This window comes from Lactuca saligna, chromosome 2 (genome assembly GCF_052625555.1).
Source record: "Lactuca saligna cultivar CGN05327 chromosome 2, ASM5262555v1, whole genome shotgun sequence".
NCBI classification, from domain to species: Eukaryota; Viridiplantae; Streptophyta; class Magnoliopsida; order Asterales; family Asteraceae; genus Lactuca; species Lactuca saligna.
Genome location: NC_136418.1, coordinates 146,865,421 through 146,937,509, shown reverse-complemented (window position 1 = coordinate 146,937,509; position 72,089 = coordinate 146,865,421). Strand labels below are relative to the sequence as shown.

The 72,089-nt window shown below is 36.8% G+C and overlaps 4 protein-coding genes across 4 annotated transcripts in view; 3 read left to right on the top strand and 1 right to left on the bottom strand.

Moving 5' to 3' along the window:
* Nucleotides 1-37,421: 37,421 nt before the first annotated feature.
* On the top strand, nt 37,422-39,381 carry CYCD5;1 (cyclin d5;1). The gene is made up of 5 exons (XM_078980644.1): nt 37,422-37,864; nt 37,949-38,035; nt 38,205-38,499; nt 38,575-38,708; nt 38,798-39,381. The coding sequence occupies exons 1-5, from the start codon at nt 37,619-37,621 to the stop codon at nt 38,972-38,974; spliced, it is 939 nt and encodes a 312-aa protein (XP_078836770.1). The 5' UTR covers nt 37,422-37,618; the 3' UTR covers nt 38,975-39,381.
* A 19-nt stretch (nt 39,382-39,400) lies between these two features.
* On the bottom strand, nt 39,401-43,744 carry LOC145031983 (calcium-transporting ATPase 2, plasma membrane-type-like). The gene is made up of 7 exons (XM_078980643.1): nt 43,274-43,744; nt 42,891-42,945; nt 40,864-42,794; nt 40,628-40,786; nt 40,337-40,508; nt 39,925-40,223; nt 39,401-39,834 (listed from the first exon to the last, which is right to left on the bottom strand). The coding sequence occupies exons 1-7, from the start codon at nt 43,448-43,450 to the stop codon at nt 39,580-39,582; spliced, it is 3,048 nt and encodes a 1,015-aa protein (XP_078836769.1). The 5' UTR covers nt 43,451-43,744; the 3' UTR covers nt 39,401-39,579.
* A 7,564-nt stretch (nt 43,745-51,308) lies between these two features.
* LOC145029193 (mitochondrial outer membrane protein porin 2-like) lies at nt 51,309-53,152 on the top strand. Its single transcript, XM_078977794.1, has 7 exons — nt 51,309-51,624; nt 51,729-51,796; nt 51,903-52,013; nt 52,104-52,190; nt 52,302-52,391; nt 52,477-52,685; nt 52,778-53,152. The coding sequence occupies exons 1-7, from the start codon at nt 51,483-51,485 to the stop codon at nt 53,082-53,084; spliced, it is 1,014 nt and encodes a 337-aa protein (XP_078833920.1). The 5' UTR covers nt 51,309-51,482; the 3' UTR covers nt 53,085-53,152.
* A 17,280-nt stretch (nt 53,153-70,432) lies between these two features.
* The window catches only part of LOC145030224 (ATP-dependent DNA helicase RRM3-like), a 7,913-nt gene continuing 6,256 nt past the window's right edge, over nt 70,433-72,089 (top strand). Inside the window, exons 1-5 of the mRNA XM_078978628.1 lie at nt 70,433-70,581; nt 70,786-70,805; nt 70,924-71,018; nt 71,135-71,174; nt 72,065-72,089. The exon at nt 72,065-72,089 is cut by the window's right edge and continues 167 nt beyond it. Coding sequence (XP_078834754.1) covers nt 70,433-70,581; nt 70,786-70,805; nt 70,924-71,018; nt 71,135-71,174; nt 72,065-72,089 — 329 coding nt within the window. The remainder of the gene's footprint in view (nt 70,582-70,785; nt 70,806-70,923; nt 71,019-71,134; nt 71,175-72,064) is intronic.

The following is a 72,089-nucleotide window of genomic DNA, read 5'->3' as shown; positions in this document are numbered from 1 at the left end:
TATATATATATATATATATATATATATATATATATATTAAGGACTAAATGTGTACAAAAATAATAAAGACTAAATGTGTATAAAATGAGAAATATATTACACTATTAAGTCATTTTTCCCGGTTAACCTGAAGTAACCGGTCATAAGGACTAAATGTGTATAGTTTAACAAGTTGAGGGGTAAAGGTGGTCGAAAAAAACTCAATAACCAAATATATACAAATAAAAAAATATATTATCCTTTTAAGTAAATTACACGAATGGTCCCTATGGTTTAGGGTAATTTGCGCGTTTGTCCTTAACTTATTTTTTTTAACTCGGAATGTCACTACTGTTTGTTTTTGTTACGCGTTTGGTCATTATCTTACCTAAAAAGATTATTTTATCATTGAATTTGTAATTTATCCAAAAAAACACTATCCCAACCCCAACCACACCCCTCACCTTACCTTACCTACCTCACAATTTTTTCATATTTAAATAATAATCTTTTAGCTAAGAGAAAGACCAAACACGTAATAAAAACAAACAGTAATGACCAAACATGTAACAAAAACAAATAGTAAGAACCTTCCGAGTTAAAAAAATTAACGAAGAGCCAAGCACACAAATTACCCTAAACCATAGGGACATTCGTGTAATTTATTCTCTCCTCTTAAGTTATTATCCCGTTTATTAAATTGGACTTGAACATTACACCGATGGGCGGGGGCCCATGATTTATAAGCCAGTCATCTGAGCCCATGAAGTGCAATGTTTTTGAGTTTTGATGTTAAGTATCAGGCCTAATATTTGCTATTTTAGTTATGAAATCATACCTCGTTCTCAAAGTACTGGTAGGCTTGTAATAGTACCAATAATAATGTCCGAATTCTAAAGCCCAAACTCCAACCCTTGAATTGATGGGCTTTCCTTCATATAAATAATTTCGTCCCTACAAATATAAATTGAGTAAATTGCAAGTTTGGATTATTGGTTCACTGTTTTGTTAGATAAGATTTAAAAAGTTTTTAACTTGTATTTGACGTTTTTTTGTGGTGGATTCCTCACTGCCAAATTCAAAAATACTATTATATCCTATGCTTTGTTTTTTATATTTAGTGGATTTTGTAATTAAAAAAAATCGAACGATTTTGGTGAAAATAATGCGATTGAAGAGTCTTTTGGACACAATCGTAGGTTTCAAAGTGGTTGAACATCAACGTTTCTTGAATCACGAACTTTGTCATCATTTTTGAACCAAACTTTGATCACAGTCCAAATGATGTATTGATTCATCGTTGTTGCTCAACTTTGATATAGACCATATTTCACCGCGTTAAATAATTTATATGATATATATATGTATGGATTTTGAATGTGGTATTTATAATACCCTTAAATAAATTAGCATTGAGCTTTCCTCGGGATATCAGACATTCCACATTAGTCAAAGTGTTGCTAAATCACTATGATTTATTTTGTAGGTGTACCTTTAACAACCAACATGTTGGTTGATGAAACTTCATCGTCAATAGAAGATTGTGAATGATCACAATCAGATGTCATTTCTTGTAAAGAGAAGTAGAGAAAACAAGTGAATAAACTTGTCATAGTAGAAGACTATGGAGTGTTTCTAAATGGTATGATGAAATAACACATTCTATACCTGTTTATGCTAATAAATGATTGGTAAAATGGTCAATTTGACATTTGAAACAGTCTCACACAATTATGACAAAAAAATGAATTTCCAATCACTATATATGAAAAACGGTGTGGGAATTGAAATGGTAAATTATATCTCCACAGGTGGTTCAATTTTAAGGGGGTGTTTGGATAAATAGTTTTTAGCTTATTATCTTATTGCTTATTTGTTTATTGTGGTGATAATAAACATTTTTTTAAAATGTGTTTGGATTAGCTTATTGCGGTGACAATAAGCAATAAGCAATAAACATTTAAGTGTTTGACAAAATAAAACAGCTTATATAAGTAAAATGACGAATAAGCAATAATCAATAAACAATAAGCATTCCTCCATTGCTTATTAAAATAAGTTTATTTTGCTTATTCCTAACACAATAAGTTGATTTTTAAAGATCTCTATCCAAACACTTAAATTTGCTTATTGCAGTGAGATTAAACAATAAGCAATAAACAACTTATTTTTTCCATATCCAAAAGCCCCTAAATTAAATAGATTTATTATAAACCAGTTTTTACTAAAACTGATTCAGTTTCAATACTAAAACTTATTCGGTATTATATATATATATATATATATATATATATATATATATATATATATATATATATATATATATATATATATATATATATATAACTGATTCGGTTTCAATACTAAAAATGTTTATTGTTTGTCTATCAAATGAATGATTAGGATTTCGTTTCACGGTCTCATACAATTAAGTTGTCTCGTATGAACCTAACCCTATATATATATATATATATATATATATATATATATATATATATATATATATATATATATATATATATATATATATATATAAAGTCCAAAGTTAGGAATAGTGACCATGCATGCTTTTTATTAATTTACCTCTTATTCTTTAGTTATTTTATCACCTTTGATCTTTTCAATCAAAACTTTTATATTTTTTTAGGAAGCTTTTAATATTCAAAGTTTTACCATAAAACTTTAACGAATTTACAACTTTTGTTACTTTTCTAAAAACTTCTTAATTTCAACCCCTTAAATTATTTAGCTATTTTGACATTTTTTGTCATTACAGTCTAAATTTTTATATTTTTTCATGAAAAACACAAAAAAGCTCGGGGCAAAGTCCGCGTTTGTCCTCATATTTAATTTATTTTGTTTTTTCTTGTCCCTTACACTTTCTGCCGTCTGTCAAATTCTTCTTTTAGTATATTTTTTATATATTAGTCCGCATATAATTTTTTAGTTTTTTTTCTACATCTATCTATTCATCTCCGTCTGTGAAAATTAGGGATCGAATTATCTCACATGTATTTTTTAACAAAAACAATACTCAAATCAGACACATATAGTCTATGCGAAGCCCTCTTTTAACAAAAACAATACTCAAATCAAACACATATACTCTATGCGAAGCATGGGCAACATATTTAGTTTTTTCTAAAAATTTCAACCATTCATAAAAAGTTTACTCATTTAAAATTGAACTAGTCAAAATTATAGGATATTTCTCAATTTGTAGTCGATTAAGAATGGTTTTTCATATATTTTAAAAGTCATATATGAAAAAGTTGATTTGAAAACATAATAAAATTGGGTCAAATACATGAAAACAAATGAGACTTTATAGTAGCCATCAATTGTAAAATTATTTAAATAGACAAAAGAAATATGAAAAGACAAATGAGGAGCGTAAGGTGTGTGGTGTCCCTCTCAATGACACGTGAAGACGCTCCCAACTACTAAACCCCCATCATGTATTTCTCTCTCACGTGCTTCCAATATATATATATATATATATATATATATATATATATATATATATATATATATATATATATATATATATATATATATATATATATATATATATATATATATATATATATAAAAGTAAATGAGTGATTAAGATTGCGTCTCACGGTCTCACAAAATTAGGCCGTTTAATATTAACCTAACCTTATATAATGTGAGATGGTCTAATTTTGTGAGACCGTGAGATGCAATCTTAACCACTCATTTAGTAGATAAAAAAACATTTTTAAAATGCAAAATAATTGAAAATTTTCGGGAAAAAAATTCAAATATTATTTTCGGAATTTATATTTTCCAAAAAAACAAAATAATAAAAAATATATTTTGTTTACATATTCTACTAGAATATTAGAATATTCTACATATCTGACAAATTTAGTAGAATATTCTAACATTCTAAATATCGAATTAGAGTATTTACAGTGTAATATTAAAATATTTCACGTATTTTCAAAAAATAACGATAATTTTTTATATTTTTTTAGGTAATTAAAGTTTCGAAAATAATAATTAGAAAAAGAATTTTTAGATTTTTCCTTTTATTTTGCATTTTAAAATTATTTTTAGATTTGGACTTACGGTCTCACAAAATTAGCGTGACCGCTACCTCAGCACGGAAAGTGTTCAACCTCTCGTCCATCAACTCTATGATACACTCCTTGATCGAACCGAAGATCACATTAGTCTACTCAATTATGGTGCGAGTAATCTTTGAAGAGAGAAACTCCCTAGTCTGCTCATCCAACTGCCCGGCCTCCGGGCATGATCTTGATCCCCCTCCGGCACCTGAACTGCCGATTGTTGGTCTAGGGCGTAATACCACCATTCTGAAACACAACATAATAAACGTCAGGAACACTGATATATCTCGAGGAATCACTACTACCACAAGTTTCCTGGTCTCATCTCAGCCTTCCTTGATTCGAGTACGGATCCTCTGCTTTCAGTAGTACGGGCCCATACTACCTTCCACATATATCCGTACTTTCCTCAAGTATTGTCTTGACTTCACCAAGTCACTACTACTGCTAATAATCTCTGTTGCCCCCATCCTAGGCTTGCCCTAGGGAAATCTCTGACTCTACCCGATCCAGTCCTCAACTGCTGAAGGTCTCCTTGTAATGCCAATTAGCCATCACCTGAATACCATCACATGTGGTAAGGCTCAGATAATCCTTCGAGTAAAAGACTCGTCCCTACAACGGTTAGACTCAAACAAGAGCTGTGCAATAGGGCCAAATCTAGCACTCTGAGATTATTCAACCTTGTTCACATGTGACGTGTCGTATTCACCTAATGGCTAAATCCCATCACTCAGAGTCCCACAAAGCACACAAAGCAAGCAACATTCAGACACAGGAGACTACTCAAGCAATTCTATCCTCTTAACAAGAAACTGTACTAGCATACAATGCTAAGCTCATACTATCAGGCATAACCTAAACGGGCTATCATTCTGCTGTATACTCAAAACTAGCATGCAATTCTCATAAAGCTGAAACACATATAGCAGGCACATAAGGCATCCTCCTAGATCCTTAGTCTTATTCTAGCATGTTGTTCTACTGAAACTGAAATAGATAATCATAATATAACTTGTATGGTAATTTGGGAGTACTTACTTGAGCTCGGCTGATCGCATGCACCACACCCTTTTCCTTTTATAAAAACTCTTCTTCTTTCTAAGTTCTTTTTCAAAAATCCTTTTCAAAAACATTTTTCTTTTGAAACTCTTTACCGTTTTCCTTAATTTGAGTTCAGACACACCCGAAAGTGTATCCGAATCCCTCAAACCAAGGCTCTAATACCAACTTGTAACATCCCAAAATACGACCCAAAAATTTTTGTTTAATAATTACTAAAAACATCATGTCAATATCATAAAAATAAAACCCATATGTCAATATCTCAAAACCATAACAAAGTATCACGAGAAAACTGTATCAAGATTGTATCGAATCACATCTATGAAAAGCTAAATCAACTCCCAGGACAAACTGAAGCTGTGGTGTGTGCGATGCCATCAACCCGAGCTCTTCCCTATACTTGCGGAAGTACCTGAAACCAAAACTGAAACTGTAAGCACAAAGCTTAGTGAGCTCCCCCAAACTACCACATACCATACAATAACATATAACACATACTGGGCCTTGCCCACTGCATCGGGCCGAAGTCTGGAAACTGCATCAGACCGAAGCTCGGAACTAACCAGGGCCTCGCCCTCTGCATCGGACCGAAGTCCGGGACTAACTGCATCGGACTAAAGTCCGGAACTGATTGGGACCTTGTCCCCTACATCGGATCGAAGTCCGGAACTAACTGCATCAGACCGAAGTCCGGAAACTGACTGAGCATAACATAGCATAGCATAAACATATCAACTAGCATGAACACATAAAGTGCATATTGCATCGGGTCGTAGCCCGGAACACATAACATATAAACACTGTCTAAGCCACGAAGGCATCAAACATTCTAACTACTGCATCAGACCGAAGTCCGGAAACTACTACTAATTAAACAGGTCGACATTGTGGCCTTAGACCCATTCCTACTAAAACTCACCTCGCGATGCCGACTGCTGAACTCCTGAATGAGAAATCCCTAACTGTTGCTCCGGCTGCTTCCCAACTATCATGGGAAAATAAAATACTAAATCAGAATAGGGATTCTCCTTTGGGTAAAATGACCATTTCACCCCTGCTATGGCATGGGTCACAACATGGACCAAAACCCTTAATTCCTTATAAGTCCATCCATGGGCCCACTATAGGCCCACTAAAGGCCCAATTTGCTATATTGGGCCTAGAACCCTTTTATTGGGCCTTACTCAAGCCCAATACTAAATCCTTGGTTCTTAGAAACTGAATTATGATGGGCTATAAAGGCCCAAGGACCCTAAGCCTGAAACCCATCCTACACCGAGGCCCAACACTCGAAGCCCAACTGGAAGCGTACGCGGGGCATACTGTAATGCCTGTGTTTCTGGGCCTGTCATTAATGATGATATAATAGTCTAGGTTAACCTTTGTAACCTGTTTTGAAATAATAGAAGTGCATTATTTGAGTATTATGTGTTTTGTGCTTAATTGCTTAATTATGTGGTTTGATTAATTAAGAATAAAAATAAGTGTCAAAATTTAAGTGTAAAATAAACTTGATATCTTTGGATAATGTTGTAGTAGTTGAAACAAGGTTTCCGAAGATATAAAGAATGCCGAAATTCGAGTTATAACGAAGAAGTTATGACCTGTCGACGTTTCGTGACAGAACCGGCAACGCTGAATGACGTAAAAAGTGAAATTTACGTTAGAGCGATATTTAGCCTTAGTGATCTAAACGAAAGTCGTAGAGTTCGTTAAATCGAGAGCGTGCATAAAAAGAATGCCAAATCTGACTTCGTATGAGGAAGTTATGATTTATTGAAGTTTCGACTTAGCGGTATGCAGCCCGAAATACTCGATTTGAGATCGAGCGGTTTTTAGCCGAAGCAATGTAAATGAGAATTGAAGATCTCGTTGTTAGTATCAAATCGATGAAAAGTTAGGGGAGAACAGACGTCGGATGAAGAAGTTATGAATTTATAACGGAAATTTTCTGTCCCGGCCTATTAAAAATAATTAATAAAAATAAAGTCAAAATTAGCCGACGGAGTCTAAAAGAAAGTTGTAGAGCGTAGTCTCACCTACACATGGATATAAAGAACGTCGAAAACGGAGTTCGTTTGAAGAAGATATAAATTTTCAAAGTTTATTAAATAATTAATATTAAAATTTAATTATAAAATTCGGCCTTATCTGAAGGGGAGTTACCGAGCTTATCCGAGGTACGCCCAGCGTACAGCGAAGCGTGACGACCTTCGCACTCGAGTTCTTCGGATGACGAACGCCATGACGTTTGCGGACGCGTACGCCCAGCGTACAACGAGGCTCCAGCCTCCTATAAATAGGATGCAAGGCTGCCGAGTTCTTTTGCTCTTTTTTTCTCTTCTATCTCCCGTTTTGCATCGTTTTGAGTGCCAAAAGTACCCCGAATCCCCGGTAATATTCTCGATCCCGAAGCAAGTTTCGAAGCCCCGAAGATCCCGAGAAGTGCGATTCCCGAGCCGAAGCTCTATCCGCGAGAAGTTCGATTTTTGTGGAGATCTTCCAGATCTGCTGAGGATTACTACTTCTACAAGCCGTAGTGTTGTCCGATCATCTTCTGATCAAGTGAGTGTGTAGTTACTTTCTTCTAACGCATAATTATGAAGTATTTTATATGAAATACGTGTTATGTGTATAATTTTGTTGTTATGTGCGTGAATGTATATTCACTCTCTTCTATCTCATAGATCTGATTTATTTTCTATGAAATACGTGTTATGTGGGTGTGCCTCATCTGTTATGTGGAATATGTATTGAATGAAAATGCTATATAGTTTTTTTAAACTATGTATGAAAATATATATATTTTTATCTACTAATATGTTGGGTAGAGAATGGGTAGATAGTTGGTGTGTAATAAACAGATGAGAGGCCTCGATGTTGTTGTTGTTGTTGACCTAGTTATTCAGCGGAGTATGGATAACGACCACAGACTCCTTCTAGACAGTCTCGTGGAACGCTAGCAGGTTCATAACCTGTAGGTGTTGTGAATGATGTGTTCACCGGTGTACTCTATCCCCCTCATGGTTGCCTTTAGGATATCTATTGTTGAGGAAACCCCTTAGCAGTAATGTCCGTCCCAATGAAAATCCTCGATTAGGTCCCTTGAGATAGATGTTGTTTTAGGGACGTAAAGTGAGGATAACGGGAATGGGTAATCGGGATAGTGATTGGTTGGTGAAATTAAATATAATTTATTTATTGTGGGTTGAAAACCCTATATGCTCACCAGGCTCCCAAGGCTGACCCACTCAGTTTTATTTGTATTGCAGGAAGTGGCGCAAGGGCGTAAAATGCATGAATCATCGAGTTATTTTGTTACAAGTCTGTATATATATATATATATATATATATATATATATATATATATATATATATATTTGTTGAATGACTTGTAATGTTATCGTTTATGCTTTATGGTCTGTATCGGAACATGACACCCCGAGTTTTGATTATATAATGAAAATGCATCTCTTGATGAAATGCTTTGATAAATATTATTTTATCATGTTTTGTTTTGGGAACAAATTCCGCAACACTTTTAAATCAAAAGGATTTACTCTGAAATTATTTTAAAAAGCATAAATGAAATCGGTCTTTTCTGGTCGTGATTTTGGGGATGTCACACATACACCAAGGTACGCTGAGCGTACTGACTGCTGGCTTGTACACGGCGCGTACCTCATTGTACGCCTAGCGTACAACTTTGTTAAACCAACATCTCATTAAATGCTTAATAATCCGATCCAGAAGCTACAAATCCAGATCCTAAGCTTATTCCATGACTTAAGCCATAAATTGCTTACTTGATGGCTTACAAGTCTCATAAAGGCTCAAACTTCCACAAATAACATTCTACTTCCATGAAGCTAACTAGATCTCATGCATGGTTCCATATAAGCCACAAAGATCGAAACTTTACTGCTATAAGGACACTTGAGCTTCAAGGATAGCAATCCCAAGCTCCAAAAACGAAGTTGCAAGATAAAGGTCCTTCCTTTGGACCTAAAAGGTCCAAACTTCCAAAAACTCCTAGATCTAAACTTACAAGAGGAACGTCGGAAGCTTTATACCTCTTTTGAATGCCCAATGAAGGAATGATCCCATATCTATGAGCTCAAGGTACTTAAGTTCTTCTTCTTCCACTTCTCTCATTCTCCTTTTTCACAAAAATAAGCATAAAGATCAAACACACACAAACAAGGAGCAAAGGGGACGAACTAGAGTTTTATGGGGTGAAGGATAAGTGAGGAGGCCAAATGGGAGGCTATAATGGGGTTTAAATACGCCTCAAACCCTAAAATTAGGGTTTTTCCTCTGGCCGCGTACGTCGGGCATACACTATGGTACGCTGCGCGTACGCCTCTCCTCCCCGCGTTTCATTTAGCCATTACGACCAACGTACAACGGGTTACGACCCACATACGACTCATGGGCATGCTATAACTTGGCCCAAAAAAAAGGCCCCCTCTCATATACAATTCTATTATAGCCCAAAATAAAACTTGAGAATTTAAATAAATTTATACCTCGGAAACGATCGTTACAAATCTCCACCACTAGAATCAGACTTCATCCTCGAAGTCTGCTGCTACTGAATTTGAAAATAACTCCGGGTAATGCTCCTGCATCTCTTCCTCTGATTCCCACGTCCACTCTGAACCCTTCCGGTGCTGCCACTACACCTTCACTAGCTGAATTACCTTGTTCCTCAAGGTCTTTGCCTTCCAGTCCAAAATCGCAACCGGTCTCTCAATATAATTCATGCTGCTATCAACATCAATGTCCTCTAAGGGAACAACTGTTGATTCATCCACCAAACACTTCCTCAACTGGGAAACATGGAAAGTGTTGTGGATCTGGCTAAGCTCTGCCGGAAGATCAACCAATAAGCAACCCGACCCACCCGGGCCAAAACCCTAAAAGGACCAATGAACCTGGGGCCTAGCTTTCCCCTCTTCCAAATCCTGATGACACCCTTCCACGGTGATACCTTCACGAGGACCATGTTGCCTACCTGAAACTCCAAGTCTGATCGCCTCCTGTTGGTGTAACTCTTATGCCGACTCTGCGCATTCTGCAGCCTACTGCGTACATGCTGGATCAACTTTGTCGTCTTGAGCACCACTTCGGTGCTCCCAATGACACGCTGACTGACCTCGCCCCAACAAATCGGGGTCCTACACTTCCTCCCATAGAGCATCTCGATGGGAGGGCGGTAAATACTCGCATGGTAATTGTTGTTATACGAAAATTTCGCTAACGGAAGATACTTATCCCAACTACCACCGAAATCTAGGACACATGCCCGAAGCATGTCCTTAAGGGTCTGAATCGTCCTCTCACTCTACCCGTCCGTCTAAGGGTGGAAAGCGATGCTGAAATGGAGACGAGTACATGAAACCGTTTCCAAAATCTGGAAGTAAAATGGACATCTTGGTCTGACACAGCTGAAACAGGAACCCCATGTCGTGCCACCACCTCTCGTACATAAATATCGGCTAGCTTCTCAGCCGATATGCTCTCCTGGATCGGTAGAAAATGAGCACTCTTCATCAACCGATCCATTATAACCCAAATCGCGTCCACTCCTCATGCGGTCCTGGGAAGCTTAGTGATGAAATCCATGGTGATATCCTCCCATTTCCACACAGGAATGTCTAACGGCTGCATCTTGCCGTGACGTCTCTGGTGCTTCGCCTTAACCTTCCTGCAAGTCAGGCACCTTTCCACGTACTAGGCCACATCCCGCTTCATGCAGGGCCACCAATAATCGGGTCTAAGATCTCTATACATCTTTGTTGCCCATGGATGGATGGAGAATCAAGACTTCTGAGCCTCATCCATTAACATTTGTCGTACTCCGCCCCAGTACAGCACCCAAACCCTCCCATGAAGGGTCAACAATCCTTGACTATCATAGTTAAAGGAAGCTACTCGGCCCATAATCCTCTCACACTTCTGCCTCTCCTCCTTGAGTCCCTCGGCATGCGCCTCTTTAATTTGCTCCAATAATGGAGTAATCACTGTCATCCTCAAACAAATATCTCTGATCGGGGTTGTTGCTTCCTTGCGGCTCAGGGTGTCGGCTACTACGTTGGCCTTCCCTGGGTGATAAAGAATCTCACAGTCGTAATCCTTCAACACATCTAACCATCGCCTCTACCTCATGTTCAAATTCGACTGGTCCATGAGGTACCTCAAGCTCTTGTGATCTGTGTAAATGGTACAATGGACCCCATAGAGGTAATATCTCCAAATATTGAGGGCAAACACCACTACCCCTAGCTCTAAATCATGCGTAGGATATTTAGCCTCGTGAGGCTACAACTGTCTCGAGGTGTAAGCTATCTGTGACAACCCAAGTTGCCCTGTTACATTTCTCCGTTACCGTTAACGGAATAATTCCACTATTCAAAAGTTCCGTTAATGAGAAGTCATCAAATTTAATAAACATTTCAATTGTGTATGTTTATATGCTGTTAAGTCGTGATAAAAAAAAATAAAACCACAGGACACACATTTCCATTTATTTGGAAAACGTCAAGTTTTATTATTACGACCACTAAATAGGGTGTGACCAAAAGCCCCGTTTAACGGCAGTATCGGGTAGAATTCCACTGAGCCCCGACTCAAAACCCTATGTAAGGGTGAGTGGAGTCCACTGGATACTTTTTACACACTCTCTATATACTCTCTCTCTAGACCCGTTTTCGCCCCGAAACCGCAAGCAAACGCTTCCAAATTGTAAGTTCGCTTACCCTAGCTTATTCTAAACATATTGAATTGAGTTTATAGCCCAAAAATTAGACTTAGAAGCAATGAAAAAGGAGTTTACGGCCTAAGAACCTCCTTAGGCCGTAAACACCCAAAATGAGGCCAAAAGGACCCAATCTCGTCCCTAATGGCTTGGTAATAAATAGAGGTATTAGCCTAGGAGTGTTTAAACATTTAAAATTCATGGATTTGGGGGTTAAAAGAGAGTTTACGACCCAAGCACAAGCTTAGGCCGTAAACACCTCAAAATCATGTTAAAAGGCCCCAAAAACACTCCCAAACCACACTAGGGCTTAACATATAAATTAAGGGCTTATTCCTTTGAGTCTAGATCATTTAAACACATCAAAATGAAGGACAAAAATGATTTTACGGCCCAAGCACATGCTTAGGCCGTAAACTCCCCAAAGTAAGCCAAAATGTTAGTTTTTGTCCCCCAAATGACCTTATACATTTACCATAAAATGCTAGGAAGGTTTTAAAGGCTTAAACACAATGAAATGAGGCTTGACTTGGAGTTTACGGCCCAAGCATATATCTAGGCCGTAAACTCCCCAAAACCCACTCAAATGATGGTTTTAATCCTCCAAAATAGCATCATACTTCATTAGAAATCACTAGAAAGGCATTAGGGGCTTTAAACTTCCCAAAACTCCAAGGATTATAGTTTACGGTCGTAAACTCCTTTAGGAGTGGTTTCTTGGCCGTAAACTCATAGATCAAGCCCTTAGAGGCCTCAAACCCACTCATGCCTTTTGGGAAAAGTGCTTAGAATAAATCAATGAGCAAGCTAGAAGCATAAAACACCCAAGAATATGACCTTGGGAGTTTACGGCCGTAAACTCCCTTGAGTTAGGCCGTAAACTCCAAAATGGTCCATGTTAATGCTTTAAACCCATTCACGCACTTGATATTTGAGTTTAGCAAAGTTCCACAACTGATAGGAGACCCGTAGCACCCTTAAACGCTACCCGGGACCCCAAACACTTAACCAAAAGTGTTTTCTGCTCCTTTGAGTGCGTATATTTGTGTAATTAGCATTAAATGTACTAATTGTATGTAAACATATGTTAACATATGTTAAATAGGTCATTGAGTGTGTTCGAGTCCTTACGTGGCACCGAACGCCCAAACAGCACTCTCTTTGGACCTACTTACACCAAGTGAGTTCATACCCCTGAATGAACCTTTAAATGTTTTAAATGTTTTATAGGGGGGAATACAAGTTAAACATGCCAGTTATCATGTAAATCGCATGTGATTGATAACCTACATGCACAAGATTTTACCACTTTACACTGTTTTACCGAGTGGGACACTATAATGACCTTTACTTGTTTCATAACTTTTACTTATAATGATTTATCCAAATTCATTCTAAATTGGTTTATGAAAGATCCTCTAAGATTTTTAAACATATTTTACAAAAGAGTACAATTTGTGATTTTCTCTGTACATAAAGGCTTTTCATTTAAGATTTCCCTTTTAGACGTATACTTTTACTTGTAAAATACTACCGCTTCGCTTATACTTATTTTATACTTTGACTCGGTAACGCTTTCACTTATACCTGTAGTCGCTTATACTTGATGACGCTTATACTTATTCACGCTCTTACTTAGTATATGATTTCTTCTTCACTTATACTTGATAACGACTCTACTTCACTTATACTTGATACACTTTTGCTTCACTTATTATTGCCTCTACTTCGTGATATGCTTGTACTTGTTCGACACTTCTACTTCACTTGCGACCGCTCCTACATCACTCGTTAGACACTCATACTTCACAAGAATCACTTATACTTGTTACACTTATACTTTACGATTCTGTTATTCCACACTGTATGAATTCACACCACGATGATATGTTTTTAATTATAACACACTCAGTCGTAGTTAGATGTACGTCTGTGCTTATATAGATACATATAAGTAACGATTGAAAGACTTAGGAAGACTCATCCGCCCTATTTCCTTTTCTTCGTTGAGATGTGGTCTGGTGGGATTGGGTGGCCGTCTGAAAGTCGTTTGGTTCATTAGTTATATACTATGTATATGAGTATGGACATACAGGAAATTCTCTAGTCAAGTCAGTTGAGAATCTCTACCTCTATTCTACACTTACTTTAGAAACACACTACCCACTGTTTGGAAGTCTCTATCTCTAATACGTCACTTGCATCAGAAATCCACTCCCCTCTAGAAACACACTATCCTCTATTTGGGATGCATCTTCGGGACGCGGCCTTCTCCGTCGTCTAGTTGGTAACCAGAGTCTCCTGTAGGGAGAGCGGACATTGTGTGTATAGGCCTATACGGGATTGACAACCCCGCACCCTGACTGCTAGCTACAGTCCACGGCCTACCAAGCCAAGGGGTGACAAATGTCACATTATATAGATGCTTGTAGGGCGTCTAGAACTCTTGTCAGTATGGTTACGAGTATCCTGGGTTGCCTTATAATTCATGGCATTAAGGTAACGGTATTTCGTCAGCAATTTACGTTGTATGCTGATGTCACCTTTTTCAGAGTCACACTGTTTGACCTTGCTAGATGTGTCTTTCATGTGATACTGTCTGCGGTTTGCAGTCTCTATTTTGACCTTACGAGATGTACCCTTCCTTTGGTATCGTCTGCGGTCTGTCTTCACTGTTATGACCTTGCAAGATGTACCTTTCATTTGGGATCGTCTTCGGTCTGCGTTCACTGTTTTAGATCTTACCAGTTGTACCTTTCATTTGGTACCTTCTGGGGTCTGTGTCTCCACATGTTAGACTGAACCAGGCGTATCGCATGTTTGGTACTTTCTTGGAGTCTATGGTTCTTTGCCTTAGTCAGCAGTCCTCACTGCTGAGGCATATGATATTCCCTGATGTCGTGCTTTCCTCAATAATCAAATTCAGTATTTTGATAATGATAGCAATTTAGGGAAAACTACTTTTTACCGTACATCACTGACCAATCTTGGTAGAAGGCTGCTTTTATTAAAGAAAATATTGGATTTTCTGGAAAGGACTCTAATACACTGAAATCTCTTAAACTATTACTTTCATAAGTTATTTGAATGAAATGTCACTAAATGCTTATGAACTCACCAGCATTTGTAAAAATGCTGATACTCGCTTTTCAAAAATACTTGTATTCTCAGGTCAGAAATTAGACAGGTACACCCTCGGAGCTGTTGATGAAGATGGCTTAGTACCTTGTTGTATTTATTATATTTACTTGCATACTTTGAATACTTGTAATGTAACCATGTAAAACTATTACTATTAATGCAATGTTTTGTTGTACTTTGATTACTATAATGCATGTGTTGTGATACTTGACATGACGTCATCCACCCCAGAACGTTTCCGCGGTTCCGGTTTTGGGGTGTGACAGATTGGTATCAGAGCATTGTTTATAGTGAGCTAAGTATATCAATTCATAAAAGATATACAACCTATAAATACAAAAGGGATAAAACACTCTGACCAAGAGTTATACTTTAAAATATAACCATATTTTACCAAAGTATCATAACATCCGGAAACTAAGCACTCGAACACAAGTATCACAAGAAGAACAAGAATAAAAGTCTTCGGATGTTGAGCACTACGGACAAATCTGGGCAGTTATTTAATCGTACGCTGGAATAAATGTAACCTGATCATCTACCTTTATTTGAGATGCGATGAACGTGTGCTCGGGAGTGATTGTGGTGTGCAACAGGTCTGAAACTTACCAACTAGGATTTGCTAGAGCCAAACATAAAGTTAAAATACTATAGGAGTATTTTAGAGCGCTAAAAGATTCACACTAATCCCAGAATGACATTCAGAAGATAAGAAAACAAACAAGAATTAAAATACCATAGGGGTATTTTAGGAAGCATAAACAACCTAGCGTGAATAACTAAAAAGATCCTTATTGACATACCTACAACTACAGAGGGTATACTTCCAAGGTTATATATAATAAGGATCCCATAGGCTAAGAATGTGTGGTTTCGCTCTGTTTCCTTTTTTATCGTTGGGATGTGGTCCTAGAGTAGTATCACGTATTCGAAGGCCTATCGGATCTAAGCTATAGATGGTTTGTATACCCTGTGTAATTGTAGCAGGACTCGATATGGATCATCCAGCGAAATGTTAATAATCTGATAGGATTCTTTAGACATTTCCATTCTCGCACGAACCCTGTATAAAACCCTACCCACTTCAGTGCATAACAGAAGAGTTGATTCCGACCCCGAAGAAGTTCATTTAGAAGATTTCCTGTTCGGAAATAAATGAACTGGGTCGAGACTATTGAATGCACCAAGTGCCCATATTCTTTTAGGGACATCGGTGGGGAATTCGCCTAAACTTCTGAGATTCCCAGTCATCCATCATGAAGTGATGACACCCATAGTTGGAATTAGAAGAAAGACGGATTAGAAATTCAATATGTCCACACGAGAAGAGAACCCTAGGAAACTACCCGAAGGAAACCAACGCCGATTCCGGTCAAAGATACGAGGCAGACCGAGGGAGCCAGTACGTGGAACCCGAAAAGTGTCTTTTCCTTGCGTTCGTCACGCTAATACACCCATAAAATAATACAATTTAGTGAGTTAGTGATTACACTGCTCACGCTATGTGTTAGGTAAAATCGCCTTGTTCCCGTTGCCAGTAATACGCATAGAGCGGATCCCCGCACCTCTGTGAGGTTGTTTAGCCATAAGCCCTCATGAGCCTCTCTTTCCGCAGCTTCGTTTCGAACTGTTCTCAAATCTCTCCAGGCCGGAGAGTGAAACCTTTCTCAGGATAAAGGTAACTTAGTAGGAACGACTCGCATCTTATGGCCTTTTTCTGATACTCATACACCCACTTCGATTACCAGGACTACATCATAGGGATGTAGGTCGACACTCAGACAACCAATACCCGAGGCACGGGAAAAATATTATGCCTAATACGTTCAGGACAGAAACGTCCAGGGTTAACCATCGTCTCTCATTACCTTGTATTCCTTTCCGTGTAGGAAAACCATGCCCCCGAAGAAACGTAACCAATCCACAAGCAAGAAACCTACTCTCTTATTTGATGAAGCTACGTTCCAAGCTGCAGTTTCGGCAGCCATAGCAGCTGTCATGGCTCACCTGAATGCTAACACCGCCAGTGTTATCAAGGGCCCTGTCGGGATTTCCAATCCTGACAACGGACAGCATCAACCCACACTTCCATACTCAGCCACCCAAGAACCTCAACCGAACCCACTAAAGAGAAAACTCAAGATAGAGGAGGGAAGTACCTCGGCTCAAGGACCTTCAGAAGCACAACGAGTTGAGACAGCCTATACTCCTGTCAACCCTTCCCTCCCGATCTCAAGGAGACCGTACCTAGGAGACCTCCCCCACTGCAGCAAGTGCAACTACCATCATCATGATGCCTGCCGGGAACTCTATTGTGCTAGGTGCAACATGAAGGGGCATACTGCTCGTGTATGCAGAACTCCGGTGGAACGTATTGCATCAATCACCAATGCGGCGGCCACATTGGTTTGCCGCCTATGTGGCGAGTTTAAACACTTCAAGAAGGACTGCCCAACTGAAGGGAAAGACAAAGACACAGAAGGAGCCTGACACTACTGCTTAGGGAGAAGCGGCAAGGAACTCATTAGATTTTGGTACGTCTCTCGATCTCGGATAACTAAACTAAATACAATAAAAGACTAATTCAAATGTAAATTCTTTCTAGTAAGGCGAAAGTCGCAGCACTGTTATAAAATTTAAAATTCATTAGGTAAAACTATAATGGCCAAACGTATACGTTACGGCCATGTATATTTAAGATGGACAGACCTAGAGTGAGCGAATGCCGCCTCATTTCCTGTTCCTCATTTGGTTGTGGATTTAGGGCGGGGTCGCTCAGTCAACAGCCATCCCCACCTTAAATATACATGACTAGTATATGTGAGGCGATTATAGAAATGCCTCGTGAGAATCTGTTCATGAAAAGATACTCTATTTGGAAACACTTAGAACTATCTATAGTTCCGCGTCGACTCTACCGGTCCAAGTATCCGCGGTAGTGATACGTAGGACGAAACCCGAGACGCCTCGAACTTGTGTGCCTGTTCGGCACATGACTCTATCGATCTTCACTTTATATCATGTCGGAGTGTGCCAACTTTGACGACTCTATTGATCATGGTTTGATTTCGTGCAACCGTGTGTAAATCCTTAAGTGCTGTGTAAAAAGAACTTTCTCCATAGCCATATCAGCAAATAAAGGTTCTTCCGAACCTAAACCTAACACAAATAAACCAACCTAATACGATCCGTCAATCGTCCCTCTTATCTCAAACCTTTCGAAGTACCCAAGGGAGGGTACCATACACTGTTGATCGACCCCTCGTAGTCAGATGAACACCGAAGCGAAACACACTACAAGATACTTCAGAAGACAACAACCAACCGAAGCATACTCCGTAGATTCCCTCGGAAAACCCTTCGCACCTCGCACGTCAGGTTCGTGAACCCAGAAGATAGAACTCATGAGACTGACCGCTATAGTCAGGTATATGCATAAGGGCGGCGTATAATTGAGATCAAAAAGATTAAAGGTGTGTGTTTCCTCCCTATTCCCTGTTCCTCATTGGGTTGTGGGTTTGGGGTGGAGTCGCACAGCTGAGCGTCCCGCCGACCTCAATTGTACACTGCTCGCATACACCCGGTATTGGTGGTTGGGCTAGGCATGAGCCCTACCACGAACCTCTTAGCAAAACACTTTCACCATATTCCATAACATAGGAGCCGAAGTCAAGAGAATCACTACGGGTTGAACTCTTAAGAGTTCCGAGTGAGAAGATTCTATACTCACTAGATTCGACCTAGACCATGAAAACCTAGAACTTTTGGATGACTAGTTGCAGTATATACCCGCACTACTCAGGCACTTCGTCCACCTCGTTATAGACAAGTAGTGCCTATCATCCTCCACCCTATTGCATGGAGGAAATCGTTGTCGCCCTGTAGACGACGAAATACATTCTCCGAAGTGAACACTAGGATACCGAGAACCACAGGATAACCGTCACAACCAAGAATATTTGGTCAAGTGTGAAAGTAGCTGCGTTAAATCTCATGACCCGGATCCCAAAGAGATCATAGGCTTGACACCAGCCTTGGTGTTAGTCGAAAGGTTATGCAGGAACATACACCTTCCATGCTAGGATAAACCACAGTTTTAGAGATCCATTGGACTATTAAGTGTTACACGAATACTATCTTACGCAAAGATAGTATAACCACCTTCGGAGATAGTCCAACTCTCGTCTGGTGAAACCCTATCTCCTCGACCCTCAGGGTTTCCGTATCTCAAGCTTCGTTAGTGCAGGTTCATTTTGCACAAGCGCGAGATAGACACTCTATAGCAAACGAATAACCATAGTCACGCAACCCACTCGGCAATCTAGAAAGTCTCTATCAGCCAGTTGAAAGAAAACACGAAACCAAAGACCACCTGAGCTTCCTAAGGACTAACCTGAAGGACTACACATCCAGTACAAGTGACAACGTTAGGAACTTCGTAATGGCGATCACGCCAGTGTTGATCTTGCCATGGAAGTACACTATGTTCTTAGTGCTGAAAAGATCTACCCCTTTCTAAGAGTTTAGTACCATCCGAGAATCCTCATGGAGATATGGTCCAACCCCTCTCCAGACCACTACTACTCTCGGATATACCACAAGGTTCACATTCGATTGATTCACTTCTTAGACTTGATACGTGAATTCCCGACAACACTCTTCGTACCTCACTCATCTTGATAGAATCCATCGAGAACCCTAACCTTGTAGATACACCAGTTGGAACCCACTAGCTACACGAGACGGAATCCACATCCCGTACGCGAGGGTCTGTTGAAATGACAAACACAGACCAGAGATCACTTGGGGATGCAAGGACAACCACATAGGAAGTACTCTCTTACCTCTACTTGGCCATTCATACCTACTTCCTTGCCTAGATCTGAATTTCGGGACGAAATTCCCTCTAACGGGGGGATGATGTGACAACCCAAGTTGCCCCGTTACATTTCTCCGTTACCGTTAACGGAATAATTCCACTGTTCAAAAGTTCCGTTAATGAGAAGTCGTCAAATTTAATAAACATTTCAATTGTGTATGTTTATATGCCGTTAAGCCGTGATAAAAAAATAAAAACACAGGACACACATTTCCATTTATTTGGAAAACGTCAAGTTTTATTATTACGACCACTAAATAGGGTGTGACCAAAAGCCCCGTTTAACGGCAGTCTCGGGTAGAATTTCACTGAGCCCCGACTCAAAACCCTATGTAAGGGTGAGTAGAGTCCATTGGAGACTTTTTACACACTCTCTCTATAATCTCTCTCTAGACCCGTTTTCGCCCCAAAACCGCAACCAAACGCTTCCAAATTGTAAGTCCGCTTACCCTAGCTTATTCTAAACATATTGAATTGAGTTTATAGCCCAAAAATCGGACTTAGAAGCAATGAAAAAGGAGTTTACGGCCTAAGAACCTCCTTAGGCCGTAAACACCCAAAATGAGGCCAAAAGGACCCAATCTTGTCCCTAATGGCTTCGTAATAAATTGAGGTATTAGCCTAGGAGTGTTTAAACATTTAAAATTCATGGATTTGGGGGTTAAAAGAGAGTTTACGGACCAAGCACAAGCTTAGGCCGTAAACACCTCAAAATCATGTTAAAAGGCCCCAAAAACACTCCCAAACCACACTAGGGCTTAACACATAAATTAAGGGCTTATTCCTTTGAGTCTAGATCATTTAAACACATCAAAATGAAGGACAAAAATGATTTTACGGCCCAAGCACATGCTTAGGCCGTAAACTCCCCAAAGTAAGCCAAAATGTTAGTTTTTGTCCCCCAAATGACCTTAGACATTTACCATAAAATACTAGGAAGGATTTAAAGGCTTAAACACAATGAAATGAGGCTTGACTTGGAGTTTACAGCCCAAGCATATATCTAGGTCGTAAACTCCCCAAAACCCACTCAAATGATGGTTTTAATCCTCCAAAATAGCATCATACTTCATTAGAAATCACTAGAAAGGCATTAGGGGCTTTAAACTTCCCAAAACTCTAAGGATTAGAGTTTATGGCCATAAACTCCTTTAGGAGTGGTTCCTTGGCCGTAAACTCATAGATCAAGCCCTTAGAGGCCTCAAACCCACTCATGCCTTTTGGGAAAAGTGCTTAGAATAAATCAATGAGCAAGCTAAAAGCATAAAACACCCAAGAATATGACCTTGGGAGTTTATGGCCGTAAACTCCCTTGAGTTAGGCCGTAAACTCCAAAATGGTCCATGTTAATGCTTTAAACCCATTCACGCACTTGATATTTGAGTTTAGCGAAGTTCCACAACTGATAGGAGACCCGTAGCACCCTTAAACGCTACCCGGGACCCCAAACACTTAACCAAAAGTGTTTTCCGCTCCTTTGAGCGCGTATATTTGTGTAATTAGCATTAAATGTACTAATTGTATGTAAACATATGTTAAATAGGTCATTGAGTGTGTTCGAGTCCTTACGTGGCACCGAACGCCCAAACAACACTCTCTTTGGACCTACTTACACCAGGTGAGTTCATACCCCTGAATGAACCTTTTAATGTTTTTAAATGTTTTATAGGGGGGAATACAAGTTAAACATGCCAGTTATCATGTCAATCGCATGTGATTGATAACCTGCATGCACAAGATTTTACCACTTTACACTGTTTTACCGAGTGGGACACTATAATGACCTTTACTTGTTTCATAACTTTTACTTATAATGATTTATCCAAATTCATTCTAAATTGGTTTATGAAAGATCCTCTAAGATTTTTAAACATATTTTACAAAAGAGTACAATTTGTGATTTTCTCTGTACATAAAGGCTTTTCATTTAAGATTTCCCTTTTAGACGTATACTTTTACTTGTTAAATACTATCGCTTCACTTATACTTATTTTATACTTTGACTCGGTAACGCTTTCACTTATACCTACAGTCGCTTATACTTGATGACGCTTATACTTATTCACGCTCTTACTTAGTGATACGATTTCTTCTTCACTTATATTTGATAACGACTCTACTTCACTTATACTTGATACACTTTTGCTTCACTTATTATTGCCTCTACTTCGTGATACGCTTGTACTTGTTTGACACTTCTACTTCACTTGCGACCGCTCCTACATCACTCGTTAGACACTCATACTTCACAAGAATCACTTATACTTGTTACACTTATACTTTACGATTCTATTATTCCACATTGTATGAATTCACACCACGATGATATGTTTTTAATTATAACACACTCAGTCGTAGTTAGATGTACGTCTGTGCTTATATAGATACATACAAGTAACGATTGAAAGACTTAGGAAGACTCATCCGCCCTATTTCCTTTTCTTCGTTGAGATGTGGTCTGGTGGGATTGGGTGGCCGTCTGAAAGTCGTTTGGTTCATTAGTTATATACTATGTATATGAGTATGGACATACAGGAAATTCTCTAGTCAAGTCAGTTGAGAGTCTCTACCTCTATTCTACACTTACTTTAGAAACACACTACCCACTGTTTGGAAGTCTCTATCTCTAATACGTCACTTGCATCAGAAATCCACTCCCCTCTAGAAACACACTATCCTCTATTTGGGATGCATCTTCGAGACGCGGCCTTCTCCGTCGTCTAGTTGGTAACCAGAGTCTCCTGTAGGGAGAGCGGACATTGTGTGTATAGGCCTATACGGGATTGATAACCCCGCACCCTGACTGCTAGCTACAGTCCACGGCCTACCAAGCCAAGGGGTGACAAATGTCACATTATATAGATGCTTGTAGGGCGTCTAGAACTCTTGTCAGTATGGTTACGAGTATCCTGGGTTGCCTTATAATTCATGGCATTAAGGTAACGGTATTTCGTCAGCAATTTACGTTGTATGCTGATGTCACCTTTTTCAGAGTCACACTGTTTGACCTTGCTAGATGTGTCTTTCATGTGATACTGTCTGCGGTTTGCAGTCTCTATTTTGACCTTACGAGATGTACCCTTCCTTTGGTATCGTCTGCGGTCTGTCTTCACTGTTATGACCTTGCAAGATGTACCTTTCATTTGGGATCGTCTTCGGTCTGCGTTCACTGTTTTAGATCTTACCAGCTGTACCTTTCATTTGGTACCTTCTGGGGTCTGTGTCTCCACATGTTAGACTGAACCAGGCGTATCGCATGTTTGGTACTTTCTTGGAGTCTATGGTTCTTTGCCTTAGTCAGCAGTCCTCACTGCTGAGGCATATGATATTCCCTGATGTCGTGCTTTCCTCAATAATCAAATTCAGTATTTTGATAATGATAGCAATTTAGGGAAAACTACTTTTTACCGTACATCACTGACCAATCTTGGTAGAAGGCTGCTTTTATTAAAGAAAATATTGGATTTTCTGGAAAGGACTCTAATACACTGAAATCTCTTAAACTATTACTTTCATAAGTTATTTGAATGAAATGTCACTAAATGCTTATGAACTCACCAGCATTTGTAAAAATGCTGATACTCGCTTTTCAAAAATACTTGTATTCTCAGGTCAGAAATTAGACAGGTACACCCTCGGAGCTGTTGATGAAGATGGCTTAGTACCTTGTTGTATTTATTATATTTACTTGCATACTTTGAATACTTGTAATGTAACCATGTAAAACTATTACTATTAATGCAATGTTTTGTTGTACTTTGATTACTATAATGCATGTGTTGTGATACTTGACATGACGTCATCCACCCCAGAATGTTTCCGCCGTTCTGGTTTTGGGGTGTGACAGTATCATACGGCCTCGCTGCATGAACACTGCTCCCATACCTGCGATTGAAGCATCACAGTAGACTACAAAATCCTCTACTCCCTTTGGCAGGGTAAGAATTAGTGCCTCGAACAATTTCTGTCTGAGGGTCTCGAATGTTGCCTGCTGCTTTGGCCCCCAGCGAAACACCACCGACTTCTTAGTCAGTCGGGTGAGCGATACAACTATCTTGGAGAAATCCTGGATGAATCTCCTGTAGTACCATTCTAAACCTAGGAAGCTCCTAATCTTAGATGGAGATCTCGGGACTTCCCACTGCATCACGGCCTCTATCTTGGCCGGATCTACCAAAATACCCTTCTGGTTGACAAGATGACCTAGGAACTGCACCTCGCGCAACCAAAACTCGCACTTGGAGAACTTTACAAAAAGTCTCTCCCTCCTCAAAATCTCTAGCACCTCCCTCAGGTGCTCCTCGTGCTGCTCCTGAGTCTTGGAATACACCACAAAATCATCTATGAATACTATCACATACCGATCCAGCATCAGCTTGCACACATGGTTTATGAGATCCATGAACGCGGTCGGAGCGTTGGTGAGCCCAAACGGCATCACCACGAACTCATAATGACCATATCGGGTCCTGAAAGCAATCTTCTGCACATCCTCACCTCTGACTCGCATCTAATGATACCCGGAGCGTAAATCGATCTTGGAAAACCAAGACGCTCCCTACAGCTGATCAAACAAATCATCTATCCTTAGAAGTGGGTAACGGTTCTTCACCGTTACCTTATTCAGCTCCCGGTAATCTATACACATACGGTGGCACGGTGCGACCCATCCTTTTTCTTCACAAACAAAATCGATGTACCACAAGGCGAACTGCTTAGCCTGATAAAACCCTTGTATAGTAGCTCTTGCAGCTGCGTAGATAACTCTTGCATCTCTGAGGGAGCCAACCAATACGGTGCCTTGGCTATCGGAGCCGCACCAGGATCAGGTCAATCCTAAACTCGACCTGCCTCTCGGGAGGTATTCTAGGCAATTCCTATAAAAATACATTCGGGTAGTCTCGCACTACCGGAACATCATCAACCGTCATCCTGTCCTTCACCCGAGCATCTATAACATAGGCAACATAACCGAAGCAACCCTGCTGGAAATAGCGCCTCGCTCTCGCTGCTGAACACAAAACTAGTCCACGCTGTGGTCTCTCGCCTTGAATCACTAACTCTCCCCCACTGGGAGTGCGAACCCTCACCAACTGCCGCTCACAATCTATCACCGCCCCATTGGAGCTCAGCCAATCCATGCCTACTATGACTTTATTCCCTAGCAGGGGAATAGGAACCAAGTCCACCGGAAACTGCTCATCGAACAACTGTAGAGAACATCCTCTGTGTACTCTTGCTACCTTAACGGTCCTGTCGGCTGCTATCTCAACCTCAAGTGGAAAATCTAGCTCCCCCGGAGCTCTACTAAACCTCTTGCTAAGCGCAAGTGAAACAAATGATCGGGTAGCCCCCGAATCAAACAATATTGTGGCTGAAATCCCGTTCACTGAGAACGACCCTATACAAAACATATAACCATAAGAAACAATCAATAATAAATGCAGAGGTAAGGAGAAAAATACATACCCGTTACCACATCAGGAGTCGCTCGCGCCTCCTCTACTGTCAGCTGAAAAGCCCTACTCATTGCCACTGGCGTCTCAGCTCGACCCTGATGGCCATCAGTAATCCTCAAAGTAGCAGGAGCAGGTTCTAACACCTTCCCTGCAGCAACTAAACTCGAACACTGTGACTTTTTATGTCCCCTCTGATTGCAGTGGAAGCAAATCAGATCTGATGCCGCAACGGCGGTAGTAGTGGTTGTACAATCTCAGGTCATATGCCCAGTCCGATCGTACTTGTAGCAGTCGACACTCCCTGCCTTGCACGCCCCATCGTGCAATCTCCCACACTTGCCACACCGAGCGTGACGCTGTTGACTCCTAGCTCTGTGATATGAACCCTTGGGCTTTTTGCCCGCACTCCCTATACCTGGAGCCGCCTCCGACTTCCTATTTCTCTCCATCTCAAGGTTAATCTCTCTCTCTCTCTCTCTCTCTTGCCCTAGTAATCATGTCATCCAACGTTTTACAACTGGACCGACTCACAAACTGGCGGATATCACTTCGCAGCATCTCATGATAACGAGCCTTCTTCATTTCCTCATCAACCGCGTACTGAGGAACAAGAAGAGCCCTCTCCCTGAACTTGGCGGTAATCTCCACCACTATCTTTGTAGTCTGGGTAAGATCCTGAAACTCTCTGGCTAACTGCTGCACCTCAATGACCGGTGCGAACTCAGCTCTGAACCTGGTAGTAAAATCAGTCCAGATCATAGCATCCAAAGTTGCGTCATCTCTAATGGCATGTCCAACCTCCTCCCACCAATCCCGTGCCCTGTCCTTCAAAAGACAGGACGCCAATCTGACCTTTTCCCCCTCGGTACATCTGCTCATGCGGAAAGCGTTGGCCACATCTGCCAACCATCTGGTACTCGCTATGGGGTCCCGCGCCCCGTGATAATCCGGAGCTCCGCATGCCTGGAACTCCCTAAAAGTAAGCATGCACGACCCCATCATGGCCACCACCTCAGCACGGAAAGTGCTCAACCTCTCGTCCATCAACTCTAAGATACACTCCTTGATCGAACCGAAGATCACATTAGTCTGCTCAAGTATGGTGCGAGTAATCTTTGAAGAGAGAAACTCCCTAGTCTGCTCATCCAACTGCCCGGCCTCCGGGCATGATCCTGATCCCCCTCTGGCACCTGAACTGCCGATTGCTGGTCTAGGGTGTAATACCACCATTCTGAAACACAACAAATTAAACATCTGGAACACTTATATATCTCGAGGAATCACTACTACCACAAGTTTCCTGGTCTCATCTCAGCTTTCCTTGATTCAAGTACAAATCCTCTGCTTTCAGTAGTATGGGCCCATACTACCTTCCACATCTATCCGTACTTTCCTCAAGTATTGCCTTGACTTCACCAAGTCACTACTACTGCTAATAATCTCTGCTACTCCCATCCTAGGCTTGCCCTAGGGAAATCTCTGACTCTACCCGATCCAGTCCTCAGTTGTTGAAGGTCTCCTTATAATGCCAATTAGCCATCACCTGAATACCATCACATGTGGCGAGGCTCAGATAATCCTTCGAGTAAAAGACTCGTCCCTACAACGGTTAGACTCAAACAAGAGCTGTGCAACAGGGCCAAATCTAGCACTCTGAGATTATTCAACCCTGTTCACATGTGACGTGTCATATTCTCCTAATGGCTAAATCCCATCACTCAGAGTCCCACAAAGCACAAAGCAAGCAACATTCAGACACAGGAGACTACTCAAGCAATTCTATCCTCTTAACAAGAAACTATACTAGCATACAATGCTAAGCTCATACTATCAGGCATAACCTAAACAAGCTATCGTTTTGCTGTATACTCAAAACTAGCATGCAATTCTCATAAAGCTGAAACACATATAGCAGGCACATAAGGCATCCTCCTAGATCCTTAGTCTTGTTCTATCATGTTGTTCTACTGAAACTGAAATAGATAATCATAATATAACTTGTATGGTAATTTGGGAGTACTTACTTGAGCTCGGCTGATCGCATGCACCACACCCTTTTCCTTTTATAAAAAACTCTTCTTCTTTCTAAGTTCTTTTTCAAAAATCCTTTTCAAGAACATTTTTCTTTTGAAACTCTTTACCGTTTTCCTCAGTTTGAGTTCAGACACACCCGAAAGTGTATCCGAATCCCTCAAACCAAGGATCTGATACCAACTTGTAACATCCCAAAATACGACCCAAAAATTTTTGTTTAATAATTACTAAAAACATCATGTCAATATCATAAAATAAAACCCATACGTCAATATCTCAAAACCATAACAAAGTATCACAAGAAAACTATATCAAGACTGTATCGAATGACATCTATGAAAAGCTATAACAATTCCCAGGACAAACTGAAGATGTGGTGTATGCGATGCCATCAACCCAAGCTCTTCCCTTTACTTGCGGAAGTACCTGAAACCAAAACTGAAACTGCAAGCACAAAGCTTAGTGAGCTCCCCCAAACTACCACATACCATATAATAACATATAACACATACTGGGCCTTGCCCACTGCATCGGGCCGAAGTCTGGAAACTGCATCGGACCGAAGTCTGGAACTAACCATGGCCTCGCCCTATGCATCAGACCGAAGTCCGGGACTAACTGCATCGGACCGAAGTCCGGAACTGACTGGGACCTTGTCCCCTGCATCGGACCGAAGTCCGGAAATAACTGCACCAGACCAAAGTCCGGAAACTGACTGAGCATAACATAGCATAGCATAAACATATCAACTAGTATGAACACATAAACTGCATACTGCATCGGGTCGTATCCCGGAACACATAACACATCAACACTGTCTGAGCCACGAAGGCATCAAACATTCTAACTACTGCATCAGACCGAGGTTCGGAAACTAGTACTAATTAAACAGGCTGACATTGTGGCCTTATACTCGTTCCTACTGGAAGGAAACTCACCTCGCGATGCCGACTGCTGAACTCCTGAATGAGAAATCCCTGACTGCTGCTCCGGCTGCTTCCCAACTATCATGGGAAAATAAAATACTAAATCAGAATAGGGATTCTCCTTTAGGTAAAATGACCATTTCACCCCTGCTATGGCATGGGTCACAACATGGCCCAAAATCCTTAATTCCTTATAAGTTCATCCATGGCCCCACTATAGGCCCACTAATGGCCCAATTTGCTATATTGGGCCTAGAACCCTTTTATTGGGCCTTACTCAAGCCCAATACTAAATCCTTGGTTCTTAGCAACTGAATTATGATGGGCCATAAAGGCCCAAGGACCCTAATCCTGAATCCCAGCCTACACCGAGGCCCAACACTCGAAGCCCAACTGGCAGCGTACGCGGGGCATACACCAAGGTACGCTGAGCGTACTGGCTGCTGGCTTGTACACGGCGCGTACTTCATTGTACGCCTAGCGTACAACTCTGATAAGCCAACATCTCAGTAAGTGCTTAATAATCCGATCCAAAAGCTACAAATCCAGATCCTAAGCTTATTCCATGACCTAAGCCATAAAGTTGCTTACTTGATGGCTTACAAGTCTCATAAATGCTCAAACTTCCACAAATAACTTTCTACTTCCATAAAGCTAACTAGATCTCATGTATGGTTCCATATAAGCCACAAAGATCAAAACTTTACTGCTATGGGGACACTTGAGCTTCAAGGATAGCAATCCCAAGCTCCAAAAATGAAGTTGCAAGATAAAGGTCCTTCCTTTGGACCTAAAAGGTCCAAACTTCCAAAAACTCCTAGATCTAGACTTACAAGAGGAAAGTTGGAAGCTTTATACCTATTTTGAATGCCAAATGAAGCAATGATCCCAGATCTATGAGCTCAAGGTACTCAAGTTCTTCTTCTTCCACTTCTCTCCTTCTCCTTCTTTACAAAAATAAGCTCAAAGATGAAACACACACAAGCAAGGAGCAAAGGGGACGAACTAGGATTTTCTGGGGGTGAAGGATAAGTGAGGAGGCCAAATGGGAGGCTATAATGGGGTTTAAATACACCTCAAATCCTAACATTAGAGTTTTTCCTCTGGTCGCATACACCGGGCGTACACTATGGTATGCTGCGCGTACGCCTCTCCTCCCCATATTTCATTTAGCCATTACGCCCAGCGTATAACGGGTTACGCCCCGTGTACGGCTTATGGGAAGGCTATAACTTGGCCCAAAACGAAAGGCCCACTCTCATATACAATTCTATTATAGCCCAAAATGAATCTTGAGAATTTAAATTAATTTATACCTCGGAAATGATCGTTACAATTACATTTACATATGACTTAGAATTTCTTCATTTTCTTCATGGGGATGAAATGGATCTTTGTCAATATTTAATGATCTAACAACTATTGTGGTGCTTAAAGCATTGGCATTGGCCATATTGAAACATTTCAAGACTCTTTTTGTATAATTTGATTAATGCACAAGTATTCCTTTAGGCATATGCTCAATATGCAAACCAAGATAATATTTGGTTTTTCCAAGATTTTTCATTTCAAATTCTTTCATTAAAAGTTCAATCACTTAAAGGATTTCTTTATTCACTCCAATGATGTTTAAATCATCAAGTATGACTTGAAACCCTTGAAGAATTCCCATTTTGACATAATTAGTCCTTTAAGTACGTTGGGCGTACTTATGTGTATGCTTAGCGTACTATGCATAGATGATCGTGAAAGAGCTGGACGTACGCTCGGCGTACCAAGAAGTACACTAGGCGTATGTGCCTAGAGTCCAAACCCTAATTTGCGGACTAGTGACCTATTTAAACTCCATTAACTCACTTGAGCCTCACCCTCGTAAGCTCCTTTCACCTTCAAACGTTCCTGGAAGCCCTAATATCCTTTGTGAGTGTATTTTGAGCCTTGAGAGTGCTTTGTAGTCCTTTTTAGTGTTCATCCAATAAGAATAAGTGGTCAAGGAAGCTTGGAATGTCATTTGGCTTCAAGAATCTGCACATAGACAACCTTGAGGAGTTCCTGGAGGTAAAAAGCTTTGATCTTTCCACTTACATCTCTAGATCTAGCTAGGGTTTACTAATTTTGTCCCTTTTGTTGATTTTGGACCTCTATTTGTGAGTTAAGCAACTCCAGAAGATGGAAATGATAGATTTGAGGTCCCTTGGTCTTGTAGCAACATAAAAATGGAGTAATGGTGGGATTTTTGACCTCACACATGGGTTAAGAACCTTGAAAAGGTTTTAATAGTGGTGTTGGGTGCATATGAGGCATGCAAAGGCCTTAGGACGTCTTAACAAGCTTAGATCTGACTTTTGGACGTAAAGGAATCGAGTATTAAGCACTTAATAGAGAAAGTGCTTAATCTGGTAGTACGTTGGGCGTAATCGAGTGTATGTTGCGCGTAATTCTCAACCCCAGTACGCTATGCATACCTGGATGGTATGTTGAGCGTACACAACATAGATGGGCTGGATCTGTTCAGGGCCTTTGAATTATTGGGCCCCATTTGGTTATTAGATCTGGCTGCATTCTAGGAATTATGAGCCATTATATCTGTTATGGGCCATGGATATATTGATTGGGCCTTATTAGGCCAAAAGGCCCATTAATGATTTTGGACATGGACTTTGGGCCCATTAACAAAGCAAGGAGGATTGGGAGCCTTAGGGAAGGATTTGGGGTTTGGGGTTTCCCTTCGATTAAGAAAAGTGCAAACATTGATTAATATTATTATTCAGTGCGGGAGGCTACAGATTGTTTGGAGAGCAACTTTCACGTTCAACAGACAGAGTTGAGTCTCATCACCATCCCAATGGGTCGAAGGAACCAAGGTCGGCCCATTAATTGTTACGTATATGCTAATTGGATTATTTGATATGCAATGTACTAGTTGTTTATGTGTATCGTGTACGGAAGACCTCGAGGGGTTCCCGAGGCACTTGGGTATAAGACCGTGGAGGGTTTCTACGGCATCCTAGGTTAAAGACCTCGGGGGGTTACCAAGGCACTTAGGTATAAGACCTTGGAAGGTTTCCTTAGCATCCTAGGTCAAAGACCTCGGGGGGTTCCCGAGGCATTGGGCTAAGACCATATGGGGGTTCCCATGGCACCCGAGGTAAGACCCTGGAGGGTTTCCAGGCTTCCTTATATATTGGTATGCATGGCTTATGTGTTTTGTATAACTGTTTAGCTAGGATGATATGTTATACGTGTTTGTGTGTGAGTATGCTCTGGGGAACTCACTAAGCTTTCAAGTTTACCGTTTGTAGATTTGTTTTAGGTACATATGAGCCCAAGGGAAAGGGCAAGACATGATGGAGCAACGTGCACTCTATCTCTCTTTCACTGATATGCTTTGGGACACTCTGATGTTTTTAAATAAAATTGTAATGGATGTGGATTGAAAACAATTGTGTTGGGATTACATGGTTATTGCAAATATGTTTGATTAATTAAAAATGAAAATTTTATTTGAAAATTTGGGTTATTACACCGAGAGTTAGGGAAGGGGTTAACCTAACTTTTTAGGGTTGTGGTTATAAAGTGTTAATTAGAGATGATTATGATATGTACGCGGAGTCTAGACCGTTCTTGGAGTACGAGACAGACTTGCTTACTTACGAGGTGAGTCTTCTCACTATACTTACCTGAGTGGTAATATTGTGTGACCGTAGGGTCTTATTTGAGTTATCGACCAGAGGGTCTTATGTGCTTATACTGAGTTATGTAATATTATGCATCTTGTCTTTGTGATTTATGCTACATATTATTCTATGCCTTACTGAGTTAGGACCGTAGGGTCCAAACCGAGTTGTGAAACCGGAGGGTCTTCACTGAGATACATGACCGGAGGGTCCAACTCGAGCTGTGAGACCGGAGGGTCTTCACTGAGACACATGACCGGAGGGTCCATATCAAGCCGTGAGACCGGATGGTCCTCACCGAGACGCATGAACGGAGGGTCCATGCCGAGCTATAGCCATGGGAGGCTTATTATTTTTGTATGTGGTATTTTGGGGAACTCACTAAGCTTCATGTTTACAGTGTTGTGCGATATGTGTTTCAGGTACCTTCTTGGATCATGGGAAGACACCGACTTGATTATATACACCAGTTAAATATGTTTTTGAAAATTTTGGAATATTATCAAACATTTGTTGCCTTTTGTTTTGACAATTTATACATTTTGTGGTTTTTAGTGATATTGGGTTTTATGTGATTCTAAAAATCAAAAAATTATTTGAAAAATTAAAGTGATACAGTGTGTGTGAAAGAATGCAATTATTTATATTCTTAACTTTTTAGCTATTATAGTATAAAATAAATACTTTAATGTGAAATATCAAAAAACTCAAACACTAGGGCCTTGGATATAAGTGTGTTGGATATTCGTAACAAAACATTATTTTGTCATGTCTTTTAATTCCATGAGAAATCGATAATTCCCCACCATTTCTTTTCATGCTTCTTAAACCAACAACTTATTTTTTTTAAGTCATGTGATATCCTTTCAATCACCTTTGCTTTATTTAAAACCCTTTTTCAAATATATGGAAAACCTAAATAGTATTATATATTGCTGTTCAAATCAAACAAAGAAAAAAGAAACCTATTTATTACACATTAACCATACAAATAGATTTGAACATTGAAGATACTAATTGTCTGGGTAATTTATATCACCAATGTTTATTCTAGTCCATGTATTATTACTATTATTATTATTATTATTATTATTATTATTATTTACGATTTACCCATTTTATTTGATAAAGTTCAATTTTACCGTTTTTAAATCATATTTAACCTTCAAACACTTATTATTTTTTTACTATCGATTTATTAATATTTATTTATTTTTATATAATGTAATATATTAATTTTATTTAATGATATTGTTAAAAAAATTATAAATATTACATGGACTTAAATAATAATATATTAGATGTGAGGACTTTATTAAAATTTTATAAAAGAAAATCGAAAATAAATTAGTTATTTTTTTTAAGTAGATAATAGTATGATGTACTTTAATATGTTTGTATACGGATATTGTCAATAAAATTGTTAAGTTTTTCGAACTTTGAGGGTTTTATTTATTTATTTATTTATTTTATTTATTATTATTATTTTTTAATGTTTTATTTTATTTTATTTTAATATAAAATTTACCTTATTTTATCCATAATTTTAATACAACATTATAATTTTGCTTTTTTGGTTGTTCCATTTTTTCTTCAAGTTAACTTGCAATAAAAAAGGATATATACTTAAAATTTCAATATTTTCATCGATTTGACAAGAAAATTCTAAATTTTTATTTTTTTACAGTAAAGTGTTAACTACCGACAGTTTTTGACAAGTTTACCCATTTTTTCCGGTTAGCTGGTAATTACAACTTTACTGTAAAAAAAAAAAAAAAAAAATTTAAGACTTTCTTGTCAAATCATGAATTAAGATTTCACTGTCAAAAAAATAAAGTTTAATACTTTCAAGTTAAATCATTGAAAATATTGGGATTTTAGTGTATTTCTGTAGTCCAAGAACTTTTAATTGTGATTTTCGTCGCAACATTACTGTTTTTATTACCAGTATCATCTTTACCTTGATACAATCATGATCAAGGGAAATAAATGTAAAAGGAAGAGTGAGATAAGGTAAGAAGACTTGTAGAACTTTCTTCTTGGTTCGCTATCAAATCTTGAACAAATAAGTATGGACATCTATATCTATATATACTTATAAAGAAAACATTTTTTCTTTCACCACATTTATTTGAAACTCTCGTTACTTTTCAATTTCTTTCTAATAATGATTATAATTTATTAATAAGGTTAAATAAATATCAAACCTAAAGTGTAATCATATATAAAGTAAATTTCAATATTAAAAGAATATATTTATTTATAATTATAAAGTTACGTTTTTTTAACTTTTAACATATTATACATAATATATTAATTTTAATATATTGTTGAATGTAAACCGTTATCATTTTAAAGCTATAATTTTTGAACAATTTGTATAAAATACTTAAATTATTAATAAACATAGCATTACATGGTCAACTTAAATATAAATTATAGTTTAACTTAAACAACCCAAAAAATATTTTGTAAATAGTTAAAAGTGATAAATTGTAGTGCCTTTCTAATAATCATTACAAGTTGGTTAATAAGGTCAAATAAATATCAAATCTAAAATGTAGTCATAAATAAACTAAATTTCAATATAAAAAACTGTTAGATTTAATATGTTGTTGTATGTAAACCATTATCAGTTTAAAACTGTAATTTTTAAACATGTTAGACAAAATACTTAAATTGTTAATTTAAATATAACATTACAATGTCAACTTAAATATAAATTTTAGTTTCACTTAAAAAACCCAAAGAATATTTTGTGAATAGTTAAAAGTGATAAATTGTAGTGATAGATGCAAAAACTAAATTGTAATATCAATTTAACTAAAATATTTTCTACTATATTTTTATAATCGTTAAAAGTTTTCAATAAGTATCTTAAAATAACTTATAATAATAATATTTAAAAATAGCTCTATATAAATGATTATATTGTCACCTTCAAAATCAAAAAACAATGTTTGATGTTTTAAATAATTATAATGATAGAAATTAAAACGTTAAACAAATAAATTAAAAAAAATAATTAAAAATAACAACAACTATAAATAATATTAAACCATATGTTCTATTTAATTTTATTCATGAGTAACTTGCGGGTAGAAATCATTCAAACGATTGAGACTATGCAGTTATAATAGATGTATATATATATATATATATTATCATATAATTCAAAATAATAATACATTATATCAATTTAGTATACGATATACAAATTATTATATCAAATTTAACAACAACGTTATTGTTATATTTAAAAAAAACATATATTTGTAAATATTTCAACTATATAGGTGTTTCTCCACAATGTACGAGCGTTCGCCTAGTATACTTATAAATGAATTATTTTTCATTTCACCACATTTATTTGAAACTCTCATGACTTTTCAATTACTTTCTAATAATGATTATGAGTTGGTTAATAAAGCTAAATAATATCTAACCTAAAGTGTAATCATATATAAACTAAATTTCGATATTAAAATAATATCTTTACTTTTACTTATAAAGTTATGTGTTTAATTTTTAACATATTATACTTAATTTATTAGTTTTAAAATGTTGTTGTATGTAGACCGTTATCATTTTAAAGCTGTAATTTTTGAACAATTTGAATAAAATACTTAAATTATTAAATTAAATATAATATTATATGGTCAACCTAAATGTAAATTTTAGTTCAACCTAAACAGCCCAAATAATATTTTGTAAATAGTTAAAGGTGATAAATTGTAGTGTGTTTCTATTAATGATTATAAGATAGTTAATAATGTTAAATAAATATCAAACCTAAAATGTAATCGTAAATAAACTAAATTTCAATATTAAAATAATATATTTAATTCTACTTATAAAGTTATGTCTTTAACTTTTAATATACTATACTTAATTCAATAGATTTAATATGTTGTTGTATGTAAACCATTATCAGTTTAAAACTACAACTTTTGAACAGTTTTGATAAAATACTTAAATTGTTAATTTGAATATAACATTACATGGTCAACTTAAATATAAATTTCAGTTACACTTAAAAAACCCCAAAGAATGTTTTATGAATAGTTAAAAATGATAAATTGTAGTGAGAAATGCAAAAACTAAATTGTAATATCGATTTAACTAAAATATTTCTTAAAAATATTTTTATAATTATTAAAAGTTTTCAAATAAATAGATTACAATAATAATAGTTTAAAATAACACTATATAAATGATTACATTGTTACTTAAAAAAAAATAATGTTTGATGTTTTAAGTAATTATAATGATAGAAATTAAAACATTAAGCTAATTTTTTTTTAAAAAATTGATTAACAATAACAACTATAAATAACATTAAACCATATATTATTTTTATTTTCATTCATTAGTAAACCGCATGTAGAGGTCATTCAAACGATTAAGATTATCCAGTTTTAATAGATGTATATATTATCATATAATTCAAAATAATTAATATATTATATCAAATTTAACAATAACGTTATTGTTATATTTAAGAAAATATATATTTGTAAAGATTTCAACTATATAGGTGTTTCTGCGCATCGCGCGGACATTTACCTAGTATTATGTAAACATAAACATCACACCTCTAGTCAAAAGGGTGTGAGTGTGGAGAAAGGATAAAAATGGTAGTTTCGTTTTTTTCGGTTTCTTAGTTCTCAATCTTTAGGACCGTAAAAAGTCGACACAACTATGGTTATTTTTTTACTTTCTTGATTATCTTCATTTTTTTCAATATCGGTTTGTTGACTATTTAACAAGAAACAAACTTTAAGGATTTTGATAGGACGTAGTTGACCAAAGTAGATTTCAATAACTATTATTCTTAAAAACTATCATAACATTAAATTTCTAACCAAAAAAGGGATATATATATATATATATATATATATATATATATATATATATATATATATATATATATATATATATAATAAAATCTTAATATTTTCAACAATTTGACAAAAAAAAAAAAAAAAAAAAAAATCGTAAACTTTATTGAAAAACAATCAGAAATGATAAATAATTGTTAGCCGGACATAGTATCTTTTATTATCATAAATTCACGAGAATATATTATTTTCTCGGGTGCATTTGTGGTTGGTGGAAAATAAATGTGCTCGAATGATCTAGGAGACCATATACTAGTTATTGTTAATGGTTAAAATACTAGCACAACAAAAACCGCAAAGTAATTTATAAAATGTCATGTAATAGAACAACCTGCTAATTCACGATCGATATTCGAGGAAGTATTGGTATTTTTTGATAATCGAAAAAAAAAATAATCAAAGGAAAAAAAATAAACATCCAAACATTTAAGCCTCTCACTCACTCATTTTTTTATATAACTCAAAATATAGAAATGCTTACTGCATTAAAAAAAGAAACATTAAAAACCGCTAATGAAACTTCCCACGATTCCACTGCTCTTCTATATATCTCATGTCCAAAATTTGGCGGCACCAAAATCGCAGCTACTCACCAGCTCCCCAATTTCGCGCCTCTTCTCCCTCTAGATTTCCTCCATCCAACAAATTAATCAATAACTCTTCCTTGATTTTGCTTCTCCTTCACTAGATTTCCTTAGAAATGGATCCCGACACTACATTTTCTCTACCAAGTCTCTTGTGTGAAGAAGATGAGTCGTCTTTAAACGAAATCAAGCTCGATGCTTCCCTACCTAAATCGGAAGACGATCGGTATATACGATCTCTGATCGAAACAGAATCCCAATCAAATGATTATGGTTGCGTTTGCGTTTCCGTTTCCGATGATGATAACAGTAGAAACTGGTTCAAATGTGCTCGATTAGACGCTATCAATTGGATTTTCAGTGTACGAAGCTCTCTGTTCCTTAATGATTCTCCTTGTTTCACTCTTTTCGTTCTGGTGTTTATCGAGTTTTCTAATTTGTTGCAGACTAGAGAAATTTTAGGTTTTCAATTTCGTACAGCTTATCTCTCTTTGACATACTTCGATCGATTCATTTCAAGGCGATTTATCGATGTAAGTGTATACTTGCTTTATTAAAACACCATTTTCCCCCAAAACGATAATCATCACCATTTCTGTTTACTGTTTACAGCAACGTTATATTGTTCCAAAAAGGTTAAAAGTTGAAATTATTTCTGTAATTGTTGGGATTAATGCTGAGTAAGTGATTATGAATTGATAGATTGGGAAAGAATGGGCTATTCAATTGCTGTGTATTGCGTGCTTATCTTTAGCTGCTAAAATGGAGGAACAAGTTGCGCCATCATTGTCCCACTACAAAGCACAAGGGTACAACTTCGAAAGCAGTGTGATTCAAAGAATGGAATTAATGGTTTTGACAACATTAGAATGGAAAATGTCCTGCATTACCCCATTTGCTTATCTTCACCATTTTTTCTCCAAAATTCAAGATGAATGCGACTGTGATGAGTTTCTAGTGTCCAAATCCATTGAACTCATTCTTGATTTCTCCAAAGGTATTAATGCCTCGATAGTTTGATTCATTTTGGGATCCTTTGTGTACTAAAAACTAAAATTTTTTGTTTTTACAGAGATTAATTCGATGGATTATAGGCCATCTGTAGTTGCCATAGCCTCAGTGTTATTAGCTTGCGATGATCAATTAACTAGAAACACAATGGCGTTGAAGATCGGTGTAGTGTCATCCCTTTACTCTTTAGAAAAAGTAAGACCAGATTAAGTAGTTCTTTCTGTATTAAGTAAAAAGAAAAACATTCATTATCGTATTAATCTAACCATTTTATTCAATTTTAGGAACATATATACTTGTGTTACAATCTTTTGAAGGATATCAAGACCAAAAAGAATAGCACTCCATGCTTGATGAATTCATTTAGTTCATTAAGAACTCATTGGAGCCCTTCTTCCACCATTAAGAGGAAGCTTAGATTTGAACAAAATTGTCCATTGCAGAAGATTATAAGGAGATAGTAGTAACTGCAACACTTTGTTTTTGACAAGAAATGGATTCAATTGATTGGATTTGGATATTTGATGGGTGATCATTTTGGAACACAATAATCTACCAACATATGGTTTGATCTTTGAGTTATTTTGAGAGAGATTTTGAAATATGAAAGTTGCAACTGGTGAAAGTGAGTGGTATGTAAAGCTTAACATACAGTGAGAAGGGCCCAAAGATGGGTTTTGAATGGGAAGTTTTTTCCTTACTTTATTTAATTTTTCTTCTTGAATTCAATTGTCTTTTCATTTCATTACCCTTTTTAAGCTTTAAGTCTGGATAAAGACTAAAGATTGTACTGTTTCTGTGTATATGTCAAAAGACTGAAGAGGTTTTGGGAATGTGGAAATTGGAATGGAGTCATTATTTGATTTGATATGATTTGTTGAGTGGACAAAATTTATCAAATAATACAACAGTGAAAGCTGAAACTGGTGTTTTTGAGTTAGTGTGGGTCCTAAGTATTGAATGTCAGAAACGAAAAAAATGAGAACAACACTAAACACGATATAAATAATTGTACAACTATAAAGTCTACAAACCTAATTCCTAGAACTAATAAAAAGTCTAAAATCTAATTAGTTTTTAACAAATATGGAATTCTTTTCAAGTAGACAGCAATCGGCATGCTTAAAAACCCAATAAAAATGCTAAAAAACCATTGGATAATTGTTAATGGTGAAGTATTTGCAAAAGTTCCCAAATACTCGACTATTATCACCTGAAAAATAAAAGTTGCTGAGATCACGCTTACGAACACATTGTTGTCCCATATGCCATCTGTGACGTCTTCTTTCTCCATTTCTCTAGAGTTTATTTCATTAAAAAGCTGCACAATTAACAATATATAAGTATTTTAACATCAACCAAATATAAAAAGAAGAGTTGTGATATGCAATATAATTAATTAATTATATACCTGACAAAAGACGAAGGCGTTGAAAATTAGGGTGTTAAGTATTAAATCGGAATCATCTCCATGAAGACCAAAAAATGATTTTCCTTTTGATTGAAGTAGCCATATGACTGTGAATTGATAAATAGATTGGCCTAAAATATTCCGCCACATAACAATGCTTATAAAGCTTCCTGTTCTACCAACTGGTTGTCTTTTCATTAATTCGTCATTCGGGGGTTCGGTTGCTAGGGCTAGGGCTCCTAGTGTGTCCATTATCATGTTCACCCATAATAGCTGGACAGCTGTAAGAGGAGCACTTCCTGTAGTAAAAATAAAAATAAAAAAAATAAAACAACCAGTAAGGACATGACACGTGGTGGTGAGTTATGAAATTAGTACATAAGTTGTATTGTGTATTTGTATTCGTAAGTACCAGTCAAACAAGCGGAAGTGAAGTTGACTACCAATGCCACTACGTTGACCGTAAGCTGAAACTGTACAAATTTTTGAATGTTAATGTAGACCGACCTCCCCCATTTCGCAACCGTCACGATTGTCGAGAAATTATCGTCTAGAATAATAACATCCGCACTCTCTTTTGCTACCTGAAATCAAGAAAAATATTTGTCTAAACAAAATTGGATTTTAACTGATGTCAATAAGACAAACTGGAACTTTGTGTCACACTGTGACAATACTATGTAATAAATACAATCTTACTTACCTCGGTACCAGCAATGCCCATTGCAAGCCCAATATCGGCTTCATGAAGGGCAGGAGCGTCATTTGTACCGTCACCAGTAACTGCCACAACCTCACCGAATGTCGTTCTCAAGTGCCTCACGAGTGTATGCTTATCCAATGGAGAAGATCGGGCCATTACCTGGATGAAGAGAAATAGTAAGTTCAATTTCGAATAATTTTTATTAATTATTAAAAAACATGAAAAAGAAAATGTACCTGAATTTTGGGAATTAAATAGTACAATTCATCCAGACTTTTTTCACGAAAATCCGGACCTTCGATTGCAATCCCATCATCAGTAAGGATTCCACATTCTTTAGCGATCGCCTTCGCGGTAGTAATATTATCCCCTGTAACCATACGCACAGTTATCCCTGCAGCCCGACAAAGAGCCACTGACTCTTTGACACCTGGGCGGACAGGATCTTTTATCCCCACAATTCCAATACACGTGTACCCAGAAGCCGGAATAGCCGTTTCCGGAGAAACATCGGAATTAAGGTCTACATAAGCCAGACACAACGTTCTAAGAGCTTCACCCGCAAATTTGTCAATTATACCCTTGAGATTGTTAACCGATTCCTCATCAAGAGGGACAACTTCGCCATTTCCATTAATCATATTCTCACACGCAGCCAATATTATCTCCGAAGCACCTTTACAATGAGCACGCACGATTCCTTCCGGAAGCTTCAACACCACCCCCATTCGTTTTTTTGTAGAATTAAACGGCTCAACTCTAACAACTTTAGAACCTTCTCTCTCAGATTTAAAATCCCCACCTAACAACAACCCGAATTCCAGTATCGCAGTCTCCGTTGGTGTTCCTAAAATCTCACGATTCCCACGTTGGTTAATTACGACTTCGCCCCCGGTGTTGGTGAATATCGATTGTAGGAGAAGCTTCAACGCGTTATCCGGAATGTCGTTGACTTTTTTGGTCAAATCCAAGACTTTTGTACAAATGCAAGCTTTCACTACTGTCATATGGTTTGTAGTTAACGTCCCGGTTTTATCGCTGCATATACTTGTTGCGGACCCCATGGTTTCGCATGCTGCCAGGTGGCGAACGAGTGCTTTGTCATTCATCATTTTTTTCATGGCAAATGCGAGACTTAAAGTCACTGCTAAAGGTAACCCTTCGGGAACTGCAACAACAACAATGGTGACAGCAATTGCGAAATACTCAAGTAGTTCTAAAGCGTCATCACCAGACCATTTCCAGTGAGTTTTTTGGTTGATTTTGTGAGTTATTAGCTTTTGAACAAGAACTGTGAAAGTGATTATAGCGAAAAAAAGACCGATTTTTCCAATGATTGTTGCAACTCCATTGAGTTTGACTTGTAATGGGGTTTCATCATCTCCACCTTCACTTAAAGTTGCCATTAGTTTACCCCATTGTGTTCTCATTCCTACTGTTGTAACTAACATTTTGCATGATCCATCTTGGACTTTTGTTCCAGATAATAAATAAGGGTTTTCGGTGGTTACCATTATTGGCTCACTTTCACCTGTTAAGCTTGATTCATCAATGGAGACTGAAAATCCAGAAAGGAAAAGTCCATCTGCAGGGACTTGATCGCCTATAGCGAGGTGCACGATATCACCCACGAGTAGCTCATAGATTGATAACTTTTGTCTGTATCCGTTTCTTGTAACTTGAATTGATATCTTTTTCTTTTCTTTATCCAAGTCTTTGAACTGTAAAGATTGACGATAATCACTTGTAGCTGTTACAAAAACCACTAATAAAATACTTGCGACAATTCCAAGCCCATCATGAGCTCCTCTTGGCCACCCTTCTGTTGCTATTCCAACTATTAAAGAGACAAATGCGCAAACACCAAGGACCATTAGTGTCATATCTTGAAGAGCTTCCCAAACAAACACCCAAAAGCTTCGATGTGGAGTCTCGGTGAATTTGTTGATCCCAAAATGTTCTTGTCTGGAGATTAGGGTTTGTTTATCAGTTGAAATGCCAGATGTTGTTGATGTGTTGAGCTTCTTTGCAATGCCATCTACACCACCGTGATGTTTGAGCTTTTTGGAATCGTGGCCTTCTACAATGGAAGCTACTTCATCAGCACAGATTTCGAAACCTGCGGATTTAACTTCCTCGGGTAGTGTGTAGTCGCTTGGTTGCACTCCTGTAATTATATGATGATAAGATCACGAAAATGGCGTCAATAAGAAGAAATGACTTCAGTCACTACGGATAATATAAATCAGTACTAAGAACTCACCCTGTAAAAAATGAACTGCAGCCTTAGACACCAAAACTGCTACCTTCAACTTCTCCTGTAAAATTTATCAATGATTGGTAAGTCAAGAGATGATAGGCCTGTCTAAATCCATATCACTAGAGTAATTGTAAATCAAATCAAAATGCATATGCGTTAGCAAATCACTAGTTTAGTGAACAAGTTGTTAATTTCCTTAATCGCAGATACATGAACAATTCTCTTAATAATCTACAGCGGAAGTTATAGCATATGTTCATATGCATATGTAGTTTCGTTTTGTGCAGAATTAAACAACCAATAGTTGCATCAGATGTCTGTTCTTCCATATAAATCACTGCAAGTTTGGGGAAAAGTGTCGAAAATGGAAAATCGAGAGGGCTGACCTGATTGGTACGTCGCATAACAGCAGCTTCATTGCGCTTGGCGAGGTTGGCAGTGAAACGAAACCGTCGTTTAGGGTTCTTGACAACGCCACAGAGCGTCCTCCAGTCCCTTAACGACTCATCCGACGAATGTTTAGGTTTCACTCTCCCGAAATTTTCATTCAGATAACTCTCCATTGCCTTTCCTTTCTTCAAAATCCACACGATCAACCTACCAGTCACTGAAAATCCCTCGATTGTTCAACCGATGTAAACCATCAAATCGGAAAATGAAGAATGGTTCTTTCTTCCTCCGCAAACGTTGGGTATACATAGAGAAAGCTTGAGAAATTGAAAAGGAAATGACGAACGAAGATGATATGCTTCAAATCAAAGCGTTGAAGAAATTCCTGCGACGGTTACCCGGAATTCGAAAAAAGTTGAGATGTCTCTGTTTCAGGTGGGAAAAACAGAGTGTGGATGGGTGGCAAATGATCCGATTGTCTTGGAAACGCAAAGAACGGGTTCTTTCTTCTATATATAATAACAATAAGAGTAAATTACACGGTCCCTATGGTTAACAGTAATTTACACCCTAACTTATTTTTTAACTTAAAAATTTTTATTGTTTGTTTTTCTTACACACTTGATCCTTACTTTTTATTTTTGTTATGCGTTAACTAAAAAGACTATTATTTAAATAGAAAAAAATTGTAGGGTAGGTAATGTAAGTTGATGGGGGTAGGATTGAGGGTGTGTTTATTTAAATAAATTAAAAAATCAATGGTAAAATAGTTTTTTAAGTAAGATGGGGACCAAACGCGTAACAAATACAAACACTAGAGACCTTCTAAGTTAAAAAGTAAGTTAGGAACCAAAACGTAAATTACCTTAAAGCATAGGGATCATTCTTGTAATTTACTCTATAAATAAATTAAGAAATTTGTATATCCTTTGTTTTGATGATTTTTTGGGTTCTTGCAAAGCTTTTTAGATTGAACTTTTTGTCTTATGAGATATAATTACTTAGAGAAGTAAAACGCACTTTATCTTTGGTCATATTTTGTCACTAAATTATTTTTCGTTTTTTATTAACATTTGAACTCGTTGAAACATGTACATTATACCGGTATGATCGGTAATAGTGAGTTTTGTCGGTCTCCAGCGTTGTTTCCATCCAAACATGAGTTTTACGGTTATATTCTCCGATTAAACTCGATTTTCCGGTGTTGTAAAACCTTGGATTTGCATTCAAATCAAATCCATGAAAGAACTCTGCTATTTTTTCAACAATAACACCTCATAATGCATAACTTGAAACTTCCATCCCTTTAATCCCAAGCAAACCAAAGATCTCTTCCAGCAAAATTACAACGACTACAATAAATGTTGATCTTGGCTTGAAAAACCCTTTTTGATTGTACATCTTTCCTCCTTCAACTTCACTTTTTTCTTCACACAACTTGTTGACAAGAAGCCTAAGTTCTTCCCTGGTAAATTCCAATCCCTCCTATAACCTTCGAGTAAACCAATCTCATTCACCATATCATTACTATAACCAAGAAATATTGCCTTCTCTATCATACGAATGGAACCAAAGGATCCAACAACGATATCATTTTTTTTTTGTTGGAGAATGTTTTCGATTAGCCCTGATTCTTTAACGACATCCTTAATGTGCTCTCTCATGGTGTCGATTGCATTGTTTCTTACAAACATTTTGGTCAAGTTACGTGCCCTAATTCAGAGCTTGGCGTCTGCAATCGATTTTGAGAGAAGAAGAAGGAAACAATGACCTCGTCGGAGAAATCCAGAACAAGATCGGAAACTGCATAAACCTCACGATGAGCTCCCGTCGGATCTTGGCGACTGTTCAAAGCTCCCGCCAGAACAACTTCGTCGAATCAATCCTTGTAGAAAGCGAAAAAAAGCATACGGATCGAAGAAGGGAGATGGTGTAGTCGGTGATGGAGAGGGGTTGTACGCCAGATATATCGTCGGAAACAACACTGAAAAACCAAATTTGACCAAAGAAGATGATCGGAAAACTCATGTTAGGCCGAAAACAACGTCAGAAACCAGCAAAACCCACTATTACCGGTCATATTGGTATTATGTACACGTTTCAACAAGTTCAAAGGTTAATAAAGCATGAAAAATAATTTAGTGACCAAAAGCTAAAGTAAGTTACCCTCTTAAGTCATTAACCCTTTTGATGATTTTAGTTTGTTTGTCGTGAAATTTGAAAAAATTGTTTTAGCTTATGACTGATTTTTTTTAAGCAATTACAATTTTAGTCCTTGATGTAGCAATCTAGATGTTTAGTTATTGTTTTTATAAACTATTGATACTGATTATTTTAGAAACCATAAATTTGGTCTTTTAGACTATATATGGTATAGGTCCGTTGATGGACGTTAGAGCCGACGTGGCTTACCCTCAACGGTGTGGTAACGGTGCAAACACTGTCCCCACCAGGGGCTAATGCATGATTTAGTAGTAGGTGTTGCCGGTGATATATTCCTTTAACGTAGTTACACAATAGTAGAAAAAATGTACGTATATTATATTGCATCTTAGTTATCATCGTATAACGAGTGAGATGACAAACGTGCAACAAGCTGTGCCGCTAAGCCTTTTTTTTTTATGGTAAAGTTACTTCTTTTAAAAACTACATCCATAATGGAACCCACCCTAGCCCTTACCTGTAATGTTATCCCCGTTGCCATCAAAACGACTTGTAACGTGCTTCTTTTCGATTATGAATGATTTTTAATGGTTAAATTTTAATAAAAAATCATATTAAAAACATGGCATCGAAATGGGTCACGCTTTTTAGTATGAAAAAATATGAGAGATTATGAGAAAAGATCCAAAAATGGATTAAAACGACAACATCATCGGAGGTACAATCAAAGAGATCTCGCAATTCAAGTTCGTTTGACGTTACCAATTCACGAGCTAACATTGACCTCAACGCCGACACCGATGAGATCCCGGACGACATTGTGTGATCTCCTTCCACCCACACCGACCGATCGGGCGTGACAAAGTAAAGCGCGCTCAACGACATGCAGATGAAACTAAAAGAAAAGGCACAGGAGTTGGTGGAAATGAAAGAGTAGTTCAACGCACACCATTTAATAGCAAAAAAAAGAGTCGAAGTACAACGCCATCACTTGGAATTCCTTTGCAGTGAAGGAGATGAAGATCAAATGAAGAAGGATTTGACAATTATTCGGACTAGTGAGGAAGATTTGGAACCCGAGATTTGGAAGTGCTTCATGCGATGAAGGAGAAAACCCACAAACGATATTTGAACTAGACCTATCGTATCGTTTTTATGTTTTTAAATTATGATTATTGTAATTTTTTCTTGTAGTGTTTTTTTTTTGTAATGTTATTTTTTAGTTTTAAAATATTATGTTAAATTTAGGATTTATTTAAATAGCATGTTTTAATTAAATATTAGTTTTTATAAATATTAAAACATAAATCGAAAAAAATAAAAAATAAAAAAATAATGACCTGAGAATTAATGAGTGTTAAAACATATTATTTATTTTTCAATTGGTGTTATAACATTATGAGTGATAAAACATGTGAAGTGAAACCTTTTTGATGTAATAACATGCCTTAACATATTGTCCACCTCTAGTACCCTTAGCCTAATAACATTGTTAGAATTTTTTGTTAAAATTGATATTTTTTTTTTTTGGTCTTTGGACTTAAGTATATTAAAATTTTTAAACTTACAGCAATAGAAGTGTAAATTACTCCAAAAGGTAATGAGTCTTTGCACATTTGTTTGTGTGCCTCACTCTGACATTTACTATGTAGAAAACATAAGAAACATGAAGCACCAATTCTACTAAGAGTAGTAGGTGTGGGCAACGCCCACATCAGCGTTATTAGAAAAAAGACAAAAAAAAAAAAAGTCGGTATAACATGTTATGGTGGTAACGGGGAACAACGCGCAGACTAATAACGTCTGATAACGGAGAAGGGGGCGGTGTTCACGTGTTATAACACCCAATAACTCCCCTTGGGCATTGCTCATACACACCTCTCTAAGAATATATATATATATATATATATATATATATATATATATATATATATATATATATATATATATATATATATATATATATCACCTGAGACGTGTCTAGTTCGAGTCTCTCCAACTCCAACTTTAAAGTGTCTACTTTGAGTCTCTCCAACATCAACATTAGATTTTCATGACAGTAGAAGGTCAAAAAATTATATATACCAATACCACAATTCTCATACAAATCATGATACTTCAGGTCTCTTCCATAATCAAGCTCTACGAAAAGAAAATCATAAGATTAGATACCCATTATCCATTTAAAAAAAAGACCATAAATTAGTATGTATCTATTTCAATAAAATAACTAATAAATAGAGATTGTATATAAGCTTTTTTGGAAAACAAGATTAATATATATACCTTTTACTTCCATAAGTTTTGCTTGATTGGCAAAAGTATCAGCTACTATTCTAGAACCATTTCCATGTTTCCTCAAGTAAGCAGCTTGTCATTCTGAAAAAAAAAATCACAAAACTCACATGACATAACACGTAATCGATATGCTTACAAGAGTACAATTTAAATGACTAACAACACAATCTCCTCTCTAATAAGTTCATTGGTGTCCATTATATCCCATAAATCGTTGGCATCCATTATATCCATGATCAAACTGTACAAAAGAAACAATAACAAGAGTAAATATACACAATTTACTAGGAGGAATCATCTTGATTTACTCAGGATAAACGAGATTTAATCACTATGTTAATGTCGATTGTTGGTCAAACAATCGTAAGGGAATCAACTAAATAATCAAGAAACCTCCTCACAATAATTATGATTGAGTTTAGTTTAGGAATATAAACCCTTACAAATAGTTACCATTGTATTTAGTTTTTTGGATTTAAATCCCTTAATTTGACAACATAAACTTTATAATATAAAATTAATCATAACATCATCATCTTGAAGCAGGTTTAGTCAAATCGTTAGCCGTTACATAGGGTCTAAACATGATGATACCAGTTTTTTTTTTTTTTTTTTTTTTTTTTTTTTTTCAGTCACAACACATCACATGCAAGGGCACACCCCCACACCTTGGCAATGGTGACCTAAAAATGTTTGATTTGATATTTTCCCCCAACGAGGTCGGGGCTTCATTCAATAATTCCGGCAACCCATAAATCTATCCTTTAGGTTGGTGGGAGTGGTATCATACTTGTCAAATTCAACATAGGCGTCACGTCAGATTTACCACTCATTCAAATTTTTACCATTTACATGGTGGGAGTGGTGTCATACTTAAAAAAACACAAGGCATTTGAAATTAAACTAATATACATGTAAACTTAAAAAACATAAAACACTAGAAAAAAATTAAATTAAAAGACAACGAGTTTAAATTTGAGCAAAATTTGGGGAGTGCCTCCCAATTTGGTAAAACTCAACAAGCCGAAATTTTTTGTTAGTTTCAACACGGTAAACCTGAAGAGCATTCTCTAGCAAAACATTTTCATTTTCACCATTTCCAGCTTTTTGCATCACCCTACGAAACACACTGTTAAACTGAGTTGTAAGTGCATTTGCATGCCTCCATTTGTAGTTTTCTTCTTTACCTCGAGGGACTGGGGCTTCGCAATTGTATTTTTTGGTGACTCTCCTCCAAAAAGTTGTCATAGGCAGCTTAATATGGATTGGGTCTTCTGTAAAACCCATGAACAAGCCAACAGCATCACTTCTTCAGGAACCAAACACGAACCACATGAATCATGAGTGATGAGGTTTTGAAAAAGATGAAAATAAAAAAGTTCGGAGAATTGAATTAAGAAAATTTAAATGGGGTGAAGAATAAATAAAGATGATGATATTTATAGTTGAAGATTAAGGGTTTAAAATTTGAAATTTAAAAAAAAATGGTAATGTTTTTGAAATTAGATGGTTTCTTTTTATAAGAAGGTGTTTTTTTGAAAAAAAGAAATTTGAGTTAATGGGTAAAAAGAAAAGAGAATCACTATCTCTCTCATCAGTAAAACATCAGCGCGTTGCCAAGCCGCACTTGGCATGTCGATGCCTCTGCTCGATGTTTGCTGAGGTTGCCGAATAAGATGCTGAAGCTACTCCGGTGAGCCTTAAAAGAAATGAGAATTTAAATGCAAGAAAATTAATCGACGTACTATTACTAGAAATGCACATTGCACGAGATCACGGTGTTCAGCAATACGATGACCAATCGCCTTCCTTCTCGTTTTGCTCTACCAAAGGAGGGTTGTGTGCTGAATTGCTGATTTATAGACGTAGTCTGGATTAAAGGAATTTCACATAGTTCTGTTTTACCCTGTCTATTAGATATAATTTCACAAATAATCATTATGATTAACAAAAAAAAACCCATGTGGTTTTTAATGGAAATTTTGTTACATTAGTGATCTTTGACGGTCCTTTATGCAACCACCTTTATTTATAATTTTTGTATATGACAAATTATGAGTATAATTATTACAAAAATCCATTTAGGGGTAAAAACTGATAAATTGAGGTAAGCATAAGGTTTTTTATGTCAAATTTTATCTATAAATGTAGTGCGTAGATAATTCAAAATTTATTACTTTTTATTACTAAAATGACACGATTATCTTTGGAAACTCAATAACATCATAATACCAAAAAAAATTATTATTGTCAGATAAAATTGCAAATTTGTTGTTGTAGTTTGTTAATTCTTTTTAAGGCTGTAAAGGAACCGAACGAAAACGAACGACGATTTTTTAGTGTTTGTTCGTTTAAGTTAGTCGAACAAATAAATGAACACGAACAGATAAACAAACGAATTTATTGTTCATGTTCGTTCGTTTATGTACGTAAACATGCTAAACGAACAGAAACAAATGAACATAAATGAATAAAGATAAAAAAACATATGAACATAAATGAACATATAATATAGTAATTTAATTAAACACAATTAAACATATATAAACATAAAAAGAACTTATATAAACGAACGTTCACGAACATAATTGAAAAACGAGACAATTGTTCATTTTCGTTCGTTTAACTAAACGAACAATAATTTGTGTTCATGTTTATTCATTTATTTAATAAACGAATACAAACGAACTTTCCGCCAAACGGTTCACGAACAGTTCGTTGAACGTTCACTTCGTTTACAACCTTAGTTCTTTTAGCTACACTCCAATGACTTTTATGATTGTGTATATTGTCTTTTTGGCATCGTTTAATCGTAGATTTGGTCCAACTAATGATAGAAAAGGTACGGATAGATGACTGATTGGGTGTGGTGGTCCTATCTCCCCATCACAAATGACCACAAAAAGTCAAAAATGTCTCATAACTAGCCACCACTAACACTTGATCGGGATGATATTCACATTCATGGTTAGTGGCCAAGTAAATCACGAAATCTCTTGTGATGACAATTCCAGATGGTCTAACAACACATTTAAAGTGTTTGGTGGTAAAATTTGACATTAATCTAAGCTTATTGATCAAATGTATACAAACAAAAAAAAAGTGATTAAATATATACAATTTCAAAACTTCATTATGTTGACACGTTTATTGGTCGTCGGAGAATCATAGGAAACTAGAGATACCTTTAGTTAGCCATCATATTTATACTATTTAAACACTTTAGGAAAATTTATTTATTAAACTTATAATAGATATGACAAAATGAAAACAAAAATATAATTTAGTTATCTTTATAACTCATTTTCGTGTATCGTAATTATCTTTGTACAAAACTTATAAAAGTGTCATTTATTTCGTTCCCGGCTGGCCCTCACGCCCATCAGCACCCCTAAGGGCACGGTGAGGGTCCACAATGCACCTCAATTGACTCAATTTACTTTTTAAAATCATTCCTCCAAATAAACAAAATAACAAATCCTGGTTCAAATATATTTTTTTAATAATTAAAACAAATTTTATTAATGCAATTGTTTCCTTGCGAGTCAAACAGGGCGTCTTTTTGTGAAAATGAGTATCCCAAAATAAACCGGCTTCGCCTAGAGAAGACCTTGCTCTCATCTACCCGACTGCCGTCCTTGTATCTATGGCAACAAGACAGCCAGTTTCTCCATGTATTGAACGAAACCGATCAAGTATATTCACTAATGGGGGATTCGGTGTAAAATTGAATTCAGCTTCCTCATGATTTTAACCTTTTTCTCCTCCCTCTGTTTCATCGCATCGCAATTCTACGACATCGACACACCTATTTCTCCTTTAATTTCTGCATCAGCAATGAACAGCGGACCAGGACTCTTCTCTAATTTTGGCAAAAAAACAAAAGGTAATTTCAATTTGATTCACAGTTCATCTTGCTCTATTCATGTGAATGAACTTTGGAGTAAGTGTGCATGAGAATTATTTCACGTATTGTTGTTGTCTTTATAGATCTGCTGATGAGAGACTACCCGTCGGATCAGAAAATTTCCGTTTCAACGACCAGTGTCACCGGAGTGGTACGTAACTTTCTAACCTATGCAGTTTCTTCATTGATTTAGGTCATCCGCTGTTAGTTCTATGTGATTTGCGAACGGTGTTACATTTTTGTTAATTTGATCGCAGACACTTACATCAACTGCAACAAATAAAGGCGGTGAGTCAACCGGGGATGTCGGAGCAATGTACAAACACAAGAGCACGTTAATTAATGTCAAATTCGACGCACAATCGAATGTATGCTAGCTTCTTGCTTCCTTGATCTTCCAAATTCTATCACATAAGCACTATTCCTGCATCACCTCCATTATCACACTGATTTTGCAGATTACAATGACCTTAACATTAAAGGATATTGCGCCCTCAACGAATACCACTGCTTCTTTCAAGCTGAATAACTACAAATCCAGCAAGGTAGACCTTCAAATTTCATTTATATACGAACTTAAATTCGAGAAACAATCCAATGCAAGTATTCTTAATACTATTCATGCATCATCGTTCATGAATTCAGTGATTCTGCAGATTGCAACGACATTAACTTCCACAGATATTTTTTTCCCTTCAACAAAGGCAATTGCTTCATTAGAACTGCCTGATTTTAGATCTGGAAAGGTATAGTCTTCAGTTTCCTTAAATCTACTCATTCCTTCATGTAATTTGGGGTTTAAGGTTTTGAGTAACCATTTTTCTCCCACAGCTTGATGTTCACTACTTTCATCACCATGCTACTTTAACATCAACAGTTGCCTTGAATCACTCTCCAACCATTAACATTTCAGCAACAATCGGGACTCCAATTTTCGCCATGGGTGCAAAGGTAGGCTATGAGACACCTTCATGTAAGTTCACAGACTTCACTGTTGGCATCAGAGTTAACATACCAGATTCTACTGCTTCCATAGTTCTGTAAGCAATTACCCTTCAAAACATCATTATGTTAACTAACTCCATTTATCAACAACAAATCTTGCGATAATGGAATATAAATTTACTTTCAGGAGTGACAAAGGGGACACGATTAGAGCATCCTGTATACACCATTTTGATCGATTTAAAAAGTCTGCTGTTGCAGGGGAGTTTAGCAGAAGGTTAAAGACAAAAAAAACCAGATTCACAATTGGAGGGTGTTATGCAGTTGATGGTCAAACAATGGTCAAGGCCAAGTTGACCAATCATGGAAAGCTAAGTGTCCTTTTGAAACATGAGATTATTCCCAAATCATTCGTCACATTATCCAGTGAGCTCGATACCCAAGCCTTGCACAAAATTCCTAGGTTCGGTTTGGCTCTTGTTCTTAAACATTGATTGAAATTATGTAAAAATATTTGTACTATATAAGTTTATCAAATGCCATTTAATTCGTTATTTTTTTATTATTTTTTTTTTTTTTGTCACGGATTGATTTATTAGGGTTGTTTGGGATTGCTTATTTAAAACAATTTATGTTATAGTAAAAGTGTTTTAGCAGTTTATCCAGTGTCAAAAGAAGTTTAAAAAATGTTTAGATTACCTTATCTGCTGCCAAAACGTAATAAGTCGATAATCTTTTTTTCTTTGCATTTAGTTAATTATGCTAATATGTAGCGGTGAGCATTCGGATCTGTGGACTGGACTAGATCGCTACCCGGACTTGGACTAGTACCAGTTTTATGTAATAGGTCAGGTTTTCGATTCTTGGCTTGGCTTTGTTTCGGTTTTGGTTTTTTAGAAGGATCGGTTCTGCAGTTCCTAGGTATTCGACCGGTTTTTTTATGTGTAATATGTGAAACTTTTATAACTCATTCGTTTGAAATCAGATTGACATGAGATATTTTTACATGTAGTTTATAGTTTGTACTTTAATTTATGCTAGAATTTTATAATTTTTGGTTTCATATAATGAGTTACAGTCTCTCGAAGTCGGGGTATCAAACCTAGAAGTTTTCGCTATTGCTTCAACAACTTGTACCATATGTAACGGATATTGTACCAGTCCAATGGTACAAAAATTGGAAAACCAACACCTGCACCCGCACCGGAACCAGCATGTCTCACTAGGTTCGGTCGTGGTCCAAAGAATTCTCTAAACCGATTCGATTCACCAGCTTTGGTCTGATTTAATTCAGATGATCACCCCAACTTATATGTGTTATAAGGAAATAACTTAGAAAAAAACTTTTTAAATAAGTCGATAAAAAGGAGGAAATAACTTATTAAAAACTCAATATTTAAGTTAATAAATGCTTATAAAATGTTATCGAAACACCTCAAACTCCTTGTTACTAGTATCAAACCATAATAAGTTAGTAAATATTTGAAATCAACAATCAAAATTATAAGACTCATGCAATACATTTTATTCATATGCACTAGATAAATTTAAAGTCTTCCACCAAGGTTCGTTGGCCTAGCGGTATTAGGAAATGACAGATATGTGTCCTTCAGCCGAATGTTGAAGGTTCAAATCTTATTATAGATGAAATGTATCAATTTAGGAGTAGAATAATGGGGTGTATAAGTAGTTTAAAAAAATGAGAATAAATAAAGTCTTCCACTTTATTGTCGTATACAAATAAAGTATTCTATGTTATTGTCGTTAAAAAACGTCTTCCTCTTTATTAGAAGTTGATATAGTTACCACATGATATTTGTAAATAAAAAAATGCCAAAGTTAAATGATATAATGTAACATTCCAAAAATACAGATAAAAATTTTTGTTTTTGAATTCATTCCATTCATAAGAAATTGATACCAAAGTAATCAAAAGAGTCACACTGTATCATAATATCAAAATACAACTCCCAAAATCACTAAGTGCAGACAAACATGGAGTGATGCGGTGTGATCAAGCCAAACCCTTCCCCTTCAAGCTAGAAGTACTTGAAACAGAAACTAAAAATTGTAAGCACACAACTTAGTGAGTTCCCCCAACATACTACATACTAATCAAACATATTACACAAACATATTGAACAACATAGTGCCAAACATATCTGGGTGCTGGCCTGCCCTTTCAGTCTATTTCAACCGGATACTGCCAAGCATATCTGAGTGTTGGCCTACCCCTTCAGTCTATCTTAATCGGATATTGCCAAACATATATGGGTGTTGGATTGCCCCTTCGGTCTATTTCAACCGGATACCGGGTCTATTTCATCCCTACTACTACCACATAATATTATAATTGTAATCACTGAGTCATCATACAACTACATACATGATCGACAGTTATCACAAAGACAATCATCATGCTATAACTAGTGGACCGGATTTGGTGCCTTCGACCCACGACTACTGCGAAGGAAGACTCACCTCAAACTGTGGGTGTCAGATCGTGCTCAGCGGATGACTCGCGAACTTCTCTTCCTATCGCAAACATAATTCCTAATTAGCAATTAGGTCACATTCTAACACGAAGGTCCTAAAACCCTAATCCCTGACTTAAGGCAAGAGGTTCCTTTACCTTTGCCTTATTGGGCCTCCTCGCTCCAAGTCCTAAATCCATAACAGCCCAAAAGTATCCAAGCCTAACCAAAAAGGCTTCTAAGTTCCAATGTGGCCAAAAGACAAAATAGTCCTAGGCCCAAAATGCCTTGATACAATAAGTGGGCTTGAGGCCCAACCTAAACAAATCCAAAGCCCAACAAAACTGAGAGCCCAAAATCCTTTTTGCCCACTGTTTGCGTACACGTGACGTACTCAACATGTACGCCCAACGTACACTGGTGTTGACCCGGAATCCAGGTGTTGACCCAGTACGTGCATCGTACATAGGAGTACGCCCAATGTACTGGTTTGCCAACCCGAAACCACCTCCATCGTTTCCGTTAAGACATAACGCCCAAAATTTAGTTCCAAGCCCCTAGAAACATCCTAAACCATAAGGTTGCAAACTTTATGCTTTTGCATGTGTGGTTGGGGCTCCAAAACATGAATCAAGTCCATAAGCACATTTGGTTGGTCCCTAACGCTTGCATGGTTGATGCTTAACCATAAAGATCCAAATTTTATGACTCACAACACCTCTAAGAGCTAAAAGGACAGCTCATATGGGTTAATGTTCCTTAACTCCAAGAATCCAAAATATGGGACCAAAAGATGACATTTTCCACCCTAAAACTAGATCTAAGAATGCAATTGTCAAGGTTCAAACTTTATACCTTCAAAGAGCTAGAAATGGTGTCAAACTTCTGAACATACAAGCTCCTTCCTTGCCCTTGCTTCTTTCCAAACTTCCTTCTTCTTCAGAACCAACAAAGATCACCAAAAATCACCAAGGTAAGCTCAAAATTGCATGCAAGAGGGTTAGGGTTCGAGTTTGACACTAAAAGGACAAGGTAGGCTGAGAGGGTGAAGATCATGAGGGGCTTAAGGTCTTTAAATAGGGTGCAAACCCTTAGCTTCAGGAGAGCCATATCCCCAACCTGAAACTCCAAGTCTGATCGACGCTTGTCGGCATAGCTTTTCTGCCAACTCTGAGTTGTTTATAGCTTGCTACGAACCTACTGAATCAGCTCGGTTTGTCTTGATTACAACCTCAGTGATGGGTTTTGAGCACTCTAACAACCTTAAGGTGCATATACAACCCTAAATGCTTTGGATCTATGTTTTCTCTAATTATACATGCAATTTGATTTTTCCAAAGCATTACCCTAACTAGCATACAAAACTTTCACACATGTATAATAAAACTAGTTAGATAACATACCTTTCTTGTAGCTTGTTACTTGGAGCTTTAAGAGCCTAGCACCAATAATGTGAATGCCTCAAATGGAACCACAAATCACCACTAAAAATTTGAAGACTTGAGAGTGAGTATCTTTGCACACAAAATCGGTTATGCTCTTTGTAGAGTCCCAAATCCAGGAACCAAACCAGTGATCAAACAATAGCAATCAATCAAACAGAAATAGAAATTGATCAAGCAATGCACACGTATTATTGCAGGCCCGCAAACATGCCTGGTACACCTTGACTACACACACTTACACCGTGAACTCTCTGATAATGCTACTGACACAAACTGACACACACCTATATAAAGGGACAGACTTGCTGTGAACAAGATTCACGGCCAAACACATGTTCACAGCCGTGAATGCCTTCACAACCGCAAACAACACCAAAACATACATAGAAAGACCAAGACCCTATTAAGACCTATACAAATAATTTCCTTGCCCAAACCACATATAAGTATGTCCTAATAATCTCCCCCTTGGTTTGGGACTAGCATGAACTCAGTTCTACTTGAACACCACGTCTAATTTTCCCATAGCCCCCATCCAAAGCCTCTTCCCAATGATCTTAGCAACCATGCTTGTGAACTCTTTGGCCATTGGCTCCATGAGCTCTATTTTGCAAGTAATTTGGTGTTGAGCCAAGGTGTGTATATCTCGCTTCTAGAACCACAATAGTTCTTTAGCATCAACAATACGAAGAACAATATCGCTATTAGTGAACTTGATTGTTGCTGTGGCTATGACCTCATCAAAAGCCCAAAATTCTATACGATCCAGATATCCTTCATGGAAATGTTGAGGATTAGGAATTTCTTTCAACTATTTAGTCAGAGGCCACAACACTATCATCATTGGCTCGTTGGTTCTGGGATCAAGCACCTTTTTGTCTCTTCTAATGAGCGAATATGCAGTTTTTATGCCGACAAATTTTTCTTTGACCTGCCTTTCCAGAAAGAATTTGAAATTAAAGGCCTTTGGATCCTTAGAAGGATTGTGGAATCGAGCTTCTGAAAGTTCTTTTAGATCGAATTTTTTCCAGGAGCTAAAGTCGTGAGTATCCTTGTAGTAATCCGTTTTGCCATGGTTCCTCTTCACCACCCACATATTTAAGTCATTGTGAAATCCCCACATTTTAATTCCTGATCGATTTTCGAATTTGTCTTCGAACCTTCGCTTTTCAAGATCAATTACTGTAAGTTGGGGTTGGTTTGCACGACAGTTCTCATTAGAGTTCCGCATGAAAATCTATCCTTCTTTCTTCTCAGCAGTAACCTTTCTCTTAGCTTGCCTGATGGTGATTCGAGGGTTGGCTTGGGCAGGTTCCTTTTCAAAATGATTTACAACGATTATGGTTCTGAGGGGTGGTGAATCCAAGATGTTGTCATGTTGAGTAGTCTGGATAGGGGCACTGGAAAGATCTTCAGTGGCGATAGATTCAGCTATTGTTGATTTGAACTTATCTCCAAACTCAGCTGCCAACTTGTTCTTCAAATCATAATAGCATGCTGTCAATGCTCCAAGGTAAGTTTGGAGATCAGATATTTGCTTTGACATTGATTCAACTTCCTGTTCGAGATCAGAAACACGAACGTCGATCTTTCCTATCAAAATATCTTTCTCAATAATTATCTGTTGTAAAGCTCCGAAATCTTCCATGAGCTTTTGGACAACAGGGTCCACTCCCCCTTGGTTGCCTTCCTCAATTGAAATACCCACACTTTCATATTTGACAATTATTACTCCAAAACATGCTACATGCATATTCATAAAAACAATATTTTACATTGATAAAGTGATTACAAACGACTGGATACAAACTGACTATTACAAAATGTTATATATTACACAACTACCCAAGATACTATACTTTTATACATACATGATTACCAAATACAATAGTTTCAAATTATTCAAAATCTTCTATTAGTATATAACTATACTGGTTGCTTATTGCCTACAATTGTTAAACATTAAGAGGGGTAAGCTATGACGCTTAGTGAGTTCAATAATAGATACAATATAACGTTATGCCATATATATACTTCAATATGGCATAAGAAAAGAGGAACAAGGAACAAGAAAGGAATCTGTGAATCATGTGACAAGCTTTCCATATCAATCAATGATTTGATTCAAACATATACAATCAATGAGACATAACAATTTCCATACTTAATATACATCAATAAAGCTTCATCCCAAATGGCACAGAAGACGTACACTTTTTGATTAACATTTTGGTAGAATTCAGGCTTTCAGCCCTATCTGACGTTCTGCCAATGCCATAGAATAGAAGTCATTCTCTTACGAGACATGCTCTACATGGCCAGAGGCTACATACCAATACCGTTATGAATCTAAGTCCTTTCACTGATCACATGACCAAAGGTATAGCTTTGCTATCATAAATAGCGGAAATAATAACAATGGAAAATTGCATAACACATATGATGAGAATAATATTCTTTAAGATCGATAGATTCAAACAGATATCAATAAAACAATAACAAGTAATAGAAGACAATTAACCCCACAATGAATCAAACGAGTGTCGAATGATTAATATGCTCCACCTCAGAAGAATTCAACAAGAATTGCTACTATAGAGGTGTGCTAGGGTTACAATACTAGATCTGGAAAATAATTATCAAAAGCATACTTAATATAGTGCATGCATGCACTATATATATACTAAACCCTAAAACAAAACACGGCTGGACAGGCCCAGACCGAGAATCAAATGTACCTAAGTGCTAAGCCTAATGATGCAACCTCTAAGACTCAACAATCTCCTCGTTTGCATCAATTAGGGCGAGAGATCAAGTTGGTTGAGCGAGGGTGAATTTCTTCACGGTCTTGAATATCTTCGGTATGATGGCAAGAAGAGTTTGGAGAAAAGTGATGTACCATCGAAGCATATCTGTAAAGTTCTTCTTATCACTTTCATTGTTCTGTTTGCACTTGTGTATTATACCAATAATATGCTCCAAACATTAAGTGGAGAACAGGTGCTTATCGTCGAGAGAGAACACAAACTTTTGACCTTTACCCCGAGAGAACATGACGATATGATATTTTGAATCAATTTTGCCCAATCGCGTTCTGTTCACATCACCAGTCTTCCCAATCGGTTTAACAATGGGCTTCTTCCTCAAGACGTTTTCAATCTCCTGATCCATCTTCGCAACTTCATGAATGTAAGAAGCTAACATTCTTTTGATATGGTCAAGAATGGGGTCATACTGCTGTTGATCAGAGAGCAGTATGTTGTTGAGAAGGATCCAATCATGTGGGTTCAAGTTCGGTAGATCGGACATGGAGATGATACAAACCGAACTATCTGATCCTCAGGTGACTTTCAATTTGACATTGATAAACTAACTGTCTGATCCTCGGTAGATCGGCCAAGGAGATCATACCTTAACTGTTGTAATCTTTTGAGCACTCCACGTCAGGTACTGTGGTTGAGAGAATTCAAGGTAGTAATTGATTAGATCTCGATCAACCCTCGAATCAGGAGAAGGAACGTTGGCAATCACATCAAAACAGTGAAACACAAAGGCTTTTTGGGTGATAGGCATGTCAAATTGAGTATCCTTTGTATTCTCACAGTCAAAAGAAATGACTGGTTCAAGCCAATGAGAACTAGGGGACTTAATCGCTTCCTTGATCAGTTTCTCCAATGACCACAGTGGAAATAGAGCTTGTCTACAAACCAAAGTTTCATGAGCATCTTTCTCTCTTTTCTCCCTTTATTCTTCTTCCTTAGAAATCCTAAAATTTTCATCAATCTCCCTATCCCTTCACTTTCTTTTCAAAGCCTCTTCTTTAGTTTCCTCCTCTTCATCACCCTGATCCATAATACCCTTTGCTTTGTCCTTCACACTATAACCCAAAGCTTCATTACCCTTCGGTTTAGTGGTAACTTTTAGAATAGCAGAAGGTTGTTTGAGAGGATTTTGTTGAACTTCTCCCCTTGTTGTGGAGTGACAATCGGCTCCGTAACACCCTCAAGTCGACTTAATATTTCAATAGAAGGAAGTAGCTTCTCAGTCAAGTGATTTCGGACTGAGAGAGTTAGAACTGAATCATGGGAATTGACCAAATTGGAGAGAAGGGCGAAGACATCAGAAACACAGCTTTTGATGACAGCTCGCTCAATATTTAATGAATCAATCTCCTTATGCGCTTGGTTCAGCTGAACGAACTCAACTTCAAGAAACGTGGTTTTGCGAGCAAGTTCATCCATAATTTTGTTCTCCATGGCAAGATCAGCTTGAAGTTTGTCAAGGCGAGTGGTGATAGAGGATACAAGAGTAGTTTGATCGGCTTGAAGACTTGAGCGCACCGAATCAAAACTTTCTTTCTTAGCTTGAAGAGATTTGGAAAGCGACTCAATAGCGTTGTTCACTTTGTTGGCATTGGTCTCTGCGGCCCCTTTGAAGAGATTCCAGAAAAATCTTGGCCTCAGAAATAAGAGAAGCTACCTCTTCTGTCGCTTTCTGACAAGACTGAGTAGAGGCATCCACTACCTCGGTTGCCTTCTGGATTGAATCATCCTGCTTCTTGAGGGAATATTCAATTAAAGCTTGGATAGAAGCATCAAAATAAGCTGATGTGGAGGAAGTGGAAGATGAAGTGAGCAGCTTGTCAAGTTTTTCTTTTAGATCCTTTAAGTGACGCTTTGTAATGGGAGCATCATCATCATCCTCACTTGGAATTCGATACGGGCTATAGTAACAAGAATCAAATTAGACATCTTCTCCACCAAGAACTGGAAAAGATTTTATGGAAGGAGATGGAGAAATAGGTTTGGAAGTAACAGGGGTTTTGGTTCCTGAGGTAGGTGCCCCCGTATCAGATACGTTGACACGAACTTGAGGTTCGGGTGTGCTGGTTGTTGCTTAAGTGAAGATCGGTGGAGGGAGAGGTGCAGTGGATGTAGGTTGAGAAGAAGTAGGTGGTGGAAGTGGAGCAATGTAAATTGGTACAGTTGTATGAGATGGAGAAGGAGGAGGAGTTGGAATAGAGTCATTAAGTGGTACCTCAAGAGAAGGAGAACGTGGAGGCGTATCTCCCCTCGGTGATTCTTCAAGATGAGCATCTTCACCTTCATCTAATTTCTCTTGATCATGATCAAAAGTAACATGATCTGAATCATTAAGCGAAGCTGCCTTCGGTTTCTTCGCCATCTTTTTCACTTTTCGCTTCTTTGGTGCAGAAGGAGCAGCGTGTTCGGCCTTATGTTTTTTGGGCGTGGCAGCTTGGGAGGATTGACCTTCTTTCTCTTGCTTCTTTGTATCTAGTTTCTTCCCCCTTTTAGCTGGTTTATCAATGGCATCCAATACGGTTTGCATCTCAGTAGCTAATTGCCTTGGTCCTGCAGGTGGGAGGTTTCGGTAGTCATCCATGACGTTGCTTTCGGCAGACACACACCTTACATTGATTCGGGAATGGAACCAATGAACAGGAATTTGGTTGGATCGATGACTATGATCTTCGTTGTGTGAAACATTGCAATAGAAGATTTTAATGCATCTGCCATGACTGGAACCTAAAAATGCTCCATTCCTGTTTGAGTAATCAGGGTTCAGAATCTTCCATAAGAGATTTCAAAATGTTTTGAAGAGGAATTAAGACTCTGCACCACTTGAGTCCAAATAAGGGATCCATAATCCAAATTGATCCCATGGTAAAGACCATAGAAAATGGTCATAAACCCTTTGCTGGCATCATCAGATCCAACAACCCTCTCTGCTAAGCCCTTGAAAAGAAGAGTAAAAATACCATTCCATTGAGGAGGCAGTCTAGATTTCTTGAACTTGGTCATTATGGTAAGAATATTAGTATAACCCATGTCAGAGAACATGGGGAACAACTGTGTGGTAGTGATGGAGTCAGGAGCCACCACAGAATCATCAGAGAGTAGGCCTGATAGTGAACAAAATCGGGCCTTGGAAACGGAAGACTTGTGATTGAAAATCTCAAAGTAGATTCTTTCCTTGCGTTTATTATGGGTGAGCAAAAACCGCACCGCAACTAAAATTAACCGCAAAAACCGCATAAACTCCAACCACAATAAAAACCGACGGTGAGGTTTTCTGTTTTTCAAAAACCGCAAATTTACGGTGCGGTGCGGCTATTAGTTTTCAAAAATCGCAAAAAAACTGTACCGCACCGCATATATTATATACAATTTTTTTATTAATTATTAATATATTAAATATTAAAATTAAGATAAGTTTCATGGATGAAAGATGGATAAAACACTAGAAGACAAAAATGTTGGTTTTTGTTATGTTTAACTTTGAAAAACGGTGAAATTAGACAATGTTAAGATATTTATTGTAAATTACTATTGATTTGATGTTTTTAAGATATTAGTTGTTTGTAATTTAAGTTAATTTTCTTATACCTTATGGTTTTCTTTATTATTAAAAGTACTATGTTTGAACTTTTAAAATTGTTTGAGATCTAAACTATGGTTAAAAACCACACAAATTAACCGCACCAAATCCATGCGGTTAATAACCGCAACACAGAAAAACAAAACCGCACCGCAAAAATAACCGCCAAACCGCACCGGAAAAATAACTGCAGTAAGCGGTTTTGGAAATGGATTAACCGCATTCGCCCCCCTTAAAATCGTTTAATTATTCACCCGGGGGGGGGGGGGGGGGGGGGGGGGAGGGGGAGGAGGAGGAGAATACATGTGCCAATATATTTTGTTTATACAAACCAATTATTTTTTATGCGAAAATACAATAAACAATGCTTTATAAAAAATATTATTATCTAACAATTTACCATATTGTTACAAATAAACTTGTATAAGTTTTCCGTATACATATTATGGTTATTTTATCATGAAATAAACATTTTGTACAACAAATGCCAAACGATACAAAGTTATATGATTTTTATGTGACATTGCATATTATAACAATTACGTTATGAAACTTTATAGTATTTCAACGATTCAAGCTATTATTAAACATGTTTATTTATATGTTTAAGTACACCATGTTTACACCTGTACATATTATCATTAATTTGAAACATTCATTTTTATAAAAGCGAGCACATTACAGTTTTACAGATATTTCAAACATACTCGACTTTTATAAACTTTGTATGACGATATTCATTATACCTAGTGACTTAATCGCAATTAAGTTAGAGCTTATTCACAAACTTTTTAGTAAATGGTTTTTTAGTGAAACATTATTTATTAGGTGACTTTAAATACTTAGCATAACAGCCTTACTATAATCGTTAATCTTTGGAGCAAGATACATATGTATAGATTTGTACAGGGTTGACATTCTCACATGAGGTTGCTAGCTACAACCCTCGACCGATCAATCAAAGCGGGTGATAGGTGTTTATAATTTTTACTACAACATCCAATGAAGCGTTGTAGGGGGTACACTCAATCACATATTTTGGTTGTAGGACTCACTAAAAAAATTAACTAGAATATATATCTCTCACTACAACCATAGGCTTGGTTGCTTTCAAAACTATTTTTAAGTATGAAATTACTTATTTAACATAACAGTTTGGTTTTCAAGGACAATTTTATTACGAACACAGTTTAAAGTATGGAATTACTTATACAAAAGATATATTTTTGCTTTCAATGATTTATTACAAACACAGTTAAAGTACGAATTTACTTATACATAAATATATTTTGGGCTTTTAAAGACTCATTGCAAACACTGTTTTTAACTATTGTTATACATACAAAGATAATACTTTTTGGAGTTTTTAAAAATCTATTGCGGTTAGCAGAAAACCTGTAACGCTCACCAACCTTGTGTTGACCCTAGAAACTACATGTATTTTCAGGAAATCACTAAACACATATTCAAGACAGATTGGATTACAGGTGACCTAGTTTACTTGCTGTTGTATTCAAACATCAAGATGGAATGTAAATTATATATTTTTTTTTATTGTTGTACTTGTGCTGTATATTCAGTTTACATGTGATCCATGAACAACTTAGTCGCACAGCCCGACGTGTTTCGTGAACTCGGTTGGGGGTGTGACAGATTGGTATCAAAGCTAAATAAGCTATAGAGAACTTGTAATCCTCTAACTAGCTTCCAATTAAAGTGTTATTATTATTAATTACACTAGTTCTTGGGTACTTACGGCATGAGGAATCTGGTTTGAGTTGTCGCTTAGGTTGTTGGATTTCAGAACGGCTTAATTGCTAAGATGGTCATACATTACGATGTTTCCTGTCTGGCCCTCATATGTACCCGGTAGTCTTGGAGTAAAAAACAAAATTTAATAATGTTGCAAACCCCACCAACAATAACATATAAGATATATATATATATATATATATATATGTATATATATATATATACATATATATATATATATATATATATATATATATATATACTCTAACCCGCAATGAGAACACTTAATAAGATTCCAACATGCCTCCAACTAAAACTACCAACTCTACCCTTTAGGTCAAAGACCTCAATTAAGGTTAGTACCGCAGATAAGCCATACCATAAATAAACCTGAAACGTACACCTATATTATTTATGGTTGGACCGGTGAACAAGCAACCTTGAGCAAGGAGTTTGACAGACTACAATGTTTGAAACCTTTAGAGATTGAAGGATGTTCTCAATATTCCGTGCAAAAACCTAGTATCAACCCCAAAACAACATATACATTTTAAAAAATACTTCAAAATCTGGGATGACGTTTAGATTTTGCTAGTTTGCCTAAACCGAAAGAAGAACAAAGAACTAATGGTTCCACAACCGTGGTAGCAGAGAAACCCATAGTTCTCCTTCAATCATGCAGTAGACTACAAACTTCTCTTTCTATCATTTGAAATCGGTAGGATTTCAATTCTATTTCCATATTTTGGAAATCTGTAAGATTCATAAATTCGATTACTCTCTATAATTAAGAAATATGTAGGATTTATTGAATCAATCACTCGCTATAATTTGGAACCTTACCATAAAAGGATTGGAGATGACTGTTTACACCTCCTGGTTTAACAACCTGGAAAATCTTTGCCCAAGAATGGTGAACCCATAATACAAAGAGATCGAAATGTACATCTGGGGTTTAACTCCATCCGTTCAAGGTCTGGTTACTGCATCAATATCCACTATATTTGATAAAGCCAAGCAGCTGGCGTATCAATTGACAGAGTAGTACATTCGTTAGGATACCATAACCCCATAAAAAAAAAAAACAGATTGGGAGTGCAAAAAGTGATGGGTTTTGAGCATTACAACATTCCTATGGTGCACATGCAACCCTAAATGCTTTGGATCTTGGTTTTTCTCAAGTTATACATGCAAATTAATTTTCCAAAGCAAGAACCCTAATTCTAAGATATAAAATCGAAATCTACTAATATTAAGGTTAGAAAAATACCTTTCTTGTGGATTGCTTGATCTTAACCTTCAAGAGCTTAGTGCCTCAATTGATGCACCTCTAATGGAGTCACAAACACCACTTCACAATGTATGAACAAGAGAGGGAGGTGGAGGCTATAGGATTTCGGCCAACGTTTCTTGTAGGGAATCAAGTGGCTGATTTTAAGAGCCTTGGGGTTCCTTTTATAGTTGAGGCTACTAGCCACTAAAGAAACATAAAAGATGGAGAAAATCACCAGGACATATCTTAAAGAAGTAGTTAGACTACACAGTGTGCCAATATCTTTTATCTCGAACTGATATAGCATATACACTTCGAAATTTTGGCAATCATTACAAGGGTTCCTAGGAACCAAACCCAACATGAGCACTGCACATAATCCATTGACATATGACTAGGAAAAATAAAGATACAAACTTTGGAAGACATGCCCCGTGCTTGGGTGATAGAGTTTAGTAAATCAGGGGATACTCACTCATCACTAGTTGAATTTTCATATAAAAATAGTTATCACACTAGCATAAAGGCCGCTCCATTTGAGTCCTTGTACAGATAAATATGCCGTTATTCGTTATGTTATGCAGAAGTTGGAGATACCCCATTAGTTATAAGGCACGTTGGAGATACACTACTCACTGGCCCTGAGGGCAATCAGGAAACAAGGAAGAAGATCGTTCATATAAAGGAACAATTAAATGCCATGTAGTTATCAAAAAAATCAGACCCTTTCAGCTTAATTGAACGCGAAACCTTTAGCGCCATCTCACAGAGACCAGTATATCGTAATACAATTATGTATGTATTTTTGGAATCACCATGACCTATACATTAAGTAGACGTTTTTAGAAAATTTATATGGATTAATATGATGGCACGATAATCGAGATATAAATCACGATAAATATATATATATATATATATATATAATATTGTAGTTATTATTGTGAAAAGTATTTATACGATATATAATGGCAAGACCAATTTATATATATATATATATATATATATATATATATATATATATATATATATATATTTGTTGCCGTATACATTTTCATAAGATCCAAATTAGCCATGAAATCACAACACATATATGTTATAAAATTAGAATTATACAACAACACTAAATATATATAAATTTATATACATATGTATACATGAGTATTAGACACATGTCATAATCAGTTATAAGTGGTGGATTAAATTTTTATAAATATATATTAGATATCCCTAATCTAATAAATATGTAGAATCTCGCCACGTGGTATTCACATAGCCCCCTACCCCAATCGAATTTTCTCACTCTTTTCTTATAATGTTAATTTCTGATATTACCCTTCAAAAAACAAAACGATTGCATAATTTTTGGACGTGATTTTGACTTCTTCCTGGAAAATTAAAACAAATGGAAAGTAAATAATCATTATTTGAGTTCTAACGATAAACGTATCTTTCAAATTCTTTCAAATATATCATGATTATCAATTCCTAAAAAAACGCAATTTAGCTAATCAATTTATCTTAAATACATTCTCATGGTTATTTTCATTCACAGCGAATCCAAAATTCAGAGAAAAAGAAAACGTTGTAGGAAATCTTCAAGTCGACTTTTGTTATTGCTTTAAGGTATGCTATTAAAATGCTTTTTATGGTTATTCACTGTGTTCATGTTGAAGTCGTCTGATATCTGTTTCTATTTCAATGTATTTGTCATTGTTATCAAATCTTCATGATGCCTTCTGTTATTCTTTTATGTAGGCTTTCCAAATTTCTTCTTATAATTATTGAATGTGTTCATCTTCATGTCGCATTTTATCTGTGACTATCTAAATGTATTACTCACTGTTAGTGTATGTATATATTTTAAATATCGATGTAATAAATTGTTTATAGTCACTCTTTATGTCAATGGTTTAAACATTTTATATGTATTTGTAACCTTGTGTGTATATGTATGCCTGTTTCTTTTTTCCCTAATTTCTAATCAGTCATGGCATGTCATTAATAATGAAATCAAAATCAAAATTTTGTTATGCTTTGATATTTTAATATACTGATTTATTCATCAGATTAATGTATTTTGTTGTCATTCAATGTGTATGCAATTAATTTTGTATAATATGCAAAAAAATAGTTATTTGTATCTTTATTTTATGATTATATCATTTAATTTTTTTTATATGCATGTAACAGTTAATACTCTTTCGTTTATTCCAATGTGTATGTATGTGTGTGACTGCTTAACTGTTTATTTTCTTGACTGCTTAACTGTTTAACTGCTTAATTTCTTAATTGTATATGTAGCACCTCAAAAATTACAAATCATCATATCACGTCTTCGGCGTTCTTCTTCCTTGTTCTGCACATCAACAAAGAACAAGTAAACTGATTTGAAGATAGTTTTCACCCACGTATTAACGAATCCACTTTAATGGAAGGTACCAAGAAATCTCCTTTTTATTTTTTGAGCGATCTTTATGAAATTGTCTAAATACTAAGACTTTTCTTCCCAAAATATCCACTTTGTTTTTCTTTTTGATATTTCTAGGCTTATCACCAAGTCACTGAAAATTATACAAACCTACCTGTTTTATATACCACATCGGTCTCACAAGTACTTCATCTAGCTTTTGGTCTTATGTTAAGTATTGATGTCCGGTTAAAAGTAAGCCACCCCGTATAGCTTAAATTTGAAAAGATGCCTTTCAATGTTTCTTAACAAACATGTGATCATATTTCAACGGTAAACCACACAGACACTTCTAAGTCTCTATTGACTTTAAAGGAAGCGATTCGTGCCCGGGATCCATGGTTTCATGTCTAAATAGACATCACTTTAATCCCACAAATACTTTGCTTTATTTCTTTTCTATTGGCACACTCTTGCACGAAGATCCTTATGATTTTCCCAATTATTGCTTGTGGTACTAATGGCACTTTTTCAGATTTGATGCTTAAGTTGTAAATTCTATGGTGGTACACTATGTTAAGGTGCGAACATTGCCAACCTTATATGAAGCGAAAGGGTTTGTCACAGTTTGAAAAGGAATTTGAAACATTTTCGAAGTTGAAAAGGAGGTAACAAGATAACATTTCAATCCGAGTCATTGGATAAGATTTGCAATGGGAACGTGAATTTGAAACAGTTCCTAATATCACGCCTGATGACGTCTTCCTAGGGAAACTTAACTGTCACATTTCGCTTTTTCAAGCGCCGATTCAGAAGATCATATCATTATTACTCCGGATTCTTTCTCTCTCCTGGAAACGGTATATAAGGCTTCTCACACCCCTTGTACCACTTTACCACTTCCAAATTCTCTCAAGAACACCCGACGAATTTCTACTATTCATCTTTTTCTTCACGCCTACAATAATGGTTGAATCTTCATCAGTTCATGAACAAACTACTTCTTCTTCTCTGTTGACCATCAAACCCAATCAAAACTGGATTATAGATCTGAATCCTTTACTTTACGATCCCTACAGGCTTCAAGTGGTCGAATGCCTCAAATATTCACCACTCATTATTACTTTAACCCAAGTGGAATCGGTACTCATGTCACTGCTATCCCATGTGTATTCAACAAAACTTATGATAAACGCTAGCATTGAGCGCGGTGCGGTTCAGTGCGGTTATTAGCCAAAACCTCACCACTAACCGCATAAGTACTCATTGTTGAAGCGTGAGTTCCAATCGTTCGAATTCGGTTTCTTTGAAAAACTTGACGTGAAAAACCGAAAAGTTACATTTCTTGAACTTTGAAATATTTTTGGGACTGCTTTGTAACAAATTTAAATTGTTGGGGGTTGTTGGGTAAATTTAATTAACCATAATAGGACTGCTTTGGTTAAAAATTTCAAGGGAGGGACTGAAATGATTTTAATGGGTTTAATGTTTGAGTCTTGGGCTGGTATTGTTAAGAAATCTTCATGGGAGGGGTTGTTTTGAATAAAATACACCAAAGTTTGGGGAATAGACTCATTTTTGAAGAAATGGTTAAAGTGAGAGTGTATTTTGCTTATTCTACAAATATAAATTATAAAATGATTTTAGAGCTTTTATAAAAGGAAATCCTTTGGAGGGACCATTTGTGATTAGTGGCCCGAACTTAATCTAATTTAGGTTTTTAAGTCCCGTTTCTTTTGTTTGATCGGGCAATGGATGAATTCCTATGAACCCAAGGCAGCAAAGGAACGGAAGCGTCATTGCAGGTGGAGGAGAAAGCGAACACCAACTTCGATTTGGGGGGTTTCGATCCTTGGTTCCTTGCTCGTCGCAGGCCAAAAAGGGGACCGAGGGTGGTATCGGCGATTACAGATCGCGGGGAGGGACGAGTCTCCGTGTCGGCTAGAGCGAAGGAAGAAGAAGAATGAAGCAGCAAACCGCCGTACATTCTCGATGAGTGAAGCTGTGAGGAGGTGAGCGCCTCCGACGCTCGAATGGTCCGAAGAAAAGAGAATGGACGAAGCAGCGTGGCTGCGCTCCTTCTCCGATGATGAGGTTTGAAGAGGGAAAGGGAGGCGAGAAGGTTTCGTCGGTCTCGGTATCTGCAGCGAGGGCTTCTCAAGCAGTTCCCGGCTGCTTCTCCTTCGAATCCGGTAGCACATGCGAAGGGGAGGAGGACATTTGGCCCGATGGAGCAAGGCAAGCGGAAACAACAACTTCGGTGCGGGTGTTGGCAGTAGTGCTCGATTGAAGAAGAAGAAGAACGAAGCTGCCGTGGTCTTCAGTGGGTGCAGATGGGAGTTGTATGGCCGCAGTGGGTCGTCTGGGGCGGTGGCATTCGGCCTTTCCGACTGTTTTTTCGAGGTTTTTTTTCTTTTTCTTTTTTTTTTTTGCTTGTTTTAGACAGAAATCAATGGGTTTTGGTGTGTGTTTGGCTTGATTTTCGACAGAAATCGATGGGTGTTTTGGTTAATTAAATTTGACAGAAAAAAAATGAAGCATAAAAAAAGAAGAATGTATTGTTGTTCTTCTTGTTTGCAGGTGTACATGAGATCAAGAACAATGTGTTCTTGGCTGAAAAACAATGGTGTAGGCAGACGGTTCGATCAAAGCTGGGTGTTTGTTTGATTTTATCAGTTTGTGGTTGAGTTTGAGTGTTCTTTTTAGCATTGTACAGCTTTTGTATGAGTGTAGATTTTGGTTGAAGAAATTAATCTTCAAATCAGTTTACTTGTTCTTTTTTGATGTGCAGAACAAGGAAGAAGAAGGCCGAAGACGTGATCTGATGATTTGTAATTTTTGAGGTGCTACATATACAGTTAAGAAATTAAGCAGTTAAACAGTTAAGCAGTCAAGAAAATAAACAGTTAAGCAGTCACACACATACATACACATTGGAATAAACGACAAGAAAATAAACAGTTAAGCAGTCACACACATACATACACATTGGAATAAACGAAAGAGTATTAACTGTTACATGCATATAAAAAAAAAATTAGATGATATAATCATAAAATAAAGATACAAATAACTATTTTTTTTTGCATATTATACAAAATTTATTACATACACATTGAACGACAACAAAATATATTAATCTGATGAATAAATCAGTATATTAAAATATCAAAGCATAACAAAATTTTGATTTTGATTTCATTATTAATGACATGTCATGGCTGATTAGAAATTAGGGAAAAAAGAAACAGGCATACATATACACACAAGGTTACAAATACATATAAAATGTTTAAACCATTGACATAAAGAGTGACAATAAACAATTTATTACATCGATATTTAAAATATATACATACACTAATAGTGAGTAATACATTTAGATAGTCACAGATAGAATGCGACATGAAGATGAACACATTCAATAATTATAAGAAATTTTTTTAAAAGCCTACATAAAAGAATAACAGAAGGCAACATGAAGATTTGATAACAACGACAAATACATTGAGATAGAAACAGATATCAGACGACTGCAACATGAACACAGTGAATAACAATAAAAAGAATTTTAATAGCATACCTTAAAGCAATAACAAAAGTCGACTTGAAGATTTCGTGCAATGTTTTCTTTTTCTGTGAATTTTGGATTCGCTGTGAATGAAAATAACCGTGAGAATGTATTTAAGATAAATTGATTAGCTAAATTGCGTTTTTTTAGATGATGACAAGGAATACATTGATGC

What these genes read in the sequence shown, in the direction of transcription:
- LOC145031983 (XM_078980643.1), bottom strand. Translation starts at nt 43,450, where the DNA reads ATGGAGAGTTATCTGAATGAAAATTTCGGGAGAGTGAAACCTAAACAT. An exon ending in TTATGCGACGTACCAATCAG is followed by an intron (nt 42,946 to 43,273) that starts GTCAGCCCTCTC and finishes TAAATTTTACAG; the next exon opens with GAGAAGTTGAAGGTAGCAGT. An exon ending in ACGCCTTCGTCTTTTGTCAG is followed by an intron (nt 39,835 to 39,924) that starts GTATATAATTAA and finishes TTAATTGTGCAG; the next exon opens with CTTTTTAATGAAATAAACTC.
- LOC145029193 (XM_078977794.1), top strand. Translation starts at nt 51,483, where the DNA reads ATGATTTTAACCTTTTTCTCCTCCCTCTGTTTCATCGCATCGCAATTC. An exon ending in TTTTGGCAAAAAAACAAAAG is followed by an intron (nt 51,625 to 51,728) that starts GTAATTTCAATT and finishes TTGTCTTTATAG; the next exon opens with ATCTGCTGATGAGAGACTAC. An exon ending in ATAACTACAAATCCAGCAAG is followed by an intron (nt 52,191 to 52,301) that starts GTAGACCTTCAA and finishes GTGATTCTGCAG; the next exon opens with ATTGCAACGACATTAACTTC.